Source organism: Rhineura floridana, chromosome 11 (assembly GCF_030035675.1).
Source record: "Rhineura floridana isolate rRhiFlo1 chromosome 11, rRhiFlo1.hap2, whole genome shotgun sequence".
NCBI classification, from domain to species: Eukaryota; Metazoa; Chordata; class Lepidosauria; order Squamata; family Rhineuridae; genus Rhineura; species Rhineura floridana.
The window spans coordinates 37,004,850-37,065,621 of record NC_084490.1 but is presented as its reverse complement, the minus strand read 5'-3'; the positions used below and the strand labels follow the sequence as shown (position 1 = coordinate 37,065,621).

The window sequence follows — 60,772 nt, the reverse complement described above, 5'->3', positions numbered from 1 at the left end:
TACATTACAACAAATAGGAGAGGCTGACACAAGCTTGATTAAAGAAGGTTGGAGAGGACATTTTTAATTTGCTAGCTATGCAGGGCTGGCTTCAGGCATGCCGGGGCCCTTGGGCACCAGCCTGTCCCAGGCCCCTCCGCTCCCCTTCCATGATCCACAGGAGCTTCGAAGCCGCCCATGAGCTGCCCGCCATCCCCCCGCTTCATCTACCTTTCTCTGCTGTTTTTTGCAGCTGAGTGAACTGCGCTCACAGGATTGCCATCAATAAAGATGGTGGCTGAGGTTTCTGTAAGGGGCTGAAGCCTCTGCCGCCATCTTGGTTGATGGCACACACACGCGCATTGCTGCCATCAACCAAGATGGTGGCAGAGGATTCAGCCCCTTACGGAAACCTCGGCCACCATCTTTATTGATGGCAACCCTGCATGCACTACAAAAAACAGCAGAGAGAAAGATAGGTGAAGCGCAGGGATGGGGAGGCGCTCAGAAGCTCCTGTCCTGCAATCTGCTGCTCCTGCCGCGGATCGCGGAAGGGGAGTGGTAGGCCCCTCAGGGGCCTCTGTAGCTCCAGGGGCCCTCGGGCCAGTGCCCCACCTGGCTGCACTTTAGAACTGGCCCTGTAGCTATGCATTAGAACTTTGTTGCTTGATGACAACATCTCAGTTTACTGTTTTTTTAGACCTTTCACTGAGGAGACTTCAGTGTCTGAAATGGGCCCAAAATTATCTGAAAGCATCCACGCTTTCTCAGAAGAACTCTGTGCCAAGCAACTCAGAAAGGGGGGGAGCTGTATTTGTGTGTGATTAATCTTCTGCAGCTGAAAAGTGACCTGGGTGTGGGTTAACAGTGGAGGAGGCAGGAGGTGTAGCAACCTGCCTCCTGGATAATGACTTACCACCTAGGGTAATAGCATTTATCATGATGGTTCTTGCACAGAATCAGAGATGCAAACTGCAACACCGTGTTCTCGGGAGTGCCAGCTCCTAAAGATGCAGGTACAATTAATTATAAGACGATGAAGTGCCCACTGAAAGAACAATGACTCCTCAGGTGTAAGAGTCTACTTATGAGAAGCTACTCCTCGGGGCTAAACCAAACCTCTCAGGCAACCCACATGACTGGTAGCTGTGGTCTGTTTGGGGCTCTGAAAGCTGAGCTAAACACTTCCAGTTCTGATACAATGTTCTTGCACCAGTTTGCTGATGTGCTGTGGTAATTGGTCTTCCCTGTGTTTTGACCTTGTACTATTTCTGGACCACTCGTGTTGCCCCTTGGTTTTGAATTTGGACTGTGATCAGACTTGGGTTTTTGTTTTGTGTTTTTTAAAAAAAAGAAAATTGCTCCTATGAGTTAGGCTTTGGGTGGCTGGATTAGGTTTCATCTGAAGCAGGGCAGAGATCCAACTTGGTATAATGGTTCCTGAGATCAATGCGAAGGTTTTTGTTTGGGTACAGTCGGCTGCCATTTTGAATCAAGATGGTGGACTGAAACTTTCCAAACTGCACTAATTTGGCAGGATTGTATAACATACCTTGCTCAACAGCATAAGAATGAAAAAAATATTTTTTTCATTAAGAAACAAAAAAATAATGGCTAAATCTCAGTATTCTTGTTTGCTTAGAACTCCCTGAGTAATGCTGGGTACTCTTTAGCAGTATATTTAAAAATACCAAATGCAGAAAATGTTCAGACCTGGGAGAAAGATTCTGCAGAGCCTTCATCCTGAGCCTTCATCCTGAAGTGCTATTATTGTTTGTTTCTTCAGTAGCAAGCACTCAGAAATGAGATGAGGCTTCAGGGATAGCCCATACTAACACTGAAGCTTCATCTTATACACTCTAATCTTGCCATCTCTATCTACACCACTTCACTCACAGTAATGAATAGAATTGGTATTGCTCTTTTTCAGTTCACTTGCACATGGTGAACATCACAGATGAGAGCGAAGTTGCCTAGAAGCTCGGGGATGAGAGAACGATAAAAGAGCTGGCACATCCATATAGCTGGGAATTCTAGAAGAGTTGGGCAAAGGTTAGAAGTAGGTAGTATAGCCTGCTCAGTTGCTCTAGGCACAGACCTGAAGGGAAGGAACACAACATCTTTTTACCCTGGTAACGCTAGCAGAGTTCCTGGCTGAGAACAGATGTTTCTGACTCAACCCCTCCCCTCTTTTGCCCTGGACTGCACAGAAAAAGGAAAAGGCCCAGACTGTGAAAGAGGGAGATAGAACTTTAGGTAGGAAGAGTTAACTAGAGAGAACTACCTGTGAGAAGGAGAGATCACCAGCTACGGCTGTCGTCTAGCACCATTGGTTATAGAGTACTCCCAGAGTGCTAACACACTTGCCCCTCCCCAAGCATGTGCACACCCACGCACCCATGTACCCACCACATATGTTTTAGCTCTAATTAACTGAATCACTGGGCTGTAGAAGTGGAGGGTTGTATTTAAAGACTTTATTCATTCTCAACAGTAACACTGTTATGAGAGGTGGAGAGTATAGAAGAATCAAACAGTTGTTTCTTTTGAATCAGAAAGGTGGCATATAACAAGAAAGCAGGCAACCAAGGGGGCTTTGGCGTATTTGTACTTTATCTCCAGTATTCTTTCACAGGTGAGCTAGAAGAAAAGAAGAGCCAATAATTACTGGGAGCACTAAGTAAGAACATGTCAGTGGCTTAACCTGTAGAACATTTTAGACAAGAAAAGATACTGCACCCTTGAACTTCTAAGAGCCAGTTCACATGTTCCTGTTGTAGTTGGTGCCTGAGGATCTTTCAGTCAAGGCTGAATCAAATGGCTCCCACCTGAAAATTTTCAGCTCAAAATGGGATAAATTCCAGGGGAGCTGAGACCTGAATTTTGGGACCCACCCTCCAAAATTCCCTCCCTGAAAATGTGTGTGGCAGAGGGGTGTGTGCCTTGAGTCCAGAATGTGACAGAATGTAGATGTAAAAAGTGAATACCGGTAGGAAAAATATGTGTTTGCTGCCATTTATTGTAGTTATGAGAATACTCAGTATAAATTTAATAAAACACATAAAAATATGCAATAAAAAGGAATATAAAAGGTGTAACATACAAAAGTCAAACAATGACAGACATGATACTATGATCTTCAAAAGTATGTAACTAAAACAATATACATCATGAAGAATGTATCTGATGTGTACAAATTTTGTTCAGATGGTCCGTTTCTTTTATGAAGAAAAGAGAAATATGTTTTTTGTTAAAAAAGTCCAGCCAGACGCGTTTCGACAGATGTCTTTCTCAATGGCTACTGATATGACTTTCAACAGAAATTGAATATAATGCGATAACCAAAGGAATTGATGAAGACTAGTACCAAGCTACAGTGTTTAAAGAAGTGAATGTCATATTTCTTTGGATATCGTATTATATTCAATTTTTGTTGAAGTCATATTAGCAATTCCTTTGGTTATCGCATTATATTCAATTTCTGTTAAAAGTCATATCAGTAGCCATTGAGAAAGACATCTGTCGAAACGCGTCTGGCTGGACTTTTTTTAACAAAAAACATATTTCTCTTTTCTTCATAAAAGAAACGGACCATCTGAACAAAATTTGTACACATCAGATACATTCTTCATGATGTATATTGTTTTAGTTACATACTTTTGAAGATCATAGTATCATGTCTGTCATTGTTTGACTTTTGTATGTTACACCTTTTATATTCCTTTTTATTGCATATTTTTTATGTGTTTTATTAAATTTATACTGAGTATTCTCATAACTATATCAACCTTAATTTTTTAGTCCTACCTCCAGTATCTGTTAAGGTTCTATTAGACTTGTCTTGATGCCATTTATTGTACCCAGATTCACTGTGCTTCCTTTTTGAGTAAACACACATTGGCAGACTTCAGTTAGTCACCACATAACATGTGAAAAGGCCATTATGGTATGTGCTTTGCAGAATCCTCCCTACAGCTATTGACAGAAACTTAGTTAAAGACTGTAGAGATTTTGATTTCTATGGCATAAAAACATATTTCTTCTCTCCCATTGACACCCCTCATCAAGCAAGTTTTGAAAGCTTTTAAAGTAATTCAAAACCCCAATAATCTTGTTAAAAGGAGGCAAAGATGGGATGGATGCAATAGCCTTTACAAACTATGATTCCCTCTGAGATATCTGAAATTAAAAAATGGGCCTCCCAACATCTGTATGTCCCAAAGAGGAAAGTGTTGACACAAATCATGTGTAATAAATGATTCAAGTATATATCCCTGGGTCATAATAGATTTGTTCATGTGTTACACTGAACACAAGTACAGGTGTTTGTGTGAAAGAGTACACTTTATTTGTTCAGGTCACCTACTGTGTACACAGGTATACAGAGTATACATATGTTTAATGATAGAAGTGAATAACTGTACAAGGGTACAATTTAGTTTTTGGTGACATTGTACACTTGTTCAATGTAAGATGAGAACACCTCTAATCTCATGTTAGTGAAGGTGACATTTACCAGTCCCACATAAAACATTCCTGGTCGCATCCAACACAACAAGGGCATGCTGGACACCATCCATAGCAGCAGGTACTAGATAGCTACAGATTACATTCCTTCTTAGGCATCATCAGTATTAAAACACTGAAACATATTGGCACAAGCCACACTTGCACATCAGCTCACCTGAGATGTTTAGTTGCCTTCTAAAGCAGTTTTAGTCCGCTCAACCATTCCTGGACCCTGGAAGAAAAGACACACTCCCTGAGACATTGATTGGGAAAGGGTTCCTCATTGTTCTCCCTCTGGATGAACAGTTGAATTATTGTTGTTAATGATGGCATGTGTGTGCATGTCTAACACATGCCTTCATGTAAACACATACTTCCTGTACACCATGGCACATCACACACCCAAAGCAGAGTGTGTTGCACATTCCCCATTTGAGTATCATGTTCTCGCTTTGCAGACTTGGTACTGTTTTTACATTGCATTCAGTGCAATCCTTAACGTGTCTAGTGACAGCTGAGCTATGCTTAGAACATGTACTCAGGATTGCAACATTTATCTTGTTTCTGCATTAGTACAATCAATTAAAATTTAGAGGATGACAAGACACTTATTAAGCACCCATCTATTCTCCCCCTCCTGTCCCACATTCATGCTTCTCGGAAGAGGCAACACTAGAACTCCTATCGCAGGGATGAAGACCTCTTCTGGGGAGTTGCTTCCGAGAAGGATTGCAGACAAACCTGCACAGAAGATATCCACCATTCCGTCACTGAGGAGGAGTGCAGGGACAGGCATGCATAACCCAATCAACCACATGGCCACAACCTTCTCAGGCTGCCAGCCAAAGGAAAACTGCCCTGGATACTTGTCCTTTGAAAAAAGTATACCTCTGTTTTAAAGCATTCCTCGTGGTTGTCAGCTGCACAGCATTGTGCCATCATGCCAGTGAAATCTACAACCACACCTGCCAGTTGTTCATCAGTGATGGTGGGCTTGTGTTTCATCAAGTTGACAAGGAACCTGCAATAAGAACATAAGAACATAAGAACATAAGAACATAAGAAGAGCCTGCTGGATCAGGCCAGTGGCCCATCTAGTCCAGCATCCTGTTCTCACAGTGGCCAACCAGGTGCCTGGGGGAAGCCAATGACAACAGTGAGCTGTAGGATGGAACCATTCGCCTCCTGTGTCTTTCACCCACCTGAAACCACAGTAAGTGGCACCTTCTTGTTGACTTCAGCAAGGTAATTTCATTTTACTTACAATGCCACACCACAACAGCCTGAAACATATTGGTTGAAATTGACCATGGACACTGGAGGACTTGGCACTGAAGAAATGTATGGCTAAGGAGAAACATAGATGAAGACAGATGCCCACTCACACTGAGCAGAGATAGGAAACCCTGTAGCTGGAAGTAAGCAGGTAAGGGAACCTGTTATATGTTTGTTTTAGGGACAGATCTTAAGAGTTTTACCAGGTCACTAATCTGGAAAATTCCTGAAAATGCTGCCAGGTACAGCTTTTCCCATCATTGTAGCCTGTCCGGAAAAAATATTCCCCTTTCTTTACAACTCTTGGAAGGCATGGATGGTACCAGGCTACATCTGGCAGCTGAAGAGTGGCCTTTTAGAAACCTATCATAGCTTCCCCTGTTGAAACATGGTGGGTAAGAAAAGTGAAGGCAAGCCAAGCCTGCCTTTCCTTCAGAGCTATACTTCATAGTCAGCCATAGACATGGTCACTAGTCCACATTGTAATGTGCTAAGGGATATTACAGTGGCTGAGCTGATCCTCTGACAGAGAGGAGCTGAGATGTTCTGATCTCCGAAGGCAGGGTAGGAGGTTAGATTGGTGTTGGATGGTCGGCTTTTTTCCTTGAATGGAAAACAGCAGGACCAAGGGAACTGAGGGATAGGAGAAGCAGAAGTCCAGGTAAGGAGGAGACAGGGGACTTCAAAGACAGCAAGGCATAGGAAGGAAAGGGGCCCTAAATAGGAGAGGCCAGGGAGAACAGGTTGGCAGAGAGTACGCAGCAAGGACAGGTGTATGTAGTCAGGAATTGCAGTGGTGATGAAGGCTGAAGCCCCTGCATTGATTGATTTGAACAAACCAGCCAAATAATGGGGAGTAAGTGTCTGGTCTCTTACTTTTTCTTCTTGAGTTGCTGCTCTTTCTGCTCAGCTGTGCACAAATCTGTATGGAAGACAAACAGATCAGGAGAGAATGGCGTAGGTGCATACTCTGGATCTGCTCCCAAATTGCTGAAGCATTCCCGACGGAAAGCAAAGGAGTCCCCACAGCATTTGCACACTTGTTTGTTTATGTGATGTTCTTCGTGTCGCCGACACATCCCTCCAAGCACTTGAGAGACCTGAAAAAGGTTCAGAAAAGAACAACCAAAATGGTCAAATGGCTGAGGAACGTTCACATGAGGAAAGGTTACATTTTGGGCTTTTTACTTTTGAAAAAAAGGTGAGCAAGCAAAGACAAACTAAAGGTAGACATAACCTCTAGTGGCCTGACAATATCCCTGATCCAATTTTCTGGCAGAGATAGAGCTGGGGGGTGGCGGCGGTGGGTGGGTGGGAATTGAAGAGCACCATCAGTGGGTAGGGATGGAAGGATCTGTCAATTTCAGTTCTCTCAGTTTCTCATTTTTCCAATCTTAAATTTGGTTCTCCTCATTTCTGCAACAATTTGCAAATTTTTACCAAAAAATGCCCATGAAAATTCTCCAGCGTTTTAGTGAGAATTTCTCCTACTAAACACATTTTTGTATGCAGCTATGACTAATGTCCTATTGGGAGGAAGGGCAGGAGATAAAGTGAATAATTAAATATTGTACACATTTTTGCAAGCAATTTCTCCTAATGTAATATAGTTTTGTATGTTATTTCCACTCATATATTCATTTTTTGCACACTTTCCCCAATATATGCATTTTTGCAAACATTGTTAGTGCCACAAAAGGGGTTCAAATTGCCTCTCCCTGCTCATCTTCTGCGGAGGAAGACCTGTGTTCCTCTATGTTTGACTGTATGTTTGTGTGTGCATGTGTGTGTCAACTATGTCTCTGTGTGCATGGCATGTGTATGCAAGTGTGCACTGTGTACTACACCCACGTTTAGCCACAACCATCACTGTCATGACGTCCCAGGAGGGTTGACCAAGGGTGGTTGTGGTCCTCCTTCCTCAAAAAATATGAGCCACTCCTGTGTTAGTGTGTCAGTTGTTACTCTGTCTGGAGCACTCAGCTGTTTATTGTCATGCCTACTTAGCCAACATCCAGGTTACATTTTGGCAGCAGGGTCTCTACGTAGGAGGGGATGTTGTGGAGCAGGAAATGGACACGGTTGTGTGTGTACCATCTGGACAGCTCAGTGCCCTCTAAGTTAGCCTGTGCTCTTAGGTGCAGTGGAGGGTGTTGTCCCGTTACCAGTGTGGAAGTAAAAATTGACTGCCAGTATGGGTGGCATTTGTACATGGAATGGGACGGGGTGGTGTTTTGTGCTTCATTTCAGACAGTCTGTGGCCAGCCCTGGCTGTTTTGTATTTTATTTTCCTGTTCAAGTTAGTCGTCATTACATTTACATATCTAACCAGTTTGGGTCCAGGGTATTTAAAGGAACTCAGGAGGGGGAGGAAAGGGCCTGGGTGAAGAGAGAGAAAGAGAGAGAGAGATCTGGAGGAAAAATTACTCACATGTCCCTCAACACACGGCAGTCTATGGGCATCATCCGCCTTGCAGCACTGGGCAGCAGCATCCGTGAATTGCTTTGTGTACTTCAGCAGTTCTTCAAATGTCAGCTGGGGAGCCTTTTTGGTGTAACGGGCTAAGATCCTGCAAGAACCATGACCCAGGAGATTCTAGTCAGATGACATTTGGGAGGCTGCCCTCGACTGGGGTGGGTTTGTAGTAGCCATGCTCAAGAACTCTAAGAAAATTGCACTGTCTTCCCCAAGGATATTAGAAGAAAATGAGGCCTCTTTTAGGGACGCATTGGTGGGACTATGGAAATGAGGCCATTGGAGGTTTAATTCAAAAGCACTTCCCATCCTGACAAAAACTCATGTATATTCCTGCCCAAGCACATGTTACTTTCCAAAGCCAAGATTACTAATGAAGCACTGAACACCTCTATGGTGTGAGCACATATGTCAAAGTTGAGAATGAATTTTCACGCACAGCTGTAGATGCACCAAAGGTGAATCCTGCAGCATATAAAGTGTACATGCGTGGAAAGGCTTCCTTGTAAAAGTACAATGTGTTATTAAACTCATGAACTGTGTGTTCAGTTCTCCTGAAGCAGCTGCTTCCTGGAATTAAGTACCCTAAACATCAGAACATAAGGAGAGCCTGCTGGATCAGGCTAGCGGCCCATCTAGTCCAGCATCCTGTTCTTAAGGTGGCCAAACAGATGCCCATAGGAAGCCCACAAGCAGGAACTGAGTGCAAGAGCACTCTCCCCTCCTGCAGCTTCCGGCAACTGGTTTTCAGAAGCATATTGCTTCTGACTATGGTGGCAGAACTCAACCATCATGGCTAGTAGCCTTATCCTCCATGAATTTGTCTAATCCTCTTTTAAAGCCATCCAAGTTGGTGGCCATCACTGCCTCTTGTGGGAGAAAATTCCATAATTTAACTATGCACCGTGTGAAGAAGTACTTTCTTTTGTCTGGCCTGAATCTTCCACCTTTATTGAATGTCCATGAGTTCTAGTGTTTTGGGAGAGGGAGAAAAACGTTCCTGTATCCACTTTCTCCATGCCATGAATAATATTAAACACTTCTATCATATAGCCTCTTATTCAACTTTTCTTTAAACCAAAAAGCCCCAAATGTTGCAACCTTGCTTCATAGGGAAGTTGTCCCATGCCCTTGACCATTCTGGTTGCCCTTTCCTGAACCTTTTCCAACTCTGCAATATCCTTTTTGGGATGAGGTGACCAGAACTGTACATAGTATTCCAAAGGTGGCCACACCATAAATTTTTATAAAGGTATTATATCGACAGTGTTATTTTCAATACCTTTCTTGATTTGCCTTTTTCACAGTGCTGCACACTGGATCAACATCTTCATCAAGCTATCCACAATGACCCCGAGGTCTTGTTGATGGTTAGTCACTGCCAGTTCAGACCCCATGAGCATATATGTGAAATTACGATTTTTTGCTCCAATATGCATAATTTTACACTTGTTTACAATGAATTGCATTTGCCATTTTTCCACCCATTCACCTAGCTTGGAGAGGTCATATTGGAGCTCTTTGCAATCCCTTTTTATTTTAACCATGTTTACTATCATCACCAAATTTAGCCACCTCATTGCTCATCCCTAATTCTAGGCCCTTAATGAACAAGTGAAAAAGCAGATGTGCCAGTACCAACCCTTGGGGGACTCCACTTTCTACTGCCCTCCACTGGGAGAACTGTCCATTTATTCCTACTCTGTGCTTCCTGCTACTTAACCAATACCTGGCTCTCCATTGTGATGCCAAGAAAGCAATTAAGAGAAGTTTCACTTTAAAAAATAAATTCACGAATAGGCAAAACACCTTGCAGTTTAAGACCTATAGCCCACAGATATTTCTATCAAACTTTTAAAAGCTGGGAAATTGAGCAGCTACAGAGAATGCACCCGGGGAGCAGGAGACCTGGCCTTCTGTCTGAGATATTGAACTGCCCTATAAATTTGTCAACATGCAAACACAAATTGGATTGGTCTTTCACAGTCCTCTGAGCATTATTATTATTATTATTATTATTATTATTATTATTATTGGGAGACAGCCATTTCTGTTTCTTTCTCTCAGCAACATGTTGTGCATCCTGAGCTTAGTGAACATCTGGCCCCTATTCCAAGCTAGAATCTTATGAGAATAATAGCATACTGGATTTGGAAGAGGTATTCGCCTGCTTTCTCATAGAGATCACAGTTTGTCTTAAGCACTTCCAGGGAGTCAGCAATGTGTTTTTGGAGCTGTTGTTCCTGAAAGAAAGTGGAAGAAAATGTGTAAATTTGAGAGGGGTAGAGTTATAAGAAGGATTGTAAGGTGTCTGGTTCAGTACCCATGCCATTAATACATAAGATGACAGGGTGCTTTCTTGAAGGTAAAGTTAACTTGAGGATGCACAAAGACAATTGTTTTAGAAATGACTAAAGATGGAATTGCTGGCCATCATTCCCCACAGTATAAGAGACAACATCAGAATATCTATCTATCTATCTATCTATCTATCTATCTGTCTGTCTGTCTGTCTGTCTGTCTGTCTGTCTGTCTATCCATCTATCTATCCCTGAAGGCGCCAAAGGCTGCCAACAGACTATTATTAGCTGATAAAGGAATTTCATATATAAATTCATACTTAAACATATCTTTTATAATAAAATATATATTTAAATATGAATTTTATTTCAATCTAAACATTTCTAAAAACATTTTGGCCTAAATTACACGTTTACAACATATTTTGGTATCATTTTTGGTATTGTATCCAAAACATTCAGAAAATTGCAGACTCCACAGCATGATTATGTTTTGATCTGTGCATTCCTAGGAGAGGTGTGAATTAGGTCATCTTGCTTAAAAAATGTGCACCTTACAAAATTCTCTTCTGTTCTTACTACAATGTGGAATTTTATTTCCTCTGCAGTCATAATTAAAGATCACCTTGAATCTCAAATTCACTCTCCTTTTCCTGAAACATCCATTATCTGAACATAGCCAATGGCTGACACGGAAGGCTTTCTTTGGCATAGCTCAGCACTGGATGGAATTTGCACTGTATGTTTGTATTCTCAAGCATAGGCTCTTGAATATGAGGCTGTGCTCGATTCCCTAGAAGCAGCAAGATCAGACACACAGGGGCAATGTGGAGGCAAGGAAGAGCTATAGCTCCATGATAGAAGAGCATATGCTTTCCATGCAAAACTTCCTACACTCCTCATATCCCCAGATAGGCCTACTAAACATTCACAATCCGTCTCTTGTTTATCACAAAGCAAGCACACATCCACTGCGTGAAGATGAAACATTACCCACCCCTTGTCCAAGGCACTCTACAGTATTATCCAGCGCACAACACTTATCCAGCAAATCCCCATAGCCTTTGCCAAGTCTAACAATAAGCTCTGCAGATAACTCAGGATGTCTCTTTCCATACTCATGAAGAAACCTGAAACAAAGGAAAGATTTCCTTAATAGGTTATACCAATGACAACTACAACAGTAATACATGTTTAAAGGAGGGATGGGGTACCTTTTCCAGCCTCAGAGCCACATTCCCTTCTAGGCAACTTTCTGCGGGCCGCTTTCCAGAGGCAAAAGTGGGTGGAGTAAGGAATGTAAATTGTACCTTTGTAAGCTAGTCTCTACACATACTTACAGACCCTTCTATGTTCCTCATTCAGGCATGCTGGAGGCATTAAGTTAAAGGGCAGATTCACAAGGACAGAGTTGTGAAATGGGGCCAGTAGTGGGCGTGGTCTGGGTTGAGTCCCAGGGGTAGACAGAGAGGCTTGTATAGCCACACTGGGCCTGTGGGCCTGAGGTTTCCCACTCTTGGTTTAAAGAGTTCAAAGCACTTCAAATATCTCAGCAATCCGTAGGGCAGTCCTGTAAATTGGGTATTATAATCCCAATTCAGATACATATTGAAACTTCAGCAATGTTTCAGGAACTCCAAACCAAAATCTTTTTTTATTTCCAGTTATCCTGGAAACAATCTTACATGATCATGCAGCATAATTTCCAGGGAATTCTTATCACCCCATTTTGAAAGTGCATCGTAGGACATTCGCCTAATGGATCTTTTAGTTTTAGAGAAGTTTAGCACACACATACAATCAAAATATAGAAAAGAAAAAAGAATTACACACAGTTGTGCCACTTCATAACTGTAAGTTATGGTCCCATGCTACGGTCTGAAGGCACATAAGGCCAGCTCTCTGCTGAAGCTAAGCAGGGTCAAGTCTGGTCAGTGCCTGGATGGGAGACCACCAGGGAACCGTATATAAGCTGCCTTGGGTTTCATGAAAAGAAAGGGGGGTATAAATGTAATAAATAAATAATAAATAAAGTTACAAACTGAAATAATGCGCGCGCACTCTCTCTCCCCCATGTCACAATTGCTTCCCTGTTAATATCCGTTGGACATAACGGTCTGAGAAGGATGTACACTTTGGAGAGCCATACAAAACATGCCACCTTGCAGTTCTTTGCACCCCTTTTGAACCGACGCTGTATGAGATGAAAGTGTATGAACCAACCAATGCTCAAAGATCTGCAGTGGGACATTACATCTCATGCTTTCTTCTGGGTCATAATCTAGATCTGCTTGACTGGAGGGCTCCTTTCTTGTGGAAGAGCCACCACAAATACCCACCACACATCATCAATTGCCTTTTCCCAGATGGTTACATTTTGCTTATGCACTGGGCAGAGCTTGGAAAAGTTACTTTTTTAAACTACAACTCCCATCGGCCTCAGCCAGCATGGCCACTGGATTGGGCTGATGGGAGTTCTGGTTCAAAAAAGTAACTTTTCCAAGCTCTGGCTCTGGGAATATTTGATGTGTTGTCTTTGCTGGCTTCTTCATTACATTTTCAATTATTATGCTCCCATTATCTTTGATAAATATTTTAACAGAATTATTTTACATTGTTTTAAATCATTGGTTTTTACTTCTTTTCTACCATTTATTTTTGCCACATTGGCCTTGGGCAATTTTGGAAATATGACTCCATGTTCATCACAATGATGATGGATGATGTCCGATTGCACCCACCCACCCCACACACAGAGCAAAGGACAGAGATCAGATTTAGTCTGTGCACTGGTGTCCTGGGTGGTGGTGGGTGGTGAGCGTTTTGAGTCTACAGAGTGGAGGAAGAAGGGTGGGATGTTGATCCTTTGTCAGTCATGGGCTACACTTCAGGAAGACCATTAAGTGCATCTGCCTTCAGGAGTCAGTCAAGCGTAGGTGTTTTCCAAGGTATTAGGCAGATTCTAGCCTTGCCTATGTACCTAGTTTTCCTCTTCCTGCCCCAGCTTGCCACTTCTCCTTTTCTTGCCTGTCCTTCTCTCTCTTGCCTCTCTACATCTTGGTTTAAGTCCTTCTTAGGGAGACTTATTTGCCCAGACAATACTATGCAATTGACTTTCTCTAGCTGACCTCCACTTTATCTCATTTCAACTCCCTGTTATGCTTGATTGGCTATTGCTCCGAATTCGCAACGGAGTTGGATTAAAGAATCTCTATGACATACTTTGCCTGGTGAAGAGTCTTGTTCTCAGTGTAGTGTTGACATACTTCTTTGTTATCAATGAACTCCCTGACAGTAGGAGACAAATCTGCAGGCTTGTCATCATTTTCTCCATGGGCAAGACAATTGGCTCGATGCAACAGGCTCTCTTCACAGCAATTCTTCACTTTACTGGATATAGTGTCTTGATGAGAACAGATGTAGTTTGACACCTTCATCTGTAAGAAAGGAGGTTCACAAACAACTGGTCATTTTAAGGCAGCTGTTTTGAATCTATGATCTACAGAAACCTGGATTTTCTTGAAAGTTTGTCAGAGTTCCTTCATAAGGTCCATAATGGCTGACAAGCTTTCCTGCAAGACTGTTTTCATAGCAGAGAATACAGGGCTAGATGGACAAGCAGTATGACCTGAGATAAGACAGTTTCCTCTGTTCCTTTGACATTGATGATCACTAAAGTAGTGGCTAGGGTGTTGGATTAGGACCTGTGAGACCAGAGTTCAAATCCCCAGACAGCCAAGAAGCTCACTGGACCAGTCACTATCTCTCAGCCTAACCTACCTCACTCTCCATTAAATCAGGCTGCTGTGAGATAAAGACAGCATGGGAAGAAAAACAGGAGAGGATTTGCATGTGACAGGTAAGGATGTCAGAGAATTCTAACAAAAATGGAAATGACAGTTGAAATTGCTGATATTTGCTTATTCAGCTCAGGTCCAGAACGGAGAACAATGCAGTAAATACTATCAGTATTCTCTGTGGTTACTGCTTTCAATCCACCAACAATATGCAACTGATAACATTTTTCTACATTTGCATTGTATTTCCTTTCAATTGAAATGAATTGTTTGGGGAGCAAAATAAATAATGGGGAAGGGACGTAGCTCAATGACAGAGCATCTGCCTTGCATGCAGAAAGTCTCAGGTTCAATCCCCGTCATTTCCAGGTAGGTCTGGGAGAGAGTCCTGCCTGAAACCCTGTAGAGTCGCTGCCAGTCAGTGTAGATAATACTGAGCTAGATAGAACAATGGTCTGACTCAATGTAACACAGCTTCCTATGTTCTGATGTTCCTAGTGAGGAACAACATAAGGACAATCTAATTTACATAATTAATTAGGTATATTGAAAATGGAAATGGACTGCCTTCAAGTCAATCCCGACTTATGGCGGCCCTATGAACAGGGTTTTCATGGTAAGTGGTATTCAGAGGTGGTTTTACCATTGCCTTCCTCTGAGGCTGAGATGCAATAACTGCCCTAAGGTCACCCAGTGGCATGGCTATGTGGGGATTTGAACCCTGGTCTCCCAAGTCGTAGTCCAACACCTTAGCACACTGGATCTCTAATTATGTACATTACATATATTATATAAGTTTGTCACAACAGGCAGCAAGATGAATAACATAGTTTTTAGCAGCAGAAGAAAATGAACTGCAGCGGAATGGAAACAGGGCTGCATGTGATGAACACAGGGCAGAATGGAACATGAATGGAAGCCTTCTTACATACCTAGTAACCAGATTGCCCACTCGGTTATGGCAAGGAAAACAAATTCTTGAACAAAGAAACAAATGGAAGCAGATGCTGCAAGCCTGACATCTGCCTGGCCCTGACCTGCTAGAAGGAAAGCAAATGCCAAGGGGCTGACTTCTCTGAACAAGAACATGCTGTTGGCTTGAGGTAATTTCAGTGAAATTAATCCCTTTTACCCTGTCAAGCGCACACTCCAGTGTATCACCCTTGCAGCACTCTGTATAGGTGTGCACAATATCTCCAGCAAGCTTGCCAACTGTAGCAAAATCAGCCTTCGGATACTTCTGGCTCAGCTGAACAATTTTCCTGGAAAAAACAAAAACAGACAAAATGTTTGGATTGTTTCCAGAGAGGTGTCATATGACATCTAGGGTTTATTCCCACCAGTATCAGCAGCATAATTATACTGTGCCCTATAATGTGACTTTGTTTTAAAAAAGCCTTTCAGTCCATTTACATTCAGGACTTTGTGTTTGTTTCTGGTGGCTCCTTATAAGCAGATAAAAGCTGTGGGAACTGACACTGACTACAAAATTTAGCATTCTGAGAATCCCAGCTTACTTTCTTACTTTCTGATTTCTAGAACAGATAAGTACCTAGCCCATATTGTTTAAAGTGAGTAGACAGTGCCATCACTCTGAATGTTTTCTCATTGTAAGAAGGCAATTTCAATGCGGCATTTCTCTACCACTAGAAGGAAGCAGAACAAATCATGGAATGTTTTGAACAGTTGCATAATTGAAAAGAGAGATCCCAAAACATGTGACACAAAGTTGTTTTTTTCCATAGCCTTGCTTATATGGCTATATTTGCATTTGAATGAATGAATGAAATGCATAAACCTAGTCCCATGTAGAGAGTGCCACAGTAATCCAAACTGGATATTTCTTAGATATGTCACCGTGACTAGTTCTATACTGTTTAGCATATGAACTATAGTTCATTAAGGTTCCTGAAATTGTAGTTCTGTGATAATCTGCCCTCTTTGTGTAGCATACCATGGTCTAAACTGCAGAGCCTGACCTTGCCATGATGTGAGTATGCGTGCATTAAATACAAGGCATTTGGCTCTGTTCTAGTCCTATCATTCTATGAACATCTCACAACTCAAGTATGACTTCCAGGAAACTTCTGTGTTATGGACAGGGATATGCATTTCTGCCACTCTCCAGAACATTTCTTAGTTGAACATCTATGTAGATAAATCTTTCCCCAGGCAGCCAAACTTACATAGCTAACAGGGGTATTTCTCCAAGCTTCCTCAGAACAGAACAGATGGTCTTCTGCCGATTAAAGTCTGCTTTCAGATGCTGTGTGACGGCTGTTGCCTGTATATAATAATAATAATAATAATAATAATAATAATAATAATAATAATAATAATAATAATAATAATAATAATAATAATAATAATAATAATAAATCAACAACTACAGAAATCAGAAGGAAAATGTTTTTGACTCATTCCAAGAAGTTTGGAAAGGAGAAAAAGCAAAACAAACTTTCTTCTGATAGTGTTACAGGAAGCTTCATTTTAAGACTACTGACCAAACTCCAACAGAAAACACTTCTAAGTTTCATTGAACTCCATAGGAAGAATGTAATACATCCTTGGTTCTCTCCCAGTGAAATCTGTGAGAGCTATCAGAGCTATTAACCTAGGCTGACCTATACCCATCTGCTACAGCAGTAAAGCACTTTATATACTGAAATGGGTCCTGGAAATATAAATTCATCACCAGAGGATTTTACGGAGGAGGGAATTATTATCATATAAGACACTCATCTGCTCAGGATGGCCTGAGCAATCTAAAGGTGCAATCCAAACCAAAGATCCACTGGGATGAGTAAATTAGAATCTGGTGGATCTCCACCTCAGCCAGCTGAACTGCAGCTCATCTGGGCTACAGTGGTGTAGCTCGCTCAACTGGAGATGTGCTGGTTTAATTAACTCCTCCAGGCTCAGACAGCTGAGTCAAGACCAGCATAACTCATGCCTGCCTAAGCCCCGAAAAACAGGCATGTCAGGGGAGTGATTGTGGCAGGACCAAAAGGGTGGATTTAAACTGGATCCTAATGCTGTTCAGCTCAGCCACGTGACCTGGCAACCCAGCTGAACTTAGGTTCAAAAAGGGTGATGTAAATCAATCTCTATTGCAGTGTTTCTCAACCGGTGTGCCTCCAGATGTTGTTGGACCACAACTCCCATCAGCCTCAGCCAGCATTGCCAATGGTCAGAAAAGATGGGAATTGTGGTCCAACAACATCTGGAGGCACCCCGGTTGAGAAACACTGCTCTATTGTATAGGCTTGGCTTCCTTCTGCCAGGTTTGGGCTGGATTAGCTGGCAGTAGCATTGCTTCTTGAATACTGATTTGGCACACTTTCCTCCAGCTTTTGGCTGCCTTACCCAAACTAGTGCTCTCCAGATGTTCTTCGAGTACAACTCCCATCACCCCTGATGACTGGCTATGCTGACTTAGGCTGATAGGTGCTAGGTAGGCCCCCAAAACAACCTTTCTAAATTAGGGAAGGTTGCTATACCTAATTCTCCTTGAATCTCATAGTTGTAGTGCAATCAACACAATTCATTGATAAATGTTGCATCATCTTAATCATCTCTTGCCCAATTACAAAACTAAGCTCTCTGAAGAACTCCAGATTCCAGCATTTTGAGTTCTGTCCTAATCAACATCCCCAGTACTGTGGAACCTCCAAATCTGGGAAGGAATTATGGGAGGGACTGTACCTCAGTGGTAAAACTCCATACGTTGTGTGCAGAAGGTGCCAGACTCCAATTCTTGCCATATCTTTTTAAAAAAAATCAGGCTGGGAGCAGGGGAAGAGAAAAATTGGTGCCCAAAAGCTGTGGAAGCCATTTTCTGAGTAACCAACTTTGGGCTAGATGGCTGACCAGATATAAAACAGCATCCTACGAACCTAGCAGAGGTAGACTCTGTAAGAGTCAAAGACATTATTTGAATGACAATAAAATACCTTTTCTTCGAAGCAGGCAGCCTTGTCAGCATCCTGGCAGCAAGTTGTCAGGACCCCCTTATATTCTTTAGCTCCATCCAAGATAGTGACGATCTTTGAAAAGGGGTATCTTTTGGAAACCTCATTGACATAACTGCGACAAAAGGATGCCTTTAAGTAACCTGAGCTGCAGTTTTTAACAGCAAAGGTTGTGATGCTCTTTATCAGAGCTTGGAAAAGTTACTTTTTTAAACTACAACTCCCATTGGGCTGATGGGAGCTGTAGTTCCAAAAAGTAACTTTTCCAAGCTCTGCTCTTTATAAATAAAGCTGCTATTAAGGAGATGGAGGATAACCATTTATCCAAGAAGAATGACAGGGAAAATAGATTCAATTTCCCACACAGGAGACCGAAGCTGCAATCGTACACACAGTTAGGCTGCTTACATCCCAGGGGTTTCAACACAGTAGATTGTGACAATATCTATGCTTATAGCATCCCATATCACTCCTTCTCATAGCAGACTCAAGCACTTCACTCAGATGGCTATATAGCCAATGTAGGGCTATTGAGAAGCCAGAGGGAGGTATCAGAATGCTCACGAGGATACCAAGATTTGTGCAAGCCCATAAAATAAAACAAACCACAAAGCCCTATGGGGGAATCCCCACACACACACACACCAGTCTAATAAGGATTGGGCATGCTTAGCAACCATAGAATAGGTGGGAAAAACATTAAAAAAGAAAAAAAAGAACAGAAAATGGGTGGGAATGGAATAGGAAACACTGGAAGAGGGCATGGTTGACTGGGTGGAATTTGGATAGGGGAAGGTTAGGATACCTGGGAGTCTGGCTGGGCAGAACACTAATGAAGGAACGTCAGTGTCCCACTTGAGTTTTGACAGCTCATATGAAAGGAGCACACAGTGTCTGCTGTGATCTGATAGCTGATTTGCGATAGAAGGTGATACATTGCATTGCAATTTCATTCATCCCCCAAAGGACAACCAATACATCAAAGGGACAGCATGAATCAATTTACTTACCTGATCAGCACGTGCTTTGGGTTATCCTGAAATGCTTTGCAGCCGTCCTCTGGAGTTGGTTTTTGAAAGGGAGGAATGAATCCTCGAGTTCCATTTTTATGGGATAGAATACATTCATTTCTTTCTGGATCGACTTTACTGCAACACTCAGTAAATCCATATTTTGCAGCAATTTCTTGTTCATGACACAGTACATCCAGAAAAGCAGTATGCTGATTGACAGAACCAGAAAATGCTGTTTTAATTAATTAAAAATACACTCACCTGTTTACTGATTACAGTTAGTCTAAATATCATGGGTTTGTTTGGACATCCGTATGGTCTCCTTAAATTGTAAACTGGTATGAATATATCTGGGCACTTGCCATCTGCAGAGCCACAGGATCCTTGCCACTGCTTGCCTATGACCTCCCCAAATGTGTTCCAGATGGCTGGGGGAAAACCCAGAATAGATTCAGGGGGCATGGCAAGGGAGAGGGGAGTTCCACTGTGCTAGCAGAAATCCTTATGCTGATGGAGCAAGTTAGTTGGATGCTAACTCATGAAAATTCAAGTGTGAAATGTTCATATTAAGATTCTTACCTATAGTTTGGTAGAATGCACCATCCACTATGCAGGAATTTTATTTCAGATTTCACTAGGGGCCATGCATCAACCATTTTGGAGGAGAACAAGGGATGCAATTTATAGATAAATTTATACCCCACCCCAATGGATTTAAGATTACAGAGTTAGACAGCAACACCTAGTGAGTGTTTTATTATTGGCACTGGATTGGATTCAGACTTTGATTATTATTCTTTAAAAATGACCATATCTGAATCTAACCCATTATCTTTATAATAATATCTCATAGTAAGTTCAGTAATGTTATAATGGAGGATATGGCTATAAATGGCTACTAGGCATGATGGTTATGCTCTGCCTCGACAGTCAGAGATAGCATGCTTCTCATTAACAGTTGCTGGGAACTGCAGGAGTGAAAACTGTTATTGCACTCAGGTCCTGCTTGTGGGCTTCCCATTGGCATCTGGTTGGCCACTATGAGAACAAGATGGTGGACTAGATGGGCCACTGGCCTGATCCAGGAAGTGCTTCTTATGTTCTTAATATGATTCATTAATAGGCAAAAATCCTTGCGGTTTAAGAATGTACCTATAGCCCACGGATATTTTTATCAAACTTTAAAAAGCAGAGAAATTGGGCAGCTATAGTGAATGCACCAAGGCAGCAGGAGACCTGACCTCCTCTCCGAGATATTGTACTGCCCTACAAATTTGTAAAAATGCAAGCACAATTTGGGTAGGTCTTTCACAGTCATATCAACTGCCTGTGTAGCTTGGAAGAACTAAGTTTTCATAGCAATACACAAAAGATTAAGAAAGAATCAAGAGATCAAAGTGTAAAACAAGAGGGGGAAAAATCCAGACCATTACATTTACATTTTGATTGTAATAGAACTAGGAGTAATTTTACTACTTTTGTGGAGTAATTGTAATGTTTCCAGAACTACCTTTGGGCATTACTTGGGGGGGCAGGGGAAGTCTTCTGCTCCTCTGATTTGTGGATGAAAATCATGTGCCTCAAACTGGGCTTCTGTGCAGTGTCGCTCTTTCCTCATGCTCTGTCGATGGGCAGGAGGCGATGAGGGAGGAGGCAGAGAGTGAGATGGGGTGGAGTGGAGAAAACAATTATTTAAAAAAATGGATAGTGGTTGTGAAGAATGGAGTGAGGTAAAAAGGATCAGGAGGTCAAGAACATGGATGAAGGAGGAGAAGGAGGCAGCAGCAGAATGGAGATAAAGAACTGTGGAGGTGAAAGATGACAACATGTGTATGTGTGTGTGTATACTGTGTTTGCACTAGGCACACAAAGTGGCCTCCACCACCCTGTCTGGCTACTGTGATGAATTTGCAGTTTTTTAAAACTTTTTTGCATCTCAGGGGAAAATGTTTGCTTGCGTGAGTGTCCCTTAGTTGGTGGCAGGGCAGGGTCTGGGAGGTGGTTAAGTGAGAGAGATTATGTTGGATGGCTGAGTGGGGGAGTTACACTTGGTTTGACGTGCAAAGATCTGAGTAGTGGCCTCAGCCTCCCTCCCCACCACCCTTTACCAGCGGAGAGACCACCATTGCTATCTTATGAATAGAAATAATTATTCTACTACCTCTGTATGTGTTTGTTTATTTTTAATGTTGTTTTAGGATACTTAAATGTGCAGCAGCCAAGGCCAGCACCTTGTAGGCTTTTTTTAAAAGTAACTGCAATGTAATTATAGTGATTACTTTGGAGGAAAAGTAAAGTAATCAGTTACTTTCAAAGCAATTGTAATTATAATGGTAATTACTACTTTTGGGGGTCATGCAACTGTAACTGTAATTTATTACTTTTTAAAAGTAATCTTCCAAGCTCTGTCTAAGCATGATTAAATGAGAGCAAATCGCACTGAATTCAAAAAGCATGCAAATGATCAAACCTGTGCTCCTACTCCCCCTGCTCCCATCCCCTTCCTCCCCTCTGCCCTTCCTCCTCCCATCCCTTCTTCTTCCCTCTGCCCTTCCTCCTCCTTCCCTCTCCATCCCCCGTGGTCAGTTTCACCTATCCTAAGCATGATTGCAGGGGAGTAAATCCAATTAAACTCAATAGGTATGCAAATGATCAATCCATTCTCAGCAAATTTGCACAGGATTACACTTCTTATTATCTCCAGGATTAAAAAGCAGAGAAATTCACTAATAGGCAAAAAAAAAACACCCTTGCAGTTTATGAGTGTACCTATAGCCAACAGATATTTCTATCAAACTTTAAAAAGCAGGAAAATTGGGCAGCTTTAGTGAATGCATCAGGGGAGCAGGAGACCTGACCTTCTCTCTGAGATATTGTACTGGCCTGCAAATGTGTAAAAATACACAATTTGGGTTGGTCTTTCACAGTCCAATCCACTTCCTGTGTAACATGGAAGAATTTGGTAACATGCGCCTCTGAGCACATTTGTAGGGCAGTACAATATCTCAGAGAGGAGGTCAGGTCCCCTGGTCCCCTGGTGCATTCACTATAGCTGTCTAATTTCTCTGTTTTTAAAGATTTGATAGAAATATCTGTTGGCTATGGGGATGTTCTTAAACTGCAAGATTTTTTTGCCAATTAGTGAATAAAATGTATGATGAATAGCAATAAACAGAGATTGATTTAATATAAGAACAATATGGCTTAAAGTAGCTACAGATATATATTGAAAGACTCTGGCCTGTGCCTCTTATGGCAATATAATTGTGGGGTATATATTTAATCAGTAGTCTTGCTGTGTAATATATTCCTAAGGCTTTTGTCATGCTGTAGTTTGCATCATGGTGACAACCTTCTAAATGCTGCATGGGCATGGTGGCTGGCAAGTGGTGGGTGAGGCGGGTGGGCAAGTTGAGGGTGAGGTGGGCTGGCAAGGGGCAAGGCAGCTGTGTCAGCCCAGGTAACCTACAGAGAAACAGTACAAGACAGGGAAACTCCTCATCAACCATCCTGGTCTACTACTGCCACTGCCTGAAATCACCGATGATGCTGTTTCAGCCTCAGTGACATAGGATGAGAATAATGGAAGCAGTGGAAAAGCAGGATAACTGATTTCTGTCTACAGTTTCAGCTTTGGTCATTTTGCTTCTTAATCAACCAGACCACTAAATATATCCAATGTTTCTGTGCTCTCAAAATTTATCTCCCAAAGGCTTACCAAAGGCTTTGTACATTCCGGGCCTGAGTGATCAGCAGCAATACATTTCTTGTGAAGCTCTGCAGCGTCTGTTGTCACTTTGAACACCTCTTCCACTGTAGCTTTCTGCAAGATCTGAGAGTACAAGGCCAGGAGGCTAGAAAATACATAAGTGATATTTTTTATATATATATAAAAAGATTTCCCCTGTTTATAACTATATGACTATATAACTGTATATGACTTCTGAGTGCCAACACATTATTTAGGGCACTTAAGCCAAAAGGGGAGAGCAGCACCTCTCAGTGAGGAACGTTTGGGCTTTTTAACTGAGACAAAATGGCAAGTAAGAAAGGACAGAACAGAAGTGTATAAAATTAAGCATAGCATGGGAAAAGTGGGCACGGAACTCTTTCTCTCTCCGTGAACCCACGGCCATCCAATGAAACTGAAAGCAGAAGATTCAGGACAGAGGAGAGGAAGTCCTTCACACTTACATTGTGGAAAATGCTACCACAAGATGTGGTGATAGCCACCAATTTAAACATCTGACAAAAGGCTATCAATGGCTACTAGTCCAGTGTCACTTTTTTGACTAATCCAGTCACACTTTTGAGTACTATCCACTGGGGAACAACAGCCAGAAAGGGGTATTGCACCTATATCCTGCTTGTGAGCTTCCAATGCGTAACTCGTCAGCTTTTCTAGTAACAGAATTCTGGACTAGATAGACCTTTGGTCTGATCCAGCAGGGTTTTTCTTAGCGGCAGGTCTGCAGGTGTGGAGTATGAACATAGTGGTTTGGGGTAATGTGTGGGTTGGGGAAAAAGGGAATGTATAAGTGAAAAGAATGCTTCAGAGCTCTGGTTTTCAAAATGCGAAACTGGGAAACATTTGAGGAAGGAAAAGGGCTTCAAGAGAAAAACTTATGCAGTCTTTATGAAGGAATTGGCCTTATTCACGTGACCGACAACTGCAAACAACTATTGAGGGGTATACTGATAGAACTGTAGTCAATTCAAATTTGCCAGGACTATTGGACTATTAAGTAAATCTTACTTGAGTCATTATATGAATTCTAACTGATAAATCAATTAACACTGTATACAATAACATTTGCATAAAAATACTTGTGATTGGTTTCAGATAATGGCAGCATGTGTCACAAGACACCAGATTAGAGAGCCGTGGTTTAGATAGGTATGGTTCCAGGCTTGTTGATGGGATCTTCCAAGCTAAGGCGACATTAATATTGGAAATGCTGCCATTTAAAATTTCCCATTGTGCCTAAGAGCACTATCGTTCTCGGACATTCTGGGAAAGTTAAACTGGTGACTTCTCACACAGAGAATATCAGTACAGAGTGTTTATGGAAGGCATCAACAGTTGTCAGCCCTGCAGAGGTGTTGAGATCCTGACAGTTGCCCAAGGGTGCCTGGTGTTGACACTGAGCCTGTTCTTGGTTTCAGTCTCCCTCATGTATTGGAGAGAATAGCAGTGGCCTTTCTAAATCAGAGTTACAGTTTTTTAAAGAAACATTTAGCATTGTTTAAAATTGTGTTGCCTGATTAATTTGGGGGCAAACCTATTTGTTGAGCAAGTGATTTTATCAATTCATCTAATGATTAACAAACTAAATATTGAATCTTGATGTGGGTGTAGCTACATTTCATACAATTTTGTTATTTACAATCCAGACTATTAATCTCCTTGTAGCTCATAGTCATAGTCATTGTGGTCATTTTGAAAGCACCTTTCTGAAAAGACTTACACTCCTTTGTACTCTTCTTCTTTTAGTTCAGAGATGGTGTCATGGTCTCCTGTAAATAGGACAATAATAAAATCTTTAGTCAGTGCTTCTAATAGTGTTTCTTACAGTGCAATCCTATGTATGTGCATTCAGATGAAAGCTCTAATGAGTCCAGTAGGGCTTACGCTCAGGTAAATGGGTATAGAATTCCAGCCTTAGTCAGTTAGGAAGGGAAGCCATCCCCCCGATATAGACCTGGAATGCATTATCTTTGTTCTGCTCAACGTCAGAGCTCCAGTGCCAAAGAGGAACAAGCAGTGGACCCTTTCTCAGAGAGGAGGCATTTGGTTCTAGATTTCCCTTTCTCTCCACCCACAGAGAGGCAGATCCAATAGTTCCTATGGCCCTTGGACATCCTCTCAGGGGCCATAGGATTGCACTGATGATGACTTTATTATGTATTAGTTACCCCTGTTTTTATTGTGCACTTTACTTACCTTCTATCACTGTTGCAAATAAGGTTTGCACAAGACAACTTAGTCCCTCATCTTTCTGTTAAAATATTGTGACAATGGCAAAAAACCCCACCTGTCCAGTGAATCTGATTTATGGCACACATATGTTTTTAAAAGTTTCTTACCTACATCCCTGTAGCTTCTGGGCAGGTGTTTCGACTCAGCCAAGCTTACCAAGAAAAGACAAGAAATGAATGTTACCCACTTCATGGTTCCAATTTTTTTAGGGTCTGGAATGTACAAGGTGGAAAGAGCAAAGGGGTAGACAAGCTTTTATATTTTTGTGTATGCATGTTGGGTTAGTAAGAACCCGCCTTACTGCCGTTTACTCAGGCCATGAGACATATTCCTGCTAATAATTACATTGATACAATATTTACACATTATATTTGTTAAGGGGGTATCTTGTCAGAGAAAGGCCACCCAAATCTCTCCCCTCCCCCCCGAATCAGGACAAATAGACATTGGCCTTACCATACTTCAAAGCATTTAAGCAAACTGCTTTATTCGTTACCCCGTAACTCATACACCAGTCTTTCCCGTCTCAATATTTTGTCCAAAGGTGAATTGAATTGAGATATGTGGGCTAGTGGCTCTTTGTCAAGTTAAAGAGCCTAAGTTCAGAAACATGGTCTGTGACGTTCGTTTCCAAGGCTGCTGAAAAGTAAACATTTGATCTTTTGCAACAGAACCTGAAAATTCAGACTGGAATTTTACCTACTAATCCATGCACCTCAGAAAAACTGTCCCAATTTTGATAATGGGTTGTAGCCAACTAATTCCTACTTAGGGTAGACTTTCTGAAATTAATGGACCTAAGTTAATCATATCCATCATTGAACTAGAGGTGTTCCAGTCCAGCAGTTTTCTGATAACAGAAATCCCACTATTTTTATTTTTACTCATCCTAAAGTTAGATGCAAAACAAAACCAACCTTATTATCAGTACATGGAATGTTCAATTTTAGGTCCATAATATGTTTGGACCTTGCATTCTATTTATTTATTTATTTATTTATTTATTGTGCTTTTATACCGCCCTTTAGCAATAAGCTCTCAGGGCGGTGTATTTACCCTGTGATACACTGCAGGTTCCTCGTAATACTAGTGAGAAAATTACATTCTTGAGCCTAACTGCTCAATTATGAGTGATGCATAGATTTTTTAAAAAATAGTTGTCTGATAATGTTATTTGGCTTGTCTGCTCAGGGATGGCAGCTGGAGAAGATTGTTTTCAGATTTCCTTGACACTTTCTTCAATTAGTCGACTACACTATAGCTACTAAGCAAGTAAACAAAGAAACAAAAAACTAATGTCAATGTAGTAATGTATGCAAAGGAAGGAAATATCCTTCTGCAGCAACTGTGCCTATGTCTATGGAGGGGGTGTAGAGACAAATTTGATTCAGTTCACATTTAATTATGAACGTATCTAATTTACACTTTCCAAAACAATAAGTGAACCAAAATACTGTTCTCCTTCAAAAATCACATTTCTCTAAATTTTGCACTGCAGTGCTCCATCTAAGTAATGTGTACAAAAATAATATACTAGGGTAAAGTGTGCATAAAAATGCATTATATCAGGCATAATGCTTTGAAAAAATGTGTATATTAGATAAGTTGCAACAAAAAATGTGTATATGACACCAGACAAACATTCTGATGGATTTTCATGATGCCTTTTTTTTTTTTTTTAAAGCAAACTGATTTGGAAATGTTATCACTGCTATATCTAAAGTAACAATATTCCGTCAACATTAACTTCCACACTGGTGCAATTGTCAGAGTTTTGCCTGCCTGCATTCTGAAATGTGGTGCCTGCATTTGGACCTTCTGTGAAGTGTTCCATGGAAGTGTTTCCTGATTAAATGAATCACAATCACTTACAAATTACAAAAAATGCTTGACAAGAGCAGTTAAAGGATAAGTATGAATTCATATAGTGGTTGATGTTTAATTGTTGGCCCTTGAGAACTGCTGCAAAGATGTATCTTTGCAATTGCTGGGGTGGGGGAGAAATTTAAAGCAACATTTATCAAATTTGCACTTTCCAAAACAGTATGAGAACCAAAGCACAGTCTTTCTTCAAAATTTACTCCTATCCAAATTTTACAGTGCAGTTCTCCAAACAAATAATTTGTACAAAAATGCATATATTAGGGGAAAATGCATATAAAATGAATATAATAGTGGAAATAACTCTAAAATGCATTAGAATAAATTAATGGCAAAAATGTAAATTAATCAAATCTGCAGAGAAAAAAATGAGTTTATTTGGTTTCAGTGGAGGCTTCCCCTGAAATGCAAATAGCATCTTTGTTGAGGAGATTTTTGTCAGGCCATGGCAGAGAGAGAAAGAGTTAAATTTCTTTTCCCCATAGTTTTAAGGCTGTTTGAGCTTCCCCACACACTGCTATTTACACAATGTTGCCATTCATTGTATCGACACAATGTTACACTTAGTTTGTCTTGAAGACTTTCTGTAGTTTTTGGAAAGTGGGAGCATTTTTATTTTTTTAAAAAATAGTAATATATGTAACTTGGCTGGATTCATAGTATGGTAGAAAAACAGTATGAAAAGTATGGTGCTTACCCACCAGTGAAGCATATAAAGCCGGGGAAGCCAACATGGTGTCCTATTGCTATTGGACTATAACTCCCATAAACCCTTACTGCTGTCCAATCTGACTAGGGCTGATGGGAGTTGGAGTGCAACGACATCTGAGGGGCAATATGTTGGCTAACCCTGATAGAAAGCATACTCTGGTGTAATACTGGACACACTTAGAAAGGAACTCCTGGTGCACCATATATCATCCCTAATACACTCTGTGTGGGCCAAATACAGTAGGAAGTTGAAATTGTATCTCCATATACTACTTGCTATTATAATGAGCAACCTGATAACAGAAACATTTTAGGACATATGTTCAGTTGGGGAAAAAACAGAGCTTAAGTGCTCTGAGAGACTTTTTTTTGTGGACAAAGCCTTAATTACTTTTCTGTCTCCTTATGCCCATAAATGATTTCCAATTTAGACATGCTACAATGTTACAAGTGTGGAGTGCTCCTAGTCCAGTTAACCACCATAGCCTTTCCTTGGATAACCCACTTCTCTCTCTCTCTCTCTCACACACACACACAACTATTTTTCCCACCTTCAATAGTCAAGCAGTATTCCATGGCTACTGATCATGTCCAGTCCTCAATGGACCTTTGGGGTGGGATAGGGTAGAGATTGCCTCCTTTTGTTCTACATTTCAGGAAATATTGAGGTTCCCCTGAGCATGCTGAGATCTCCCACTTGTGTACTTAAACTTTCAAAAAGTTTTCAACAAGGTAGCTCACCAAAGACTTCTGAGAAAGTTTAGCAATCATGGAATAAGAGGAGAGGTCCTCTTGTGAATCAAGAATTGGTTAAGGATCAGGAAGCAGAGAGTAGGAATAAATGGACAATTCCATGCAAGAGATTATCAGAAAGGCATTGAAAATAAACTGTCAATATCATAATGCCATTGTACTCTGTAGAGTTCTGGTTGCCCCACCTCAAAAAAGATATTGCAGAGTTGGAAAAGGTTCAGAAAAGGGCTACCAGAATGATCAAGGGCATGGAGTAACTCCCCTATGAGGAAAGGTTGCCGCATTTGAGGCTTTTTAGTTCAGAGAAAAGATGAGTCACAGGCAACATGATAGAAGTGTAAAAAATTATGCATGACATGGAAAAGGTGGATAGAGAAAAGTTTTTCTCCCTTTCGCATAACAGTAGAACTCATGGATATTCAATGAAACTGAATGTTGGAAGATTCAGGACAGATAAAACGAAGCACTTCCTCATATAGTGCATAGTTAAACTATGGAATTCACTCCCGCAAGAGGCAGTGATGGCCTCCAACTTGGATGGGTTTAAAAGAAGATTAGACAAATTCATGGAGGATAAGGCTATCAGTGGCTACTGTCCATGATGGATGTGCTCTGCCACCATAGTCAGATGCAGTATGCTTCTGAAAACCAGTTGCTGGCAGCCACAGGACAGGAGAATGCTCTTGCACTCAGGTCCTGCTTGCAGCCTTTTCTAGGGCATGTGTTTGGCTACTGTGAGAGCAGGATGCTGGACCAGTTGGGCCACTGGCCTGATCCAGCAGGTTCTTCTTATGTTCTTGTGTGTGTGGATAGCACTATTTTGTTTTCATAAGAATCCACACTTGAAAAATTAGTTTAAGAATAGTATGAAGGAGAGGGAAGGAAACTCAGACTCACAGGCTGAATGTACCCTTCCAGGCACCTCTGTCTATTTGAGGCCACATCCCCTCTACCTAGGCCATACCCCTCACTAGTTCTGCTCCACACACTTCTCAAATGGTTTGCCCTGCTGAAAAATGACCTTTGAACTGTGATAAAACTTCTTGCTTGCCTGGATGGAGAATGGGGACATGTATCTGTAGAAAGCTTTGACTTTTGTGTAGCTGGAATCTGGGCATGGACTGTAGCTTAATGTACAAAGGTCATATCTGTTACTCTACCCTCCTTTTTCACTCTGGCCCCTACCACCACTGGCATTTGACCTCTGGAAGGTCGCCCACCAGGGAATGCCATCTTATTTATTTATTTATTTGTTTATTTATTTATTTATTTGTATACCATCTCATAGCCGAAGCTCTCTGGGCGGTTTACAGTAACTAAAGACATTAAAAACAAATATACAAATTTAAATCTTCATGCTGAAAAGAGTACCGCACATTATGTATATAGGGTAGCCCTTATGAGAAAATATGGCTCAATAAAAGATCCCTCAATTGACGTCCAGGGCTCCTGCTGGGAGGAAGGGTGGGATATAAAGCAAATAATAAATAAATAAATATCAATGATTTGAGGTATTCCTCAGTAAGAGTTTGGTGGGTAAACTGTATTCAGTTCGTAACAGTCAGGTTAGAGGATTTGGACCTTATCAAAATAAATGGGAAGGGAACATTGAAGTAGCACTCCCTGATGAGGTCTGGTAGTGGCTGGCAGAAAACAATTGAAATAATTGCAATCACTCATAAACCTTTTTCAGAACTATCAGTGGCACCTGATCAAATAGAAATAGACATAAAGATATTGGTTGCTGAATGACTATTTATTTATTTATTTATTTATTTATTTATTTATTTATTACCCGTCCTTCCTCCCAGTAGGAGCCCAGGACAGCAAACAAAAGCACTAAAAACACTTTGAAACATCATAAAAACAGACCCTAAAATACATTAAAACAAAACATCTATAAAAATATATTTTTAAAAAGCTTTACAAACTTCTTTCAATAATATATATATATTAAAATAAGGTTTAGGAACATATTAAAAAGCAATTCAAACACAGAAGCAGACTGTGATAAGGTCTCTTGTTGAAAGAGGAAGGTCTTCAGCAGGTGCCGAAAAGATAACAGAGATGGTGCCTGTCTAATATTTAAGGGGAGGGAATTCCAAAGGGTAGGTGCCACCTCACTAAAGGTCCATTCCTATGTTGTGCAGAATGGACCTCTTGATAAGGTGGTATCTGCAGGAGTCCCTCACCTGCAGAGCATATTGATCAACTGGGTATATAAAGGATAAGAGTCTTTCAGGTATCCAGCACTGTGGTAGTCCACATGCAGATTATGCCCATATTTTCTAGGTGGATGAAAAAATAGTGAATTCTGGTACTTAGCACACTATTATAGTGAGCAAATCCCTGGATATCAAGTTCCAGAGAACCCACTGAGAATTCTTTTGAATTATATACAGGGAGGGATATGTGGTGGTGGGTGGGGTTACGGAAATAAACGTGGAAATCGAAAGCCTTACCAATCTATTAAATTGTATTATCTTCATGGGGGGCATTCCCCCTTATCTTATCCAGATTTTTCAGGAATTGAGGTGTTGTGCTGCTGATTAACATGTGTGGTATGCGCATGCACAATTTAGAAAGATGTATGAAACACAACTTGGTGAATAACGGATGGTGTTCCTCATGTTTTGGAGTGTTGAATTTAATGATAAATGTAATTATTTTCTTTGGGTTGATTAATACAAGTGGTTTTGCACTGGCTAAAATATGTTTATTCATTTTTTTCATATTTTGGGTACAATAAATTCAGTGATCATTCATTTCTTTCCTATTCCTAATTGTATTGTCCAAACAGAGGATCCCAACAATGGACTGGACTAAATCAATTTTAAATATGTGTTACAATATTGTATGTTTATTATATATGTATGTATGCAGATGTGAATGGCATGACTGTAGACTGTAACAACATAACTCTATGCATGTTTTTCTATATTTGTAGTGAAATAAATAAAAGAGGGGCAAGTGTGATACCCTGAGCTTGTCTGAGGAAGGGCAACTTTAAAAATGCATTGAGAGAGAAGCTTCTGTTAGGATGGAAGAAACCTTAGGGAAGGGCCATAGCTTAGTGGTAGAGCATCTGTTTTGCATGCAAAAGGTCCCAGGTTCAATCTGTACCATCTCCAGGCAGGGTTAGGAAGGTACTCAGTTTAGAATTCTGGAGCACCGCTGCCAGTCAGCTGAGCTGGATGAACTAATGGTCTGACTCAGTATAAGGCAGTTTCCCATGTTCCTATATACCAGTATCCATTACCCACTTCCTGTGGGAGAGAATTCTAACCTCTCTGTCTCAATGTTGTGCACTGCCCTGAGAGCCCTTGGGCTGTGGGCGGTATATAAATTGAATAAAATAAATAAATAATAAATAAATACTATTTCTAGTAATTTTCACTGGGTGATAATCACATGGCCTATGTTATCAGGGAGGATGTCACGTTTTGACCTCTGGTGTAATTATTTCTGCATTGTCATATTCTGTTTTTTTGGGGGGGGATAATTTTTATTATTCAAATTTTCATAAAACAAATCAAACAACAAAAACAATACAACAAAAATAAAAAGAAAAACTTGACTTCCGATTTGTCACAGATCAGCCATAAGTATGTAATATATATCAAACCTGTCCCCTAAAACATACGAAATTCACTTTTTTCCATAGTCTATCTTAATTAATCGTCAAATCCCATTATCATCATTTCATTTTTTTCTTTCAACAAAAAGTCTAAAAGAGGCTTCCATTCCTTAAGAAATGTATCTGTCATTTTTTCTCTGAGAAGGCATGTCAATTTATCCATTTCTACTAAGTCCATTAATTTCAATAGCCATTCTTCCATTGTTGGTATTGATTCCATTTTCCACTTTTGAGCATATAATAATCTTGCTGCCGTAATCATATATAATATTATTCTTCCATATTTCTTTTCCTTTTGTTTATCCATAAAACCCAATAAAAAGAATTCTGGCTTTGACTGAATATTTATCTTTAAGATTTTTTGCATCATCCTACCTATCTGTGCCCAGAATAATTTTGCCTGTTTACACGACCACCACATATGATAAAAAGATCCTTCTTGTTGCTTACATTTCCAACATACATTAGAAACATTACTATACATTTTTGACAACTTTTCTGGAGTCATGTACCAACGATACATCATTTTATAAAAATTTTCTTTAAGATTATAGCATAATGTAAATTTCAAACCTTTTTACCACATATTTTCCCATTGATCCATTTGTATATTATAACCAAATTTTTTTGCCCACTTGACCATACACTCTTTTACTTGTTCTTCTTCCATGTCCATTTTCAATAAAAATTTATACATTTTTGCAATTATACATTCATCATTTGTACACAAACCTATTTCAAAATCAGATTTATTTATTTCAAACCCATACATTTTCTTATCCATTTTGTATCTTTCTAACAATTGTAAATAGGCAAACCATTGAGAACTATATCCTTCCTTTATTAGTTGTTCTCTCTCTTTCATTATATATTCTCCATGCACATTTTCTAATAGTTCTTGGTAAGTTAACCATTACTCTTTTCCAGCCATTTCTCTTCTATAAAATGCTTCTTGACTTGAAACACATAGTGGTATTTTTTTAAAAAAACTTGTTTTGTATTTATTCCATATTTTCAACAAAGGACATCTTATAAAATGATTATTAAAATCCACATTAACTTTTACTTTATCATACCATAGATATCCATGCCATCCCCTCTTCAGGTTGTGACCCTCCAAATCCAATAATCTTTTGTTCCTCAATACAATCCATTCCTTTATCCAGACTAAGCAACAAGCAGCAAAATAAAGTCTCAAATTTGGTAATCCCAGTCCTCCTCTTTCTTTGGCATCTTGTAATAATTTAAATTTAACTCTTGGTTTTTTCCCCTGCCAAACAAATTTAGAAATATCTTTTTGCCATTGTTTAAAAGGTAAATCAGAGGATATTACAGGTATTGTTTGAAATAGAAACATCATTCTCGGCAATACATTCATTTTTATTACAGATATTCTACCCATTAATGACAACTGTAATTTATCCCATTTTAACAAATCTTTCTTAATTTCTGTCCATAATTTTTCATAATTATTATGAAACAACTTTGAATTTTTATTTGTCATAATAATACCTAAATATTTCACCTTTTCTTCTATTTTAAAATCTGTCTTCTCCATTAACTCTTTTTGATCCCTTAAAGATAAATTTTTCACCAACATCTTTGTTTTTTGGTTGTTGATCTTAAATCCTGCTAATGGTCCAAATTCTTTTAGTTTATCCATCAATACTTTAATTCCTTCCAAGGGATTTTCTAATACAATTGTCAAGTCGTCAGCAAATGCTCTCAGTTTATATTCCTCTTTTTTTATCTTTATTCCCGAAATCCTTTTATCTTGCCTTATGTCTCTAAGCAGCACTTCTAGAACCAAAATAAATAAAAGAGGGGACAGTGGACATCCCTGTCTTGTACCCTTTTGTATTTCACATGAGTCCGTTAAATCCCCATTGACAATTATCTGTGCCTTCCGTGATGTATAAATCAATCTGATCCATTTTATAAAATTATCTCCAAAATCCATTTGCTCTAGAACCTTAAACATAAATTTCCAATTCAAACTATCAATAGCTTTCTCAGCATCCAAGAAAATCAAAGCTGCTTGTATGTCATTTCGTTGTTCTAGATATTCCAACACATTCAAAACATTCCTGACGTTATCACGTAGTTGTCTTTTAGGTAAAAACCCCGCTTGATCTTCCTGAATAAATTGTTGCAATATTATTTTCATTCTTTCTGCCAAAATCATTGTAAAAAATTTATAGTCATTATTCAATAAAGATATTGGCTGATAATTTTTTATTTTAGTTAGGTCCTGCTCCTCTTTCGGTATTAATGTTATATTAGCATTTTTCCAACTATCCGGTATCTTCCCCTCTTGCAAAATTAAATTCATTGTACATTGTAAAGGTAACAAGAGTTCCTCCTCCAAACATTTGTAATACGCTGCCGATAATCCATCCGGACCTGGTGCCTTTCCTAGTTTAATTTTACTTATAGCCTCAGATATTTCTCTTAACGTAATAGGACCATTAATAGCTTGTCTCTGAAAATCTGTGATTTTAGGCAAATTCTGTTTAGATATATACTCTTCTATTTTTTCAGAAGGAATTTCCTGACATTTGTACAACATTGAATAATATTGATGAAAAGCTTTTTGGATTTTTACATTGTCTGTCAACATCTCTTCTCCTTCTTGTATCTTTAAAATGAGATTTTTTTGTCGTTCTTTTCTTAATTTATATGCTAACCATTTGCCCGGTTTATTTGCAAATTCAAAAGTCCTTTGTTTAGCAAAATTTAATTTCCTTTCAATTTCTCTAACTGTCAACATTGACACTTGTTTCTGTAACATTTTAATTTGATTTATAATGAAAACTTTAGTTGGATTCTTTTTCAATTCTTCCTCTTTCTGTTTTATTTCTTCCAAAATTAATTGCATTTTCTGTTGTTTCTTCTTTTTTAGTTCAGAATTACATTTAATAAAATATCCCCTCATAAATGCTTTACTTGTATCCCAAACAATATTTTCATCTGTTCCTTTGTATAAATTATGTTCAAAAAACTCTTTTAATTTCTTCTTACATTCTTGCACTACTTTATCATTCTGTAATAAAGATTCATTTAGTCTCCATCTAAATCCAAGATTTTTTTTTTTAAAAAAAGTCAATATCACAGGGTTATGATCCGAAAAAGGTTTTGGTAATACATCCATCTTGGAAATGTCTTTCACTAAATTTTTAGACATCCAAATCATATCAATCCTCGAAAATGTTTTATGTCTTTCTGAAAAGTAAGTAAATTCCTTTGCATTGTCATTTATATATTTCCAAGCATCCACCAATTCTAAATTTTCCATCAATTCGAAGCAGATCTTCGGCAATTTGCCCTGTGTCTCTTTAATATTTTTCTCAGAAAGTCTATCCATTTCTGGTGAAATTACCCCATTCCAATCACCCATGACACACCAATGATCATATGCAAACTCTGATAATTTTTCCATAAGTCCTGTATAAAACCTTGTTTTATCTTCATTGGGGGCATAAATGCCCACTATCAAAATTTTTGTACCCTGTATGGTAATTTCAACTTCCACAAATCTGCCACTATCATCCAATAATATCAATTTAGGAGACAATTGTGAGTTAATATAAAGAACAACACCATTTTTTTTTTTTGGATCCTGCCGAAATAAATTCTTCACCCAAATTTTTACAGATCAAATATTTAGAATCTTTCTTCTTAATATGAGTTGTAAACAAATTATATCCAATTTTAATTTTTTCAAATAATAAAATACTTTCTCTTCTGCGACGTATTAGCTCCATTTATATTCCAAGTTAGATATTTGTAATCCATTTTTAAGCATGTATTTTAGAAAAGTCGGTACCTGTTGCCCCCTTTAATTCATCATCATCCTTTTCTTCCTCTACCTGTTTCTGTTGACTTTGTTTCCCATGAGTTATATCCATATCTTTAATTTTATCTTCTTCCATGTCTTTTGAAGCTTTTCTCAAGAAATCCCTTGCTTTTTGAACAGTATTCAATCGATACTTCTGTTGTCTAAATGTAAAAATCACTCCCTCTGGAACATCCCATCTAAATCCCATCTAAATTGAATTTTACATTGAGTTTTTCTGTGAAGAAAGCGTATTCTTTTCTCTTACGTATAAGTCTAATAGGAATTTCCTTCATCACCAGTATTTCTTTACCGTCAATTTTGAAGACATTGTTAAAATGATGTTGCAAAACCATATCTCTGGTCCTCTTTTTTAGAAAGTAAACAAGCACATCTCTTGGGATTTTTTTCATTGTTGCGTATCTGGAATTAATTCTATAAACTTTATCTATTTCAAATTCCATCCGATCTTCATCCCAGTCCAAGGATTTTACCAAGGCATTAACAATTTTCTCTCTGATATCTTCACCTGTTTCCTCAGGAATTGCATGGAATCTCAAGCAATATTCTTTATCTCTAAGTTCCATGACAGCAATATAGTCCAAATTTTTTTCCAATTCCACATTTAAAATATCTGTTCTATTCTCTAAGGTTTGCATCTTGTCTTTAACATTTTTTACATCCTGTGTTAGTTGCCCCATTGTATTTTTAATCTCATCCACTTCTGTTTTGATATGATCTTTTAAATCTTTGAAATCCTTTTTCATATTGCGAAATTCATCTTTAAATTCTCGTCTGTCCTGTTTCATCTCTTGTTTCATCTCTTGTTTAAGATCATTAATCCCCTCCATAATTTTCTGGAACATGTCTATCCCTTCCTGTGTATCAGTTGAACCTCTTCGCTCTAAAACTTTGGCTGCTTTCCTGGTTGTCATTCTTGAAAAAAAAACCTTTTCTATTATTAGCCAATGTTCCCAAACTTAGAGGCAAACTGTTTCTTTTTTTCCCCCAACAACAAAAGAGTTAATATTCCAGGCCTGTTAATATGATCTAACCAGCACGCTTCTTATCTCCAGCATGTTCAGGAATGTAAAACAAATCCAGTTCTCAGCATCCAGCAGTTAGTAACATAAACAAACAGCAGATTCGTTCAAAAAAAATAATAAAAAAGGAATAAAAAAATAGTCTCAGATATATTTCCTTCAAATAATCAAATCATCTTATCTAATAAGTTGCCTCTCATCCGTTTTAATCTTTGTAATTCCAAATTTAAGCCAGCTTTTTGTCATAAAAAAATAAAACGAGTTCTTTGAATTGCTCCCTTCTTCCTTAACTTTATATAAAAGAAAAAAGTGTGACTCACCCAGGTTTCTGAATTGCTGATTCGTAAACAAGTCTCTTTTACGGTAGTAATTTAAGTCAAATGATAAGATTTAGACAGAAGGAGGCTCGCTCGTTAAAAACGTTTTTTTGGGGGGAAAAAGTCTCGCTTATTTTCAGCACAGCATGTTGGAAATCCGGACTCCGTCTTCCGCTGCTAGATATGCCTTCTTATCTCAGGGGATTTCTGACCAAATCCAGCCATCTACAGCTCAACGAAGTTTCGTGGATAATCTCTTCGGTTCCCCTTTATCTTGGAGAACATTTACGCCAGTCAAAGATTCCTCTTGACTGGCTTTTAACTGAAAAAAGCTTCCTCTGAGACAGAGCTCCCTCAGAGACAACCACCAGCCAGCACTCCTTCCGGGAAGTCAATCTGCATTGTCATATTCTCATGTGATAATTTTATGTTAGTTTTCTATGACATGCTTCAAATCTATCTATCTATCTATCTATCTATCTATCTATCTATCTATCTATCTATCTATCTATCTATCTATCTATCTATCTATCTATCTATCTATCTATCTATCTATCTATCTATCTATCTATCTATCTATCTATCTATCTATCTATCTACTAAAAAAAAAGTACACATACACCACCTGTCTCTTACTTTAAGGATTTTTTCCAATTAAAACATTTTCCTAGATCTTTTTATTTTCAGAAATGAGTTTTAACTGTTGAACAGAATCCTCTGTGGCAGAAGTCCCAAGAGAGACTGCATCTTCTCAGAAGAAATATAAATAACCACAAGATGTAGTCGGTGAGTGCAATCTGGAACATCACACATGGTTGCTTGTCACATAGGCACACTTTTTGTAGAGAAAATGGAAATTTACCACAGGATTCATACCTTGGGTTGCTGATATGCTGAGAAAGGTGAAAACAGTGATGAGGGATTCTTGTTTGAAGGTACAAAGTCTGTTTGGGTGTGTTAGACAGAAGGGTAGAAAGAGTTCTAGAGGTATTACAAAATTATCACATTGGGAGCTTGATCTCTCTCAGAACCTTTTGCACTCTTGGTTTCATGAGTGGTGATGAGGAGAACATTTACAGAACTGTTGAGATAATACAGAACATGTTCACTCTTAAAGTAGTTCTCTCATTATGTGAGGACCCATTGCATATTGTTAAAGTACCTGATTTACATAAATAAGTGTCCAGGTTCAACCAGTAGTATTTTCTATGTAAAAGGATTTCAGGTGGCAAAGTTATGAAAAAGCCCTGGTTGATACCTTTCAGAGACACTGTGTGTCAGAATGAGTATGATAGGCCAGTGGTCAGAGGCTGCTTCAAAAATATATGCAAACATTGTAATCTTTATTGGTAACTAACAAACTGAGTGCAAGCTATCAAAGCTGCCATGAGTAGATTAATCTGACAATTTTAGTACTCTCAGTTCTTCATTTTTCCAAATTTAAGTTCAGTTCTCCACATTTCTTCACCAGTTTGCATTTCTTTAAAAAGTCCTCATGAAAATTCATTAACATTTTTGTGCGAATTTCTCCTAATATGCACATCTTATATGCAATTTTGCCTAATATACTCATTTTTGCAAAGCAATTTCCCCCTAGTATAATGCATCTTGGTAAATTATTTTCACTATGTATTTTAATGCACATTTTACTTAAGTAGATGCATTTTTGTACACATTACTTGGCTGAAGAAGTGCATTGTGAAATTTGAAGAAGAGCAATTTTTGAAAGGATGCATTTCAGTTCATGTAGCATGAGTTATGTAGGTTTGCCTTTATATGCAAACTGAGTCAAATTTCTCTCCCATCCAAATCTCCCATATCTAATCACTGCTTTGAAATGAAACTAGATTCTTATAAGAGCTCAAGACAATTGTTGATATTTGCTATGTCTTATTACTTTGTTGTTTTCAGTGCATCACTCCTTTCTCCAGCTTAATATGGTAGTTAGCCTGCAATCCCCAGGCACTGTGCTACAATGGAGTCCCACTGACTCTGGAAAACAAATGACTTACAACATCTTGTCAGAAGGTTCAATCCACATCTTATCAAAGTGAAAGTAAAATTGACAATAAATATTAATAGTCATTGATATTGCCAAGAAGTTTAATCTGCCAAATGTTCATTTCAGTCAATATGATGTTTGAGTAGAACAGCACTATATGAATTGTACTCTGAGTGTACCAGAGTCAAAGCCTATCCATGATATTGTGGGTTAAATTGGTACAAGAGATAGCACTAGAGCAGCATTTCTAGCAACTTCTGGCACAGTTGCCAGAAAAGGTTGACAACCTCTGGTTCACATGAATGAATTAACATAATGAAATATCACCAGATAAGATAATTTATAACAATTTTATTTATTTCTGCTCAGGGGCTTCCTAGAGGCATCTGACTGGCCACTGTGGGAAACATGATGCTGGACGAGATGGACCATTGACCAGCAGGGCTCTTCATATGTTCTTACATGCATCACATATGTTTCAATTTAGCACCTCCATTTCTGGAACTAGACTGAACAATAGTCTTTGCAGTACAATGTCGAAATACTGCAAGGGCTATTCTTCATTCTAATTACAGAAATGGTGAACAATTCATTTCACCACTCTAATATCTGGAGTCATTTTAACAAATAACAGGGAAATCCTTCACTGATCTCTGATCTCTGTATCATAAGTAATAAAATCCTTTGGCAGAAATGATTTGTATGTAAGCGATACAAAGTAGCCATGCTGTATTATTAATTGTAACGGAACTCTCTTGTAATGGGAGTGGAAATGGGTATAACACAGGAAGATTGTCTGGGGTATTCACCTTCTGATTTTCCATTAGACATAAGATCCAGAAAGAAGTGATTTCTAACAAGTTGCACATGGCCAATATCTGTTTCACCTTTCCATCTCTCTGTCACATAAGACATATTTATAATACTCAGTAACATATTTTTTTCATTCTCTAGATGTCAAGAGGTTTAGCAATGGCTCTAATGAGCTTTCATAACTACACCAAAAAGAACTCATATATACAATATAACTAACTTACCCAATTATAAGTAACCTTACACCAATGAAATTAGGAGTACTAACCAAATCTGAATGTGTATGTGTGTGTAACTGTCATTCATTATTTTTTACAGCTGTGGGTTTTTGTTTTTTGATGTTTCGCATCTCTTTAGTCATTAAATGAAGCAATTCATGGCAAAAAGAGCAAAGGATAATCAAACAACAGTGACAGAATTCATCCTTCTAGGATTCAAGACTTTTCCTGAACTGCAGACTCTCCTCTTTGTTCTGTTTTTGGCAATCTACATGGTGACAATGGCTGGAAACATCCTTATAGCTGCAGTAGTCATAGCCAAACATCACCTTCACAAGCCCATGTACTTCTTCCTGGGGAACTTGTCCATATTAGAGACTTGCTACACCTCAACAATCCTCCCTAGGATTTTGGCTAGTTTTATGAGCAACTACCATGGGATTACTTTTAGTGGGTGTTTCCTCCAGTTCTATTTCTTTGCTTTCTTGGCTGGAGCAGAGAGTTATCTCTTATCTGCAATGTCTTATGACAGGTATTTAGCCATATGTAAACCACTACATTATGTAACTCTTATGAACAGCAGGTTGTGTGTTCAATTGTCTTTTGCTTCTTGGGTAACTGGTGCTGTGGCTAGTGCATTTACAACATTCTTCGCATCACAACTAACATTTTGTGGCCCCAATGAAATTGACCATTTCTTTTGTGATTATGCACCATTGTTAATGCTCTCCTGTAGTGAAACCCAGCAAACAGAAATTGTGATGACAGTCTTGGGCTCTGCATGCACGATGCCACCATTGATGCTGACCCTGACCTCCTATGTTTGCATCATCAGCACCATTTTGAAAATCCCTTCAAACACTGGCAGGCGCAAAGCATTCTCTACCTGCTCCTCTCATCTTATCGTGGTCACAATTTTCTATGGGACTCTAATCATAGTGTACATATTACCAAAGACCAACACACTGAGGGATCTGAACAAAGTCTTTTCTGTTTTCTACACAATCCTGACTCCCATGTTCAATCCCTTCATCTACAGCCTGAGGAATAGAGAGTTTAAGGAAGCCCTTAGAACAGCCATCAACCAGTTTGTGTCTTTGAGAAGAACTCTCAGAATACATCCTCAGTAAAATCAAATGTTTTTCTCTTGAGAAGACCTAGTGAAATCAATCAAAATTATGCATGCAATGTAATGAAGTGAGAATAAGCCAGGTGACAAATGGTGGAGTGGACTACACCACTTTTAGGCTGTAGGTAGGATAGCACATTTTTAATGCTCCATTGCATGCAACCCCCCTTCTGCATGCACCAACAGAAAACAACAGCAGGATGTTGAAGGGTCTAGAAACTCATTTACTATTTTTTTAAAACTTGCAGGGTGGTTGTTTGATCATGGACAGGAGTTCAACAATGCACCTTCCCCAATCTGCCATCTGATATGGTAAAGCCTACTCCACCACTTCAGCCTTCTATATTTATTATTACTATTTTATATTGAAGATTAAGGACCCTCCTTTTGATCAACTGAACTTTAAGGCAATTTATAGTAGATTAGAGCAATACAATATTTATCTTCAGTAGACCTTGCTCCTCTGGCCAGTGGTAGAGGCCAGAATGTCTTTTCCTTCATTTCTACAAAGGCCAGCTGATTTCTGAGTGGTTTTTAGGAAGGGGGAAAGCAAGCTCCCTATAGCTGCTTATTCACTGGCTGATAATTGGGGCCAGACTACTCTTCCCTTTCTCGTGGTGTTCTGGGAAGAATTCTATCTACACATTACACTGCATGCTTAGACTACACCTCAGCGGCAATCTAAGCTGCAAGCTACAAACCACTTTACTCCAGAAAAAATACAGTAGGATGAAAAGAACCATCTTGGAGCAAATTGTCAATGGATAATGTTGCTCTGTTAATTGTTCCACTTTCTCATACACTTTATTATTATAAGCACTGCATTAGAGCTTGGGACCCTAATTTATATCAGTGGTTTTCTGGGAATTTCAGGTCTCCACCAGTAGAATTTGTCAAGAAATCAGAAGAAGGATAGGACTGGGGAGGGCAGCTATGAGAGAACTAGAAAAGGACATCCAATGCAAAGATGTATCACTGAACACCAAAGTCAGGATCATTTAGACCATGGTATTCCCGATCTCTACGTATGGATGTGAAAGTTGGACAGCAAAAAAAGCGGACAAGAGAAAAATCAATTCATTTGAAATGTGTTGTTGGAGGAGAGCTTTGCATACCATGGACTGCAAAAAAGACAAATAATTGGGTGTTTGAACTAATTAAACCAGAACTGTCACTAAAAGCTAAAATGATGAAACTGAGGTTATCATACGTTGGACACATAATGAGAAGACATGGTTCACTAGAAAATACAATAATGCCGGGCAAAACAGAAGGGAGAATAAAAAGAGGAAGGCCAAACAAGAGATGGATTGATTCCATAAAGGAAGCCACAGACTTGAACTTATAAGATCTGAACAGGATGGTTCATGACAGATGCTCTTGGAGGTCGCTGATTCATAGGTCGCCATAAGTCATGATCGACGTGAAGGCACATAACAAAAACAAACAAACAGTAGAATTGTATTAGAGACCTCGTACAATAGATAGGCTTACCCACCTAGCTCTATTGTCTCCTTAGCAGCTGGTCTTCAACCTTGGGTCCTCAGATGTTGTTGGACAACAACTCCCTTCCTATCCAGACAGCATGGTCAATGGCCAGGGATGATGAGAGTTATAGTCCATCAACATCTGGGACCCTAAGGCTGAAAACAAGTGTCCTAGCACACCACAAGAGACAGTTTGAAATGGGGAGAGGACGATCGGGGGGGGATCATGGAATCAAAGCTTTGGAGGGGACCTCATAGGGCAGCCTGTCGAACCAATGGAGGAAATTCAGAATTAGAGCATCCTCAACAGATGGCTGTGCTTGAAGATCTCAAGTGACTGAAGATCTCCAGTGACTGAGAGCCTACCTTGAACTTAGGTATTTGGTTTCATTGTTGAACTCTCCTAGAAACCATGGGGTGCATGAAAAATTGAAACTCTGTAAAAGACAGATGTAACAAAATGCATTAAATATGTGTATGCTGAGTGATAACTGTAAATATGCAACAAATTAGGAAAGCTCTACAAATATAAATAAAAATAAAAAAAATTAGGATGAATCTGAACATATGCAGATATGAATAATCATCGTCTGGAATTAGTCTCTTCAGTACAATGAGTTCAATTTTAAAAAATTAAAAGGCAAAAAAAGAAGAAGTGAGGCTTCAGATATGTTTGCTAAGCATGTTCTAAACACTGAAGCTGCAGATTTAGGGTGTCAGCACACCCAACAGTCCTGGTCTTGCTTTTGCTCCCCCAATGCAAATACAGGCAAACACAAATCACACTGTCTCCATGCACGCCACTTTTGGGAGATACCACTAATTTGTTCTTGGCATTCCCCCAACCTTCTGGGGCAGATTTGGGGGTGGGGGTTGCAGGGGCACACAGAGGTTGGAGACCAAGGGGAGGCTCCATTGTGTGAGTAGAAGTTGTTAGGCTTGTGCAATGTCTTTGTTGGATTGATGTACTTCTACTCCTCAATCTTGTTTCTCTTGTTGTTGTTATGCACCTTCAACTCGACTATGAATTATGGTGACCCTATGAATCAGTGACCTCCAACAGCATCATAGGGTTTTCTCTGGGACCCCCCAAATGCAGGTTTATGTCTGTTCCATTGTGTGTCTGCCAGGGCTGGGCCATGGGCAGCAGGAATTGGGCACCAAGAGCTGTGCAACCAGTCAGTAGCCAGTATCAAAGAGTAAGTCAGAACTATAGGACGAGGCAGGAGCACAGAGCAAGCCAGAGGTCAGGGCTGAAAATATAACCAGAAATATAGGAACACATGCAAACTCATGAAGACCTTGTAGATGGAACATCCTCATTATTGACATTAATTCTCTGCCTTAAAAATCTTCAAAATGACTTGAGGGGTGATGACACATTATATTCAAGAAGGGTACAAACTGTGCAACTGTATACACCAATAGTTGAGCTGTACACTCGTACACTTATTCACAGATAATGTTCAACAAAAATGTGGTCTGTGTGCACAGTAGTTGAGCTGTTCAAATCAACATGCAGACACTCTTTCACACAAACACTTTTACATGTATAAAGGCAACTTATACCTGCATGCAGTGTAACATGAAGCCCTCTTATACTTCTTCTGGTTCAGTAGTATCCAATGCCCAGCTGGGGGGGGAGGGGTTAGAGTCAGTCCAGGGCCTGAAGGTACTTCACTGAGAAGTTATGACCAGTTGTTCTGAGGGTTCAGCACATAGGAAAGCTGTATACAGATCCAGTTATTCTGGGCAGTGCCCCTAGCATTTGGTTCTGCCTCTAAACAAATGAGTTCCGTTTAGGTAAGGTTAATGACTCTTGGTGGACCCTGTCTCCTCCTTGGAATAGTCTTCTCCCATAGACACCAAAGCCAGTGGCCACCACCACTCCATCTTGAATCTAATCGTACACTGTGTGCAGAAGGATTTATTTATTTATTTATTTATTTATTTATTTATTTTTAGTAGTAATAATGGTAGTGATAATGGCAGTGGCAGTGGTTATTGGATTTCTTACCTGCCGTTCACCGTAAGGTCCCAGGACTGGTCAAAACAATATAAAAATACAATCAGTTAAAACAATTATACTTGTCTGTGCTGAGTCTATTGTCCATCAATTTTCCTCGGTGACCCCCATGATCTAGGATTTTTTCTCAAAAGGTCTAATTTGACTTTCATCTCTAATTCTTTTCACCCACTGACATATTCTCACTGGGGAATTTCATATGCGTTTACCCTGGCACTTATTTCCAGTGTAAAGAGATGAGAAGTGGGAGAGGATATTAAAATAGTTGGAACGTGCACTAGGGGATTATTTCTCTATCACATTTAGAAGAAAGTTGTTTGTTCATTCCATTGAAAGGTCCCCTTTGTCCTTTTATTATCAGAAACGAGCATTCACTAAAGGCTTAGCTTGGAACTCCCTGAGGCAGAGAATTTACATCTTCTCAGAGGAAAAATAAATAAGTGCAAGATGGAGTTGGAGAAAATAGCCAGGAATATCATGCATGGATCTTTATTATAGTCACACGTTTTGTGTGAGGAAAGAAGTGGAAAAGTACCATCGGATCTATATCTAGCTCTCTTGATATTTTGAAAGAAGAGGTCAAAGCACTGAAGGGGAGACCATGTTTGAAGGTACAAAGGTCTGTGTGTGTAAGTGTGAAAGAGAGGGGGAGTTCTAGGCATATTACAAGATCATCAAATTGAGTACTGGACTCTCTCAGTACCTGCAGCAAATGTTGTCTTGATTTCACAGCACAGTAATGGGCCAATGGAAATATTGTTAAGAGGAGTGATGATGAGGAGATTCTTTATGGAACTGATTAGATAATGCAAAATATGTTCTGCAGTCCTTCATTTGTATGCGTATCTGTCTAGGCAAATTTTCCAAGGTTCAGTCCCCAGGTAAAAGGACGTCAAGTGACAGGGCAAAGGAAGGCCCGTACCTGAGATCCTCAAGAACTGCTCACAATCAGACTGTACTGGATTGATCAGTAGGGATGTAAGAAGACAGAAATTTGTGTTCTGATGTGCATCATCACAATCAGTGCTATTTCTGTTCTGCTGCAGTTCAGTTTCTGGCAAATATTACATTGTTCATCTCACTGTCTGCTACTTGATGTAAATTATGTAACTTATGTAACTATTTAGGTAACTTACATAGTTTACATTCGTTTCATTATAAACAATATGTCAAAACAATGCAAAAAAGTCATTAATTATGTCTCATTTGCAGAATTAACCATCCAAAACAGTGTTGTGAATGAATACCCATCATATTTGCCTGATTGATTTCAGTTCCTAACCACAGGTGAATGCATGCTCTGCAGTAATTTCCCCTTCTTTTCCCATTTACATTGGATTTCTCTGACATCCTTAGTGGTCAATAGTCTGAAGCAGCTTCATATTTGTGTTCCTGTGTTGTAATCTTTATTAGGTACCCGGGGCTGTGATCCAGAAGATATCGAAGCTTCCTTACCTTATGCTTATTTGGTTTTGCACTTGAACTTGCTCATAAGAGCTCGTGACAGTCGCTGATACTGTATTTGTTTATGTTTATCTAAACCTTACGTTGTTGTTGTTTACATATTATAGATCCTTTCCATGGCTTAAGATGCTCTTAGCTTGCTATCCTCAAAGAGCATGCCTCAATGGAATGGAGTTCCATTGACTCCTGGAAGCAAATGATTAAAGGCATCTTGTCAGGAGGTTCATCTCAATGAAATAAAGGTAAAATCTACCAAATATACAAATGGTCAGAGATAAAGCCAATAAGTTAAATGTGGCAAACTTATATTACATTTTTCAGTAGCCACTGTCTGTGAATAGAGCAGGATTGTATGAATCGTATGTTGGGGCTCTGAGGGTGAAAACATCCACCAAGGTGTTAGGAACTACATTTGTGTGCGCTTTGGACTGAATTTGTGGCGCTCTTTAAAAAGTTTGTCCACTAATCATTAACATATATGCATTAATATAACCAATGTCACCAGGGATGGTATATGGAAAGAGACACTCCCCTTTTCGATGGTTTGTTGATGGTCATCAGATTGAGCAATGCAAGAAATTTAAATACCTTGGTATTCATTTTAAGGAAAACCTCTCTTGGCAAGTTCACGTGGAAGCAAGTAAAGGAATGCCCTCAAAAACTATTGGAGCCATCCTTAAGTTCTTTTGCACAGTAGGGGGCCATCTAGGTCACTCAGGTCGGAAAATTTACTAGAGTAAGGTAGTTGCCCAAATTTTGTATGGTGTGGCAGTTTCAGGGTGGGATGATTTTTTGCTAGGTAAATTAGAGGTTCTTCAAACCAATTTTCTTCAAAAAGTTTTAATGTTGCCCCCTGGCACACCTGCAACTCTGATTCGGGCAGAGGTAGGTCTTCCCTGTATTAGAGCCCATGCCCACTGCTCCATGATTAATTATTGGAGAACTTTATTAGAATCTCCAGCCAGGGTCTTTGCCAAGTTGTGTTACAATCAGTTGCTGAAGTGCAAGTTTTGGGCAGCAAGGTATCACAATTTGCTTCAGACTTAATTTTACTCTGGCTGAGACATTCTTTGACATAAAGTCAAAAAACAGGCTCTATGAAGTTATTTTTAGTGTATTTTTAGTCAGACAAGCTGTTATTAATTCAGAATTTTCAGAATGGTACAGACTCTATAAATGTGATCATCAAACAGCTGCCTATTTGTCAATGCTTACCTTTTCAAAACTTAGGCAATCTTTTATGGCCCTTTGTTTCCAAACAATACCAACAGCTTTGATTGATGGTAGATACTACCAGACTCCTTTGGACCTCTGCCTTTATATATGTGGAGCCCCAGAGATTGAAGACCTGCCTTACTACTTGCTGTTTTGTCCATTGTATTCAAACCTCGATCTAAATTTCTGGGTTTTATTTTGTCTTGCCTGCTTTTTAACTCTATCCAAGACAAGATTGTTCTCCTCTTGTCTGATGCAGACATCACTATAACCAATAGGGTCTCACTTTTTGCTTTGGCAGCATCAAAAATTCACACACAAAATATCACTGATAATGCATTTGCCTGTTCGGGGAATGACTTGTTTTAACATTTTTGTTAAATGCTCTGATTTTACATTATCCAGGCTATGGTTTGAAGGCACATAAGGCCAGCTCCCTGCTGAACCTAAGGAGGGTCAGGTCTGGTCAGTGCCTGGATGGGAGACCTCCTGGGAACCATATGTAAGCCGCCTTGGGTTTCTATAATGAAAAGAAAGGAGGGGTATAAATGTAATAAATAAATAAACAATAACCCATTTTAATTTTATGTGATCTAATTCCCTGTTAATTTTATTTAAGTATTTAGATTTCTCATTTTATATGTTATATTTGTTTTAAATGGCTCTGCGTTTTAATTCTATTAATCCAATGGCCTTTGGCCCAAGCAGTAATAATAAACTGAATTGAACTGAATTGACTGGTAAAATGGCTGTGAATTAATAAAATGGACCAGTCTTAAAATGACATGTAAGCATTTCAACAAATCTTTTGTGGTTACTGAACATCCTACAACAAACAGTGGTAACTGTATCTTATAGAATAAGATATCTTGCTTGTATGTACAAATGTAGTGGTTGATATAAAAATTGTGTCAAAACTTCATAAATAACAGTAAACCAACTCCCTTTTAATGGGATTAGACCAACTACATTATAAAAACAACAATTACAGAAAGATTCTATCGGACATTGGTCTTTCAACATCATCTAACGTAAGAGGTATAAATAAGTAACTCTATTAACACAAAATATGTTCCAAACGATGTTGCTAATGGCTGTTTATGTTGTCCACCTCTCCCCACATAAGTTTAAATTATGTCCAACAACATTATCATTCATTCTCTAGCTGTCTTAATTATTATTTTGACTGTCATATAGAAGTAAAAATATTTATAATAATGGTTCAGATCAGCTTTCATAACTACACCAGAAAGAAAAAATTATACACAACGCCACTTATCTAAATACTGTGGGCATCAATTTCAAGTGATATATTTATGGAGTTAAGCAGATGGCACTCAAAGAACATTTACATTTGTGGTTTCTTTTCCAATCGCTATTTAGTTGGTGGATGAAACAAGCTATGGCAAAAAGAGAAATGGATAATCAAACAACAGTGACAAAATTTATCCTTCTAGGATTCAAGACTCTTCCTGAACTGCAGACTCTTCTCTTTGTTCTGTTTTTTGCAATCTACATGGTAACAATAGCTGGAAACATCCTTATAGCTGCACTAGTTCTGGTTAATCATCACCTTCAGAAACCCATGTACTTCTTCCTAGGAAACTTGTCTGTTTTGGAGACCTGCTACACCTCAACAATCCTCCCTAAGGTTTTGGCTATTTTTATGAGTGGTTATCATGGGATTTCTTTTAGCGGGTGTTTCCTCCAGTTCTATTTCTTGGGGTCATTTGCTTGTGCTGAGTGTTATCTCTTATCTGCGATGTCTTATGACAGGTATTTAGCCATATGTAAACCACTGCATTATGTAACCCTCATGAATAGCAGGCTATGTGCTCAACTATCCTTTGCTACTTGGATAGCTGGTGCTGTGGCTACTGCATTTACAACATTCTTTGCATCACAGCTGAAATTCTGTGGACCCAACGAAATTGACCATTTCTTTTGTGATTACACACCATTGTTAATGCTCTCCTGTAGTGATACTCAGCTGACAGAAGTGTTGATGTCTGTCTTGGGATCTGCATGCACAATACCACCATTGACTCTTACTCTGGCCTCCTATGTTTGCATCATCAGCACCATTTTGAAAATCCCTTCAACTACTGGCAGGCGCAAAGCTTTCTCTACCTGCTCCTCTCATCTTATTGTGGTCACAGTATTCTATGGGACCCTAATAACAGTGTACATACTACCAAAGAACAACACACTGAGGGATCTGAACAAAGTCCTCTCTGTTTTCTACACAATCCTGACTCCCATGATCAACCCCTTCATCTATAGCCTGAGGAACAGAGAGTTTAAGGAAGCCCTCAGAAAAGCAGTCAGCCAACTTGTGTCTATGAGAAGAATTCAAGGAATCCAAATGCAGTAAAACCGAATGCATTTACAATGATCTAAGCTCTAACCCACAGACTATTTTCCTCTTGAGAAGACCAGCTGTAATTGGTTGGAGAAATTTGAAATATGTTATTTGTGGCTTGCAATTTCATGAAGCCTCCAGTGCGATTACTGAAAAAGATGCTATTGATTCTTTAGATTTAGCGTATATCTAAATGTCAGAAGGGGAGAAATTTTCAAAACCTAGTATTGCACCATTAGGTGCAAAACACACAGTGTCCCATGAAGCACTATGCAGAATTGTCTCATTTCTAGCTCATTGGACTCCATAGCAAATATATTACACCTTTAGCAGCCTGTTGGAAAGAGATGTTGATGGACCCAGCTCCACTCTCAGATGGCTGCTTTTATGTAATGGATGGAATCAGCTCCATGAAATACATCTGAAAAAAGAAGGTACCTGTATATATTCCCTTAGATATGGTTCATTTGACTGTTGGGGCTATAAAACTGAATAGAATGAACTTTAGGTAGAAGAATGATGGGTAAACCAAGAAATGTCACAAAAATTTACCCTCCTGGGATTTAAGCCTCTGTCTCCATTTTGTTGCAGTTCTGGAAATCTGCATGGCTACAGTGACTAGGAGTCATTAGTATGTGACATCCTCAGGCAGTTGTTGGGAGTCCCCATGCCCAGATGTGATTTCTGTGTGGAGCCTCTATTTACATCTCTCCCCCCCAAATCTTCCATTGAAATTTCTCACATTGTCCCTAATGTAACATTGCTCTAGGGTAGTATGCATATCTAAAAAGGATTCTTCTAACTAGGGATGGATCAGTCTATTTCTAGTCCCTGCCAGTTTTTCATGTGCTCATTCATAAGTCTGATCCATCATGGACAGCCATCTGTTGGGAATGCTTTGATTTGGATTCCTGCATTGAGCAGGGGGTTGGACTTGATGGCCTTATAGGCCCCTTCCAACTCTACTATTCTATGATTCAATGGTTCTGCATTAATCTGAATTTTTTTTAAACATCCATATAAAAACATCCAGGTAAAAGGACGTCAAGTGACAGGGCAGAGGAAGGCCCTTCCATGAGATCCTCAAGAACTGCTCACAATCAGACTGTACTGGATTGATCAGTAGGGATGTAAGAAGACAGAAATTTGTGTTCTGACGTGCATCATCACAGTCAGTGCTATTTCTGTTCTGTTCTGGTATACTATTTATTTTATTTATTTATTTATTATTTGATTTATATCCCGCCCTTCCTCCCAGCAGGAGCCCAGGGCGGCAAACAGAAACACTAAAAATAGTTTAAAACATCATAAAAAGACCTTAAAATACATTAAAACAAAACAACATAAAAATACATTTTTAAAAGCTTTAAAAACATCTTCAAAAAAAAGAGTTAAGAGTTACTAGTGAGCTAAGGGCAATGAAACAGACTGGACAATGGCTAGGGCACAAGTGGTGAAATATGTGCTGTGAAGCTGATCAGGCATGAGTAAAACATCATAACTTTGCCTACTGTGCAGCAGTGAGGGCAGTGAAGAAGGCCCACTTCTCTGCCACCATTGGATCCTCAAGTAGCCATCCAATGGAGCTTTTCTGCATTGTCAGGGGTCTGTTGACATCAGCTCCAGGAAATGGAGTTTTAGACCCTTCGGAGTACCACTGTGAATTGTTTGCAAGGCAATTTGAGGGTAAAGTTGCTTGCCTCTAAGCAAACTTGATGCCTCATCCACATCTACTGTAGTCCCCAGAGAGGTGTCCAGTGCAACGTCTGCTGCAATCTCTTGGGAATGGTAATGTAGACATGGTCAAGTTGTTGCATCACTGGCAGTAATGCAATGAACCACATGTTATGCACTCCCATGCACACCGTTAGTGTGGTTATGAGTGGTTACTACATATGAAGCAATCCACATGTGGTATTGGCACATTATGTGGCTAGGGGTGCTGCAATACCATACATACCATTACATCCTAACATCCTGTATAAAAGGGCTGCAATCCTGGACATACATACTTTTACACAATCATTGTTTAAAGCACAGGATTGTAGCAAGATCTTAAAAGTCCTTCTCTTTCATAGCTTATTGCCCCAGGGCACTATGTCCTGAACCACTCTAATACTGTGTAATTCTTGTCATGGTATTCACAGAGTAGGATGGGAAAGTGCTGAAATTGTGGGCTCACAGAAGCATGGTCCGTTTTGAGCTGAATGTGTCTGTGATGTAATTGCAAATTGCTCACTCCGTGCCCACCATCTGCTTCACTCTCTTGCAAACATAGTATTATTTTTATACTGCCACACAGGATACGGATCCTCCTAGCTTACATAAAATTACATTTAAAAAATGAACAAGCAATTTTAACACATTAAAACATCATCAGGATCCTTCACACAGTGCAGTTGCTGATAGAAAGGCCCTGTGTTAGGCAGGAGGGGATAGTGAATTGAACAGATCCTAAGTCTTTGCCCCTCTCTCTCTCTCTCTCTCCCCCCCCACACACACACACACTGGAAACCTTCCTACAGGACAGTGGCAGATTACTCTTCCTACTTTTCCTTGCCATACTTTTGGATAACAAAACCCACTTAAATTTTGTCCTCTGAAGTTTAATTAGATGCATCCGCAAATGGACCCTCCAACATTTCATGGATGGAAATTTCATCCGATTACAGCAGCCGTGCTACAATCCTATGTGCACTTAGTAAGGAGTAAGTCCCATTTTGATCACTGTGACTTACTTTTGAGTAAACTTGCATAGGATTCTTCTGGTCATTGATTATACATATATGTTTTAGTTGATTAATCAATCAATCAACTGATTCAATCTGCAACTATTTGAATATATGAACACCAATCTTTTGAAAGAAAAATGTTTTCTTTTTTCAAAAAATAACGTGCACATGTTGTACAGATGAAACACCTCCCCACCCACTAACATTTGCAATCCTGTTCTCAGGTTGCAAACAGGGAATGACTTATTATTATTGGGAGATAACTGATTCCCACAGATAAAACAGAGATAAATTAGAAGCAGCAGTTACCAGGAAAAAAGCACGTACTAGAAAAATAGGGACTGTCTCTGGTAAATAAGGGCAGCTAGAACATATGCATGAGTGTGCATTTAGCTCATAACTCTTCAGAGACTATTACAACACTTCTTACCTTATATGTAAATAAACTACTACCATTGGTGATGTGAAATGACTTGGATCCTGTGTGCAATCACATATATTCCTTGCCCCACAACAACACCTATTCAGACTGAGTGGAGAATCTTCCCACTGAACCCAGGCAAACATGGTGGTCTGCCCAACAGTCTCCATAACACAGCAATGTGAGTATGGCTATTTCTGGCTGCTATCTTTCCTTACAAATAAGTTCAAACAAAATAGGTCATACACAACTCTTTGCAATTGGGCTTTTGTGATTCTCCTGGAATAAGAGAGCAGTTGTCACCAAAGAAATCAACTATTTGGCTCACACACAAATTATTTTCACATGCTTGTGTATTTGTTATTGTCATCAATAATGCTCAGGGTAGTGCACACCATCACTCTGTAAAGTTGGTTGGACTGGGAGCTAGTCCCAGGATCATCATAGCCTAATATGTTTTTACTGGGGATGGGGGAGCAGCAATGGGGAAGAGGGCTATTGCCTTCGAGCTCTGCTTGCAAATTCCAGGAGGCATCTGGTGGCAACTGTGGGGAGCAGGATGGTAAATTAGATTGATCTGATCCAAGAGGGTTCTCCTTATATTCCTAAACAGGCTAATTGACCCAAACAGAATTCAGAGAAATGGACTCAAAGTTTCTTACCTAAATTGCTGGTTTGCGCTATTTAATCTGAGTTAGTGTTGGAGAGTGGCAAACAAACTGAACTATGAATCAGGAACTGTAGTCCATAAAATGTTAGGTAATCCTGTGGCAAATCAATACAGACATGGTAATCCCAATAGGGTTCAGAATACATTTTGTCCTGGTCTTGCTTCTGTTAACCTGAAACAAAGGGCAGTAGGCTCTTGCAGAGAAAGGGCAACTTGATCTGTGTTAAACATCATTGTAGTCCATCAATGGGATTTATTTTCAGGTAAATAAAATTAGGATTGCAGTCTAAACAGCTTTGCCCTATGAGACTTGCTCCCAGGTAAGTGGGCATGGATTTGGAGTCTAGATTTGGCATGGACAGAACAATTGTGCACATGTTTACTCAGAAGTAGTCAATCCCATTGTGTTCAATGGGGCTAACTTCAGAAAATGTACATAGGACTGATAGTAGTTTTGTGTTAGCATATTATTGGGAAAAGGCAACAACAGAAATGACCCATTACAGTGAACATAGGACAATGTTATTGTCAGAAGATAACACTCTCTCTCTCTCTCTCTCTCTCTGTGTGTGTGTGTGTGTGTGTGTGTGTGTAGATTGAAATCTATGGTAGATGCTGCATTATGTCATCTCTGCATCCTAAAGACTGGAAGCAATGTTAATTCACAGATGTTTCCCAAGCATCTGAGCACAGAGCTGGCCATCCTGAAAAGGGCTTCAGATTACAAGATTGCCCTCCTGGTCCAATAACTAACTTGGACACTTAATTTTCCAATTCATAAATTGGAGAATTGCCTAAAGCTTGCTTGTACTGCCTTCAAGTTGATTCCGACTTATGGCAACCCTATGAATAGGGTTTTCATGAGGCTGAGAGGCAGTGACTGGCCCAAGGTCACCCAGTGAGTTTCATGGCTATGTGGGGATTCAAACCCTGGTCTCCCAGGCTAATAAACTCCTACCTGTTTTGACTAAAAGCAGATGGAAGTGCTGTATCTCACATTGTGGTTGTATTGCCTGAATAAGGACTCAGGGAAGCCACAACGAGCCTTTTGAGCTAACAAAACCATGTTTCTCTTAACATCTTTCTCTGCTGCAAACTTGGTAGATAAAATTAAGCAAGCCACCATCTCTTATACTCATCACCCCTATCTGCAGATCTGGAAAATGGGAATGATAATGCAGGCCTGCTTTAACTACTGATTATGATCATCAGTAATCAATTTTGAATCAGACTTTGAATGCCATATAGCTGCTAGGTGTTGTTGTTGTTACTTAATGTCCAGACATGAGAGGTGTTCACACTTTACATTCAATGAATATACAGTCTGTGTAATTGTGTACATAAATAGTTGAGCTGTACACCTCTACAATTATTTGCATGTTACATTTATTGGGTGTACAGTCTGTTTGCCTGTGTACAGGATAGCTGAGCAGTACAAATCAACAAATGTGCACTCTTTCACACAAACACTTGTGCATGTGTGAGAGACACCTTGCACCTGAGTGTGTGTAACATGTGAGCAAGTCTCATCTCCCACATATTTAGTTCTGAACTCTGAGGTACAACTAGGACTGCAGGAAGCAGCACAGCAAAAGTAGGCTCAGCCTCTCTTGGCAGAAAACTTCCTGGCTTGCACTCATGATGGAAACCAATTGTGTCAATTGCATAGCCTGTGTCTAGACCCATGGAGGACTGGCACTGGTCATACACCCTTCCTATTCTTAAGGGAAAGCAAACAACATATGCAGTCCGATGAATTGTAATAATATGACTATGCCCTCAAGAATTCTCTAAACCTAGTCTGGGAACCTTACTCTGATTCCACTAATAGGTCAGTGGGACAGAGTCAATGGACTGCATGAGGGCTAATAAACTGAGGCTCAATCTAGACAAGGCTGAGATGCTGCTAGTGGGTGGTTCTTCTGACCGGATGGTGGATGCTCAACCTGTCCTGGATGGGGTTGCATTCCCTCTGAAGGAGCAGGTTCATAGCTTAGGGGTTCTCCTAGAACCATCTCTGTCACTTGAGGCTCAGGTAGCCTCGGTGGCACAGAGTACCTTCTACCAACTTCGGTTGGTGGCCCAACTACGTCCCTATCTGGACAGGGATAACCTGGCGTCAGTTGTCCATGCTCTGGTAATCTCCAAGTTAGATTACTACAATACACTCTATGTGAGGCTGCCTTTGAAGACAATTCGGAAACTGCAGCTTGTGCAAAATGCAGCGGCCAGATTGGTAACAGGGACCAGACAGTTCGAACATATAAAACTGATTCTGGCCCGCTTGCATTGGCTGCCTGTATGTTTCCGAGCTCGATTCAAACTGATGGTTTTAACCTATAAAGCCTTACACAGCTTGAAACCACAATACCTGATGGAATGCCTCTCCTGACACAAACCCACCTGTACCCTACACTCAACATCCAAGGCCCTCCTCCGGGTGCATCCTCTGAGGGAAGCTGGGAGTCTGGCAACAAGGGAGAGGGCCTTCTCAGTGGTGGCCCCAAATTATGGAATGATATTTCTGATGAGGTGTGCCTGGCGCCAACACTGTTATCTTTTCGGCACGAGGTCAAGACTTTCCTCTTCTCCCAGGCATTTTAGCATGTGTTTTTAATTTTTTTAAGTGTTTTTAAATTTGTATATTTGTTTTTAATGTTTTTAATTGTTGTAAACCGCCCAGAGAGCTTCAGCTATGGGTCGGTATACAAATGTAATAAACAATAATTGAGTTCAGTGGAGTTTCCTCTCTTGTAAGTGTGTATAGGTTTGAAGCCTAAAACACATTGGATAAGACATGGGAAAGGGAGATCAAACTTTACTAGTTAGTTCTCCTGCAGCACCTCCAGTGCATGCTCACTAGGAAGAAAATGCTTCTCAGTTCTGTCTGTGGACACTTCCAGACTCTCACTATTTCCAGGTGAGATTCAGTCTCATACTGGCAAATTCAAGTTGCTCCTGGGCAACAAATCCACTTCCCCTTTTTGCAATAAGTGGTAGGAAAATGCATTGGAAAGTGTGGGATATCATGTGCTTGACACAATCAGAATGAATGCTCAATAAATAGCCTTCATGGATTAATACCTTCTCAGCTGATAATTTAATCCCCATGGAAACAAATGAATATGAATGCTCAATAAATAGGTCATCTGGAAGCATCCTGCAAGTCAAATGCACATTGGAAGAGTTGAAAGATCTTTCTTTGTCACCAAAAAACTAGATAACCGTGGGTTACCCAAGAAACAAAGCAGGGGAAAAAATGGTAAGAAATCCAACCAAGTTGTAACATTATCCTCTCCCTCTTATTGTCCAAAGTAGCTCATTATTTGCTACCTTCAACTGTAATAATATTTTATGTGGAACAATAAAATACAGAAAAAGTGAGCTGGATAGTGGAACAATTGGGGAGTGATGAAAACAAGAACCAATCATATATATTCCAATATCAAATTCATTCTCAGGATGGCAGTCCTTAAACAGCCGAAATGGCACCATCACTGTACAAGAAGGAAATATGAGGAGGCTTGGGGAAACTGACTATAATGGAATTTAAGGATAATAATAATAATAATAATAATAATAATAATAATAATAATAAATTTTATTTCTAGGCCGCCTATCTGGCCGCATAAGCAGCCACTCTAGGCGGCGTACAAGATAAACTAAAACCCAAGAACTACAATATAAAATGAAACTGAACCCACCCATAGCTAAAACCAATGGCACCCAAAAGAAAACAAAAACAAAACAAAACAAAAGACAAAAACCCAGGCCACCTCAGCCAGCCGGGTTATGTATCCCTCCAAAGAGGGACAGGTGATGGAAATTAGTCACAGCTGGCTGGGTACCTGGGACCTGGTCCTGCAGGAGGCACGTCTGCCAGGCAGCAGTCCCACTGGGAAGGGTGGTGGAGGTGGTGTTCCAACAGCAGCAGCAACAGCAGGCTCTCCTTCCCTGGGTGGCGATGTTCTCCTTCTTCCTGCAGGCTCTGGGTCTGAAGGCAGGAATCCCCAGAACGGAGGACTGAGCATACTCAGTGGACACGGCATGCTTATTGTTTGGGGAGTGGACAGGAAAACTAGACAGCATGAGGAGGGATAAAATGGAGTGTGTGTATATATGTATGTATATATAATTCCAGCTGCAGTAAAATTAACTCAGCAGTGCAAAATATAGTAATCATATTTCTGACAAGTTGTGCATGTAGCATTTAGTTAGAACACTGGTGGAGAATCTTTTTTCAGCACAAGGGCCACATTTCTTTACAGGCAACCTTCTGAAGGCCATTTGCCAGTGGTGGGCTGGCCCAGAGGCAAATGAGCAACTATTGCATTTTTACCTTTGTACAGTTTCCACACACCCCTTCTCTATCCTCTATCCAGACAAGCAAAAGGCATTATGAGAGTCCAAGGACACAGGCCCAACAGGCAAAAACCATTTGCAGGGAGGGTGATGAAGAAGAGCCAGTGAGGGGTATGCCAGAAGAGCGGGTGTTATTGAAGAGTGGGGTGTAGCCTGGGGAGTGACCCAAGGCCTAGATAGAGAGGCCTTGAGAACTACAGTCAGCCCCCAAGGTCTGATGTCCCACACTCCCATTTTAAAACATTATAGAGCCATCTCACTCGCTCTCTCATTTTTTTTTGAAGGGAAACAGAACTGTTAAGAGAGAAAAGCTCTTAAACTAAGGCAAGGCAAAATAGCACATATGCATTGCAGCTGCTGGGGGTCTACCAGTGCTGATATATGGGCTGGATTGGGCCCACCTGCCAGTTCCTACCAGTTCCATTGTACCTTGTGATGGGAAGCTGCTGCCTGGCTGTCACTATTGCTGGTGAACCCACTGAGGGAGGGAGGTGGTGGTACTGGGGAACCCACAGATGTCAGGGCCCTATTGGATGGCACAAATGCTCCCTTGAATCAGGAATTAGCTTCATGCATCCATGGAAACTCTCAAAGAGTTCTTCCTCTGCACCTACAATTATATGCATGATTTGTGTATGTGGGGGACTTTTCAGACTGTATGATGGATCTGCATAGCTTAGGAATATAGCCCGCTACTGTGATGCCACTCCCCCTACATTTGTCCACTAGACAAGGGCTTATGTCTGAAATGGGATGAGGTTCATAAATGATCCTTAGGTAAGGACAGGGACGTTAACAAAGCATCTACTATTTTTGTCTGTGGATAGCCTATCTGAACAAAATCCTCTAGCCAGCCTTACCCACATCAACACAATTTGTGTTCTATCTAGCAAAACCCAGTCTGCCAGTCAGTCATAGGAACTTAGGAAGCTGCCTTATACTGAGTTAGCCCATGGGGCCATCTAGCTCAGTCTTGTCTGCACTGACTGACTGACTGCGACTGCCCAGGGTTCTGAGATAGGGCTCTCTCCCAGCCCTACCAGAAGAGGCTGAGGATTGAATCTGAGACCTTCTGCATGCAAAGTAGATACTCTGCCACTGAGCTATGGCCCTTGCCCAAGTAATGTGGACTTTGAAGTGCTTAAGTCCACTTTTTTTTCCAGCCCCACACAGTCGGTAAATACAGCTTTCTCGAGCTGCCAAACACGTATGTTGGACTACAATCAGCTCAGAGGGTTACAGGTTATGTGTGCCTGGGTTTAGCCAAAGGTCATTTTTACCCAGATGTTGTTTGCTAACTAACAATTACCAGACCAGTTCTTGCAAAAACCAATAGTTGTGTGAAGAAAGTGAGGGCTGTCCTTGTGGAAAGCAAGGAGAAATTTGAGTATTCCCATAAGAAGACTGTTTGTCAGGAATGCTTCCTAACTACAGAATGGTTCCCTATCATGGTATGTAGAAGAAGAAGTAGCTGGATTTGGCACTCTTGACAACACTGGGGAACATGCAAATGTACAAGTGTCCTGTGAAAGCAGCTTGAAGCCTGCTTTTGTAGATGACCAAGGAGAATGTGTTTAAACAGGGCCAGCTCCAGATTTTGCAAGGTCCTCAGCAGACTGCCTTTGGTGCCCCCTGTCCCAGTGCTCAGCAGTCTCCTCAGTCCCTGCTATCATTGGGAGGGGGTGATGGAGAAATTGTTATTTTTCTCCTGTGGGTTCTTTGCTGGGGGTCCCTTAAATAATAATCTCTGAGACAGGCTTAAAGCAAAAAGGTAGGCATTTATTAAAAAAAATAAGACAAGCATATGCAAAGTCAGTCCTCCAGAACACATCCAGGAATTATCCAAGAAGGCTGCAAAGAAATATAGTATGCACAGATGTTTTATAGGATACAATTACAACATGTGACAATGATTTAACCAATCCTCCAAGTTGTTTTCTATGTAACATAGCAGTTTCTTCCCGCTTGAAATATTTCCAACCAACCAGATAACTTTATTAAAATAAATACATGTATATTCATAATCAAGCATCCCCATTGTATTCATTGATGTCAATCTGTCCCCTTGCTGATATACCACTATTCTACTGTCATATATTACTGATGATCTTGTACTGTTCTGAAACCAATATGTACCATTACATTCCTTTCTATCATCGCTCCTGATCATTCAAGCTGGTCAAGGAACATCCCTAGAACATAGGACATAACTGCATGTTCCTTTAAACAATACCATGATGCGAGGCCAATTTTGGTTCCTCTTAAAGTGACTGGAAAGTCTATGTGAACATTCCACCCATTACTACACTGCTATAGAGAAAGATTAATTTTATATCACCATACTATAACTGAAGGCCACATAATATAAACAACGATTAGAGAACACAGTGAAGG

At 39.8% G+C, this 60,772-nt stretch overlaps 3 protein-coding genes and 1 long non-coding RNA gene across 5 annotated transcripts in view; 3 read left to right on the top strand and 1 right to left on the bottom strand.

Moving 5' to 3' along the window:
* Positions 1 to 2,441: 2,441 nt before the first annotated feature.
* LOC133366094 (albumin-like) lies at positions 2,442 to 25,539 on the bottom strand. The gene is made up of 15 exons (XM_061588804.1): positions 25,408 to 25,539; positions 24,789 to 24,837; positions 23,039 to 23,174; positions 19,318 to 19,529; positions 18,290 to 18,422; positions 16,523 to 16,620; positions 15,469 to 15,598; positions 13,762 to 13,976; positions 11,537 to 11,669; positions 10,385 to 10,482; positions 8,195 to 8,333; positions 6,640 to 6,863; positions 5,377 to 5,509; positions 4,664 to 4,720; positions 2,442 to 2,619 (listed from the first exon to the last, which is right to left on the bottom strand). Exons 1-14 carry the CDS (start codon positions 25,490 to 25,492, stop codon positions 4,673 to 4,675), a joined length of 1,833 nt encoding a protein of 610 aa, XP_061444788.1. The 5' UTR covers positions 25,493 to 25,539; the 3' UTR covers positions 2,442 to 2,619; positions 4,664 to 4,672.
* A 15,108-nt stretch (positions 25,540 to 40,647) lies between these two features.
* On the top strand, positions 40,648 to 41,640 carry LOC133368000 (olfactory receptor 6B1-like). Its single transcript, XM_061592082.1, has one exon. The coding sequence runs from the start codon at positions 40,657 to 40,659 to the stop codon at positions 41,638 to 41,640; it is 984 nt and encodes a 327-aa protein (XP_061448066.1). The 5' UTR covers positions 40,648 to 40,656.
* A 3,901-nt stretch (positions 41,641 to 45,541) lies between these two features.
* Positions 45,542 to 50,726, top strand: LOC133366946 (olfactory receptor 6B1-like). 2 transcript variants are annotated; one of them, XM_061590495.1, is made up of 3 exons: positions 45,542 to 45,763; positions 46,724 to 46,858; positions 49,289 to 50,726. In XM_061590495.1, the coding sequence occupies exon 3, from the start codon at positions 49,348 to 49,350 to the stop codon at positions 50,203 to 50,205; it is 858 nt and encodes a 285-aa protein (XP_061446479.1). In that variant the 5' UTR covers positions 45,542 to 45,763; positions 46,724 to 46,858; positions 49,289 to 49,347; the 3' UTR covers positions 50,206 to 50,726. The 2 variants fall into 2 exon arrangements, with proteins under 2 accessions (XP_061446479.1, XP_061446477.1); XM_061590493.1 differs by having other exon boundaries at positions 49,215 to 50,726.
* A 2,733-nt stretch (positions 50,727 to 53,459) lies between these two features.
* Positions 53,460 to 60,772, top strand: part of LOC133366947 (uncharacterized) — a 13,988-nt gene continuing 6,675 nt past the window's right edge. The window contains exon 1 of the long non-coding RNA XR_009758494.1: positions 53,460 to 53,527. This is a non-coding gene — a long non-coding RNA (uncharacterized LOC133366947). The remainder of the gene's footprint in view (positions 53,528 to 60,772) is intronic.

Excerpts from the sequence above, each read along its gene's own strand:
- LOC133366946 (XM_061590493.1), top strand. The coding sequence starts at position 49,222 with ATGAAACAAGCTATGGCAAAAAGAGAAATGGATAATCAAACAACAGTG.
- LOC133366094 (XM_061588804.1), bottom strand. The coding sequence starts at position 25,492 with ATGAAGTGGGTAACATTCATTTCTTGTCTTTTCTTGGTAAGCTTGGCT. Across the intron at positions 16,621-18,289 it reads CTGCCTGCTTCGAAGAAAAG|GCAACAGCCGTCACACAGCA; the intron begins GTATTTTATTGT and ends TATTATATACAG. Across the intron at positions 10,483-11,536 it reads TAGAGTGCCTTGGACAAGGG|GAACAACAGCTCCAAAAACA; the intron begins GTGGGTAATGTT and ends ACTTTCTTTCAG.
- LOC133368000 (XM_061592082.1), top strand. The coding sequence starts at position 40,657 with ATGAAGCAATTCATGGCAAAAAGAGCAAAGGATAATCAAACAACAGTG.